The sequence below is a fragment of the Anabrus simplex genome, chromosome 5, assembly GCF_040414725.1.
Source record: "Anabrus simplex isolate iqAnaSimp1 chromosome 5, ASM4041472v1, whole genome shotgun sequence".
NCBI classification, from domain to species: domain Eukaryota; kingdom Metazoa; phylum Arthropoda; class Insecta; order Orthoptera; family Tettigoniidae; genus Anabrus; species Anabrus simplex.
Genome location: NC_090269.1, coordinates 253,844,548 through 253,916,636, shown reverse-complemented (window position 1 = coordinate 253,916,636; position 72,089 = coordinate 253,844,548).

Sequence of the window (72,089 nt, the reverse complement as noted above, 5' to 3'; positions counted from 1 at the left end):
ACTGGCAATTTCCTGATTTTTCCAACTTTGTACCTAAGCTAACGAGCTAGTTCTGTGCCCTTAAATCTTATTTTGTTGCTTAGCGAATTGTTTTGTTAAAATTTAACATCTGGAAAAAAGGAGAAGGAAATATAACTCTAAATTTAAAGGTTTAAATTAATCTTTTGACTGTCTTATATCGACCCATTCATGCCCGCACCTTCTTTCACCTCTGTAATCCACGAAATCCCGGTAACAATAATAATCATAAATAAAAATAAGGCCTAGTAACCGAGTGTAAATTTGTACACAAAATTCGAGTATCCTGTGTATGCATGGTGTGAGAATGAGGTAGGTAGTGATATTTTGCAGTGCTATTTCTTGAAATGTGGTTCTTAGTCTGACCACGTGTTCAGCACAGTGGATCAGATTATTCCAGCGTTGTCTGTGTTTTGTTTGTATTATTCGCGATTGCTATTTAATATTTTATGCAAAGTTTAGTGACAGATTTAATTCTATGACAACACGATTTTGTGAAAAGTGAATAAGATCGATACATTCTCTAGAGAGTAAGCATGAGCAAATGACGCAAAAATAAATGAAAGAATTGTTACGCTAAATGTAAATTAGCGATAATTAAGTTCATGTAACGACATGATTAAATTCAACTAATTAATTTAATGATTTTTCAAGAGTCTCAATAATTCAAGAGTTAATCTCAACTTGTGTCATTTGGGAAATTATCGTTAATTGAGAGAGAGAGTAGAGTATATTTTTTGTAAATATTGTACAGATTAAGCTAAAAGGGATACCATGGTTGTCCACCACTCAGTTTAAGTGAACGTTTAATATTTTTGTTCGTTCAAAATTGTTCAAAATTTAAGATATCACAGAGATTCAGGATGTTTTTAAGATGGAGTTCATCTACTTATTTTTTATTTTGATCAGCCAAAAGAAGACTAATATTTCTTTGTTTTTTCTTTACAGGATACCACAGTATATCAACGCTATTCCAGACATCAGAATTGATTTATGTGCATTTATTCAACCATTTTAACTTCGTGAGCTTCGAAAGTAATTTCAGCAAGAGATGTTTCGTTTGTTAAATTCATTGTCATTGTGCATATCTTATAATCAATGTCAAGCCTATTTTTAAATTGTTTTTTCTTGTATTGTCGTCAGCCCTTGTCCTTGATATGCCTCCACAATTAGGACAGCTTGCAAACGACCGGTCTACCTTGGGATCTCCCGTGTGCTGGCTGAGCCTGACAGGGAAATACGGGGCAGTATGTATGTATGTTAAATATCACGGTTTCGTGCCCTGCTTATTCCCTGACCGGCTGTTGCGCGCTACCCCATCCCTAAATGCTTATCTACCGGAGTAGTGTGTTTAACGTCCACAAAGCAGGAGCGTTACAATGAGCCCATTAAATGCACCGGAACCGGCGACAAATACACAATTTGATAACATATTACAAAATTAAATATCGTCCGCGTGGGTACAATAACTTGTACCACAATGTTGCGTAATATTGATTCTATACCCACAGAGTGGAGAGATGAGAACAAAGAAACTAATCGACGTGTTCAATTATTATCAAAGGAATATCGTTAGGTCCGAGTGAAATCTTGTTAACTCGAATTAATATTTCCTTTCCACGAAAACACGAGGGCTGTTTGTCGAGGAGCTTTAGAATCTGGTGGGCAATCTCAGTGGAGTTGAGTGACCGACTCTCCCGTAATTCTCATGATCTCCCGCATTTGACCCTATTATTTCAGGATTTTCCGGTGCCAGTATTTTCTGCCTCTTTGCGTGAATTTCTCCTGTATTTTTAGTCAAGTGAAATGATTCATTTTCAATCATTTAAATTTTGCACACACGGTCGAAATTCGATTTAATGTTCGAGATCTGACGCAACTGATTCTATATCGAGTTTTTCTAGGTTATATCGTTTATAAATGACCAGCCAATGAGTTTAAATCTCCTTGTCTGTTAAACATATAAACGTTTACTTGCTTTATTTTTCTTTTCGTTCTTTGTGTTGCTCAGCTGGTCGTGCTTTGGCGTGATTGAATTTCAGTGGTTTTACTCTACGTCACCCGTGAGCAGTATAGGGGCAAGAGTTTATAATACAATAATGGGCAGTGATGACGAATCTAAAACCCCACCAAAAATAAAACGAAGTATATGTGCACATATCTATCGAAATGGGAAAGTGTATATTTCTGTATTGGACTTGCAAAGTCTAATGTTTATAAAGCAAAGTGTTCGACCTGCAAACGCGAGTTTAACATCGCACGTGGTTGCAATAACGACTGTATACAGCACATGGACACTACAGATAATAAATTAGTATTATATTTTCTGAAATGTTATACCTTGTTCTTCAGTCCGTAAATTGTTCGAATTACGTAAGTTAGCCTTTCTAAGTTAACGTCTTGTGCTTTCTTGTAGGTCACAAAAATAAAGTAAAAGATGTCAGAACATCGTCTAAGATTTCAATTTTCTCCACTTCTTCCCACCTAAAAAAAAGAAGAAAACCAAACCCCATGGCCCAACAGCCCCGAAGGACCATGGTCTACCAAGCAACCGCTTCTCAGCCCGAAGGCCTATAGGTTACGAGGTGTCGTGTGGTCAACACGACGAATCCTATTGGCCGTTCTTCTTAGATTACAAGACCGGGGCCTCTATCTCACCACGAGATAGCTCCTCAATTGTAATCACGTAGGCTGAGTGATCCTCGAATCAGCTCTCAGATACAGGTAAAAAAATCCTTGACCTGGCCGAGAATCGAACCCGGGGCCTCCGGGTAAGAGGCAGGTATGCTACCCCTACACCGTGGGGGTGGCTTCTCCCCACCTTAAGAGATACCTGAATAATGACGATGTAAAAACTATTGCTATGTAATAACTTTAATTAGTTTTTCACACAGTACGACACAATCTCAGCTACAGCAGCATTGACTGTGCGATCAAACTTTCAAAAATGTGTTCAGCGAATTGGATGTGTCCAAAAAATCTGTTGTGGATGAACAAAGGCTGAATTGATTGTAAGGAACGTATTATCCCCAAGAAGTGTAAATGAATTTTTGGAAGTGTTAAATGACCCCAAAAGATTCTTGAAAATTCTTTTCTTTAGCAACAGATGCTTCCAGTCACCTAAACAGGAATATATTTCCAGTTGTAGTGCGATATTTTGACCCCTTTAATGGAAACCAAAACAAAATCTTGGGTTTCATAGAACAGGCAGAATAAAGTGCAATTGATATCCGTAAGGTACTAGCTCTTTCACTCCCACTCCCGAGTTAACTCGGGAACCTGTGTGTCTTCTGCTGTCCCAACCACGAGTTAACTCGTATTTCAAATTTCACGCTCTCTCCCAGTGCCGCGTTTAGTCTCTTCTTTTCCGACAGCTGCCTTTAGTCGAGCATGATGGCTGCATCCACTATTAAACAAAGTTAAATGGAAGATGTTTAGGTAAAGGTAAAGGTAAAGGTTGTATATTAGTGAATGTTTCTGTGGAAATTTATAGTATGAGTGATTTATCTGGATGTGAGGATGAGGAGGAGGAGGTGGAGGAGGAGGAGGATGAGGAGGAGGAGGAGGAGGAGGAGGAGGAGGAAGCGAACAATCAGCCTGCTCATATGGTGTGCACCCGTGCATGAAAATTTATAACATAGTCGTGAAATTTCGATGAAAATTGAAGATATAATGTTTTAATATCATATTCGTCCTAAAACCTTGTAAATAATTATAAATATCAGCCTATTTCATCTAGTGTCAAAACATCCAAAATAACCTGGGATGGAACATACATAAACAGGGAAGATGCCTGGGAGTGAAAATGTTAATTAACTCACTAAAGTCAAACAATTTGGGTATCAGTAATATATCACCATACTGTGCTGATGGTGCCAATGTGAATTATGGCGAACATCATTCAGTCATGAAAATCTTAAGTAATGAGAACGGAAGAATCCTTAAAGCCTGTTATTCTTACCATGTGCTTCACAATGCAATTGAAATGTGAATGCAATTGTTTAGGTTATGTAGGTATTGAAGTGTTGGTGTTAAATATTTATGGTCTTTTTTTACTGTTCTGCTGAACGAAGGGAAACATTAAGCTCATTTTTTGAATTTGTTATGTTGAATGGACTGAAATCCTTCGTCATGTAAGTACTACATGGTTCTTACACCTGCCGTAGAAAGGCTTTTAAAATTGAGAGCCTACTAAAAGGTATTTTAAAAGCATAGATGATTCAGACTGTCCGAAAGTACTGAAACGTTATTTCAACAATGAAAATTCAGAAGTAGAAACATTTGTGGAGGCTCATATTAGTTTCTTTGTGAATATTGGAGACATTTTAATTCAAAAAACAAAATATTTGGAGAATTGTGATCTTATTATGCAGTCCCATGAAGCAGTACAGTTACTTAGTAAAGTTAGGCAGAGAATTAAAGATAGATACTTTGGTAGTGTTACTCTCAAAATGTTAGCTACTGTTCTCAGTTCAAATTTGAAATTTACATGTGAAAGCAATTTCCTTGAATTTTATGATTCTTTGTATTCTGACAGTACGTGCTTAACAAATTTGATGATAGTTAAAGTGTTTCATACAACAATGTTTTAAAAAGGAATTAATATTCCCACTGGATGGTATGGATGAAGAATGTATGAGGAATTTTATAGTTGTAAGTATGCAATAAAATGTGCTAAATCTTGAGAGAGTAACGCTAGCCAGAAATGCGTGGCGGTTTTCAGAAGCTTAAAATCGAGATATATAACTTCTGAAAACTTGAGAAAGTTAGTAAGCTATGTTATGAGCATACCAGGTACACTGACTGACAGAGCAAATGCAACACCAAGAAGGAGTGGTCAGAACTTTATATGCCAATTGCAGGGTCGACTGACGTCACTGAGGTATGCTCATGATGTGAAATGCGCCGCTGTGCTGCGCACGTAGCGAACGATAAATGGGACACGGCGTTGGCGAATGGCCCACTTCGTACCGTGATTGCTCAGCCGACAGTCATTGTAGAACGTGTTGTCGTGTGCCACAAGACACGTGTATAGCTAAGAATGCCAGGCCGCCGTCAACGGAGGCATTTCCAGCAGACAGACGACTTTACGAGGAGTATGGTGATCGGGCTGAGAAGACCAGGTTGGTCGCTTCATCAAATCGCAGCCGATACCCATAGGGGTGTGTCCACGGTGCAGCGCCTGTGGCGAAGATGGTTGGCGCAGGGACATGTGGCACGTGCGAGGGGTCCAGGCGCAGCCCGAGTGACGTCAGCACGCGAGGATCGGCGCATCCGCCGCCAAGCGGTGGCAGCCCCTCACGCCACGTCAACCGCCATTCTTCAGCATGTGCAAGACACCCTGGCTGTTCCATTATCGACCAGAACAATTTCCCGTCGATTGGTTGAAGGAGGCCTGCACTCCCGGCGTCCGCTCAGAAGACTACCATTGACTCCACAGCATAGACATGCACGCCTGGCATGGTGCCGGGCTAGAGCGACTTGGATGAGGGAATGGCGGAACGTCGTGTTCTCCGGTGAGTCACGCTTCTGTTCTGTCAGTGATAGTCACCGCAGACGAGTGTGGCGTCGGCGTGGAGAAAGGTCAAATCCGGCAGTAACTGTGGAGCGCCCTACCGCTAGACAACGCGGCATCATGGTTTGGGGCGCTATTGCGTATGATTCCACGTCACGTCTAGTGCGTATTCAAGGCACGTTAAATGCCCACCGCTACGTGCAGCATGTGCTGCGGCCGGTGGCACTCCCGTACCTTCAGGGGCTGCCCAATGCTCTGTTTCAGCAGGATAATGCCCTCCCACACACTGCTCGCATCTCCCAACAGGCTCTACGAGGTGTACAGATGCTTCCGTGGCCAGCGTACTCTCCGGATCTCTCACCAATCGAACACGTGTGGGATCTCATTGGACGCCGTTTGCAAATTCTGCCCCAGCCTCGTACGGACGACCAACTGTGGCAAGTGGTTGACAGAGAATGGAGAACCATCCCTCAGGACACCATCCGCACTTTTATTGACTCTGTACCTCGAAGTGTTTCTGCGTGCATCGCCGCTCGCGGTGGTCCTACATCCTACTCAGTCGATGCCGTGCACATTGTGTAACCTGCATATCGGTTTGAAATAAACATCAATTATTCGTCCGCGCCGTCTCTGTTTTTCCCCCAACTTTCATCCCTTTCGAACCACTCCTTCTTGGTGTTGCATTTGCTCTGTCAGTCAGTGTATAAAACAAAGTTCTTTTTAAAAACGCTGCATTGCTATTTTCTTTTTTGGTGAAATTTTGCTGTGTTTTTAAATCTTCATTTTCTTGGCCAGGAATGTATAAATATCCTTTATTTTCGTCGAAAATAGTTGGTCACCCTACAGTGAAGGTATGGTTGGCGCGTTAACTTGTTATCCCTAAAATTTTGAATTTACTTTGGACCAAATTATGTTCATTTTTGAACAATAGATCATCGATGTTGTCGAACAGAATGCTGATGAATATCTTTGAGTTCTCTTGATCTCATATTATTATTATTATTATTATTATTATTATTATTATTATTATTATTATTATTATTATTATTATTATTATTATTATTATTATTATTATTTAAATACAGCAAAACTTCTTAATTCTAGCCTTTTGCCGATTCCTTCGAGTAGGTACTTTGGATTTGGCCTGGTTGTACGACTAGATGCTCTTCCTGGAGCCAGCTGTATGTGAAGGGTTATAATCACTAATGAGTGTTTCTCTGGTGATTCGTAGTGTGGTGTATTACTAATAGCCGAGTGCAAACACCCAGTCCCCGAGCCATATGAATTTATCATATGAAGTTGAAATCGCGTATTCGGCCTGGAGTCAAACCCGGGTCCCCCGAACCGGAACCGGACAAATACTGAAACATTTTAAACATATAAAATATTAGCATTATCCTCTATCTCGTTATCCTATGATTGCATTTATTCAATAAATCATTAGAAAGAGAGAAAAGTTTAACATGTCATCGCCAACTTAAACCGTACCTGCTGCACTGCTATGCCCTTGTCTCTATTCGCTCTACATGCTGGTTTTGTGCCATCTGACCTGAACTTTTACGCTTGTAGTGGCATTTGAGCTTGTCATTATTGAACTACGGCTTTAGAGTTTGAAAACCACTTACAGCACATGAGTTTTTCATAGTCAACCTATTTTCCCCATATCAAGTACTAACTTTTACCCGCGGTTTCGTCCGCACCACGACAGTGTCCGACATTTAAAGATAAGGATTTCAAGCATGTTAGACAGGTACGTAGAACATATGACATACAGCGTGTGGAGAATGCGTGGACAATTCTCTGGAATGATCAACACAATTCTCAGTGTATATATGTGTGTGCGTTCTATATAATTGAAGACTTTTGAAAACAATGGCATTTACACTGACTTAGCAAATGTCATGGGATAGTCACCTAATAGCGTGTGGGGCCTCCTCTGGCCCTGCGAACTGCAGTGAGACGCCGTGGAAGTGAGTCGACAAGTCCCTGGTAGTCCTCTGGACGCAGCTGACATCAAACCGCTTGCAGAACGGCCGCCAATGCTGGTCCATTCGTGGGCGCAGGATCTATGGCACGGAGCCTGCGTTCCAGGACATCCCAGATAGGCTCTATAAGGTTCATATCGGAGCTCCTGGGTGGCCATGGCAGTCATTGCACCTCCGCTGCATATTTCTGGAACCATTCCCGGGCGACGTGGGAGCGATGTGGCGGTGCGTTATCATCTTGAAACACCGCAGAACCGTCTGGGCGCTGGAAGGCCAAAAATTGGGTGGAGATGGTCTCCGAGCAGCTCAACATACTGCATACCATTCAAAGTCTCTACCAGAACAACTAGGGGTCCCATTCCATACCGGGAAAATGCACCCCAGACCATAACAGAGACACCAGCGCCCTGGACCACACCTTCGGGGCAGCCCGGATCCATCGCTTCATGTGGTCTGCGCCATACACGGTGCCTCCCATCGGCAAGGTGCAGTTGAAATCGTGATTCGTCCGACCATATCACGTTACGCCATTGTTCCAGTGTCCATCCCTGGTGACTGGCGACAAATGCGCGTCGTTGTGCCCGATGACGTTGGGTTAACAGTGGCACCCGTGTGCGGCGCCGGCTCCCATACCCCATAGAACCCATGTTCCTACGGATTGGTCACTGTGAGACGTGTCTAGCAGGGCCTGTGTTGGATTCATCTCGACAATCCGTCTCAGATGTCGCCGGTCACGGTCATCGTAAGTGGCTGGACGTCCGGTCGTTCGTCTGTTGTGGACGGTGACACCCGCATTCAACCATTTACGATACACCCTGGACACGGTTGAACCTGCGAAGCTGAATTCCCGCACCACTTCCGAAATCGCACTTCCTATCCGTCAGGCACCGACCACCATACCACGTTCGAAGGGTGTCAGCTCACGACGACGTTCCATGGTACACCTGTCACATGCACAGCCACTGCTCACAAGGTCTCCTATACAACTGCCGCTGGCACAGGGGGCGTGTGGCGCGCAGACAACACACCTGCGCATCAGTGCTCCGTTATCCCATGACATTTGCTCAGTCAGTGTACGTTTGCTGGTTATCGAATCTTTCCCTGTTCATGACATACCAATCCCAAATATTCAATCAAAGGAAAAATTGAATTTTTATGGAATGGATTTAATCACCAATTCACGATAAAGTATAAACGACATTAAAAAAGTGGCAAATAAGAATTCATCTCTTCAACACAGTACTAGCTCACAACAGAACAGGTATCACACAATTTTGTGTCTTGCCCGCAGGATGTTAGGGTCAGGATTTTATGTTTTTTAGCGTTATACGTTCACGAAAGTTGATAATATCTGTAGATAGATGAGATAATACAAAATACAAAATAATCCAAGTTATAAGTCTGTGTATGTCTAGAAGCCAAAGCACTGAGCCCGAGGTCACGCGCAAATGAAAACACCAGCCAAGTCTTTCGCAGCACACACAGAGTACTCGCAAGTATAGCAATCAAAATAAATTCCAAGGTGTCAGTAGAATGGCACAGAGATTATTTTCTGGACCTTTATCCAGGAGGTATACCGTGGTAAGTGCATAAAAAAAGGAGGGGAAAGAGGGATAGCAAAAACAGCCAAACAACAAGGTTTAAATCACAAAATGTATTACAAGACCACGAGAAGGAAAGATTTTTAAAATCAAGAACACCTTTGATAAATATGAAACATAAATAACAGTAATTACAACGTTTAGGTGCGTAAGCAAGAATTGGAAAGTTTACATGGAACTCCACAAGGGAAAGTAGATTTTGAGATTGTAACAAGTATTCTCTAAATTATGTTGGCAATAAGAAAAGAATTTAAAAGGACGATGATCAGACTATGAGTAGACCTAATTATAACCCTATTAACAAGACATAATATGTACATCTGGGGAAACACATTAAGGAATGACTGGAAATAGCATATCTTATGGACAATACCAAAGGGATCCAACAACAATATTTTTACATTAAAAGAGAAAAAGCACCATGATTATACACCATATGAGAAAAAGTTAATAAATAGTATAGGCCACTATTACAATTAAGAATGACGTAAAATTTGTGAAAATAGAAAGGATGTCAACGGAACAGAAAAAGAAAAATGCAAGGAGAGGGAAAATAATGCAGGATTAGAGGGAACGACGAAGGTGAGAGAGGGTAAAAATCAGGCTGCAGTGTCTATTTCCGTATGAACAAAATCACGTACACACAGGGCGTAGACAAAGTTCCGTGTCAATGGTGGAGTTCGCCGAAGCACAAGTCCTTTTTCACAAGATTCTGATCAAGTCTGTAGGATTTGAAGTTGTTTAACAAGCGGCATGAAGTGCCCAGAATGGGGCAAAGTTAAAAAAAAAGTATGTATGATAAGGCCTGAAGGGCTAAGGAGTGAAGAAAAATGAAAATATTAAGACAAGTCTGCTCACCCTGCACAAAGATGATAAGATGTGACGTAGAATAGAATGTTTAAAATCGCCACGGGCCAGCCGTACGAACGAGTTCCTGCTCCCACTGCTTTACATGCACAATGAATACCTGACCGCAGATGGAAAGGCAGCGGCGAGTTATATAGCGGAGCGAAGCGTAGTCTGGATTATACGAGAAACGGGTGACGTGATCGAGAGCCGGCGAGGAAGGCGAGACAGCACGCAGTCGCTGGTGAGGCGAGTGAGCAGGAGGAATGTTTACGGCAGCACGACGGCGAAGTATGCGGAAGGTAAGATGTAAGATGGACATAGTAGCCATGATTTAGGGAGCACGTAACAAGGATCAATAATCTGTATCATAACATGTATAGACGAATTAAACTCCTATAAAAATCCACAGTACAAGGAACATCCTACATGACAGGCCATTTTGCTAAGTAAGTTCATCCTTAGGAATTATTGCTGAATAGAACACCATCCAAATCCGGTTTCTTACTTCGCTAACACTTCCGTGTCCTGGCAATAGGGACGAGTTGCGAATACAATTCCCACGAACACTTTTAAATGATAGTTAACTATAAATCTTGTACTTATTCTACTTTTTAGATTTTTACCGAGGAAAAGTTTGCGCCTCAAGACATAAAAGCATATTTTACTGGAAAAAAGAGTTAGATACTGCAACGGCCTAGTAAATACAAACAATAACACGGAAACTGTATAAAGTAATAATTTCGATATGTGTCAATTTGTTACATCATTTATAGTACATCTATAGTACATTTCGTGCGTCAAAAAACAAAGCTGGATATTGTATATTTCTTAAGGTAAGTCTTTGTGACATGATGTCCATATACGACTTGGAAAAATACTTCATACATGGAATCGTGAGAATACTTCGTCACTAGAACTGCGACTCCGAATGACTTCCCAATGATATATTTGTAATTGTGGTGCGTAATTGAATATAACATCGTCTACGAGCTTGGGAAGCTATGAAATATGAGCTTACGGTGAGAGATTTTGTCCTACTACGAGAAAGGTGCTACAATACAAGGATAATGTCCTGCTAGATGAAGTGATTAATGCTAACGAAATATTGAAATTTAGCTACGGTGACAAAGACATTTACAGTAAGCTACACAAGTTGACAACTAGGAAAGCAGCTGGAATACTAAAGACTATGGGTTGGTACTTACTTGATTACTGTTTGCATGAAGGATCTATGACTTACCAAATGAAGGGAGTGTTACTACCCCTGTGTATAAGGAAAGGATAAAGTAAACTCGTGTCCTCATCCCGAGGTGGTGCAGCCCTTTTTCAGGCCGACCACCAATGAAGGTGAGCTGCATGTACCATCTCAACTATAGCAGTACCGGGAATCGAACCCGGGCCACCGAGGACGGCAGCTAATAACACTAATTGTTACGCTACGGAGGCGGACAAAGGAAATGATGATAGACAAAACGCCAAAAATTGCAGGCCAGTTCGTTTGATAAGTGTTGCATGTAGACTTTGGGAAAGCATCATTTCTGATTACTATCAGACATGTAATCATAAATAATGCATCTATAATAGCCATTTATGCCTTTGCTGGCGGGCTATAATGCACTATGCCTTCTGGTATGGGCTAGAATAAATTTGATCTGTCTCAGTCTCATCCATGGCTTTGCCAATATGAAAGTGACCGAGGTATGAGCGATGCTCATTCCTTATGCAGCCAGTCCCTGTTATGAATGGTGTGAAAATATCGCTCATGCGGTCGGTTGGTGCCTGCATTTCATTGAGCTTGGCGGACTGATATACAATGGCAACTTCTGGCCCGGTGAGGAAAGCAACGGGAAACTGCCTCACTCCTCATTTCCCTAGTATGCCTCTTCAGTGGTACCTAGGCTATGACAGCTGTTGGTGGAACTGTAGAGGATCAAACCATCCTTCGGGCTGAATACCCAACATACATTAGACATGTTTGCGAAATGAGTAACTGTTTCGATAGAAGCAGTTCGGGTTTAGGAAAGGTTATTCCACTGAAACTCAACTTGTGGGACTCCAGCAAGATATAGCAGATATCTTAGATTCAGGAGGTAAAAGAGGCAGTTTCGCGATTGACGTATCTAAGGCATTTGACAGGATGCATCATGGGAGACTACTGGCAAAAATGAGTGCAGTTGGATTAGAAACTCAGAATATCGGCACAATGGGAAGTGTTAAGGTAGAAAAGTCATAATTTTAGTTAGTGATCTGATGTACGCTACGAAGGCAGGAAAGGACGACAGTTGGAGAGATCACCGAGGTGAGCCCAGGTGACCATGACGAACCCGAGGACCACTGAAAGAAGCCAAGCTTGGAAGATGATGATTGGTGATCCAATATTGGTAAATTGTTGCAAATCGCCGCTATCGTAAACAAATCATTCATTAATGTTATATTCATATTTTAAATTCACATTTCGATTCAGTCTTGTTTTCATCACCGTAAATTCACTTTTTCACTTAATAAACTTTTATATTTTCTTCCAATAATTTTCTTTGTAACTACCTTAATTAACCTTGTTTCCTTACAACAAAGAAGCATTTACTGATTAGCGTTCCGTTGCCTCACATCTGAAAACAAGTAATTAATTCTTTTACTTATAAATTTGCATCATTGAGCCTTCAGCTGTGGTTGACCTCCACCCACTAGAGAGATTGGTTACAGCGTGCTGAGTAGAGCCATGATAAATGTCGCCAAAGAATGTGGTGAGTTCCATTTGTTTACATGACAACACTGCTATTAACTCTATTTTTGTTGTATAAAGTTGAGTTCTAAGTAAACTTGGAAGGATTCATTTCTTCATAGTACTGATAGTATAGGCAACGTATTCACATTAAAGGTCCAAGGTATACATTTCCTTCAAGGTGCTTCACATTTTATTTTGCTAAATGGAACTCTTACAGACGAACTGCCAATAAGTATCCTAAATGTTATCCCATGCCATATTAGAACGTGCGTGAAATGACTCTAGTTTCACTGCAGATCAGTACCATAAAACAATCCCGGAATGCCTGGTATATTCCAAATAATTTCCTGAATTTAAGATCTTTAATGATCTAGTCTCTTATGGATCTAATACCCCTACCCTCCCAAGTGTAGCGATAAATAGCCCTATGCTTGAAGAATGATTTCGGGACTGATAATCTCCTACTCGTACAAAAGTCCAGTAAACGCTTCTAAACTCCAATTAGCTTACATATTTTCTCCATATTTACCCATCATCTTCTCATATCTATGAATCTTATTTCCAATTATCACATTGAAATCATCCAATATGACTGTCCCCTCCCTGGTGTTGATCCTGACTACGACGTCACTCAATGCTTCATCAAACTTTTTCTTTTTTTCATCTTCAACTGCTCCCTCACATCCCGCATACACTGAGACGATTCTCATTCTAATTCTTCCAATCCCTATGTTAATCATTCGTTCATTTACATAACTAACAGGAACTATGTTGCAAGCTATTGTTTTCCTAAGAACAATCCCACTCGACACTCTGCCTTCTTATTTTAACAGCTGTTAAGAACACCTTATAATCTGCTGCTTCCTCGTTACTCACACTAGGCAAATGCTGGAGCTGTACCTTAATTAAGGCCACGGCCGCTTCCTTTCCAGTCCTAACTGTTTCCTGTCCCATTGTCGCCATAAAACCTATCTGTGTCGGTGCGACGTAAAGCCAACAGCTTCCTCGTTACCTCCCCTTACCCGACCATTATTAATCCCCATTACCATTTGATAAGCCGGGGACTTTTTGGAAAACTAAACTGAATTCGATGGGGACCTCTCAATATTGATTAGGTTGTGCCCATTGTATTTTCGGACGTGTTGCAAAATGGCGTCCAGAAAAGGTATAGAGTACTCAGGCCAAGATAGTATACAAGAAAGTCTTGACACATGAATACATTAGGAGGCCATCATTAACTTGGATCGTCTACCTTTAGAAGGCGGTGTAGAACAGAGTAATGTCAGGGGAATTGTTTCAAGAAAACAAGTAAAATAATATATTATTAAAAAAATATACTTGAAAAACTGAACTCGAGACGAGAGGAAGCAAATTGCTGTTGCTGTATCGAAGAAGAGGAATAGTGAAGATTATGGCGGAATTTTTGAAGAATAACTGTTCTGACTTAAGAGAAGACGGCAAGATACTTGCTGAAGCACTGTAGAAAAATATAGGGGCAGCGTAATATACGAGAATTTATTTAAATACGTACGCTGATAGACCCGTTAGGCAAGACTAGCGATACATTGGAACTCATTAATTAGAAGTTGTCTAAGAAGAGAAGGGTAGAAAAGAATCGTTCCTTCAGAAAAAGGAATCGAGGAAGGAAGTGAATTTTCTGAAAACAAATAATTTTTCAAATAGAAGAATTTTCTGAGACGAGACTGAAGATCTTACGCAGATATAGAGAACTGGTTAACTAGAACGCAAAATAAAACTAATAAAATATTTAAAGATAAAAGTATTATTCTAAGAAATTCTTAAAATGATATTTATTGTCGACATTATTTGATCATATTGGCAGCTGTACCATGAAGAAGATGTCTTGCTAAACTCGAGATGGACCAAGCTGGAGGGAGATATGATCCACCCAGCAGACCCTACCTAAAATGAGATGAGGAATCCAGCCGAACCTCGGACCATGGCCAAAGGACCAGCGATGTGACGAGGAGAAGGAGGGCAACTGACAGCTGATATGATGAAAGACGAGCTAAGTGTTTACCATAAGTATTATAATTCTTAATTTGGCTAGGCATATGCATTAGTATAAAATATTATAAGTGTGAGATATTTAAGAGTGCAAGTGATACAGTGAAGTGAAGTGTGTTATATGTAATCTGCTAATACTAAATTACAGTAAGTTAGCATATAATTAGATTGATATCTCGTGGAGTATGGCTATGCATAAAATAACTGAATTACTATAGTAATTGAAAATACGAGAAGGAAGAAGAACTATCGAACAGCTGAATATAAAGATTAGCGTATTTTAAATATTATCTACGGATCTCGTGAAACCATTCAATCAATGATTACGTCACAGATGGATCGCATGAGAGGAAGTGAATGATATAGTCGAGTTATTCCTTGTAATGTTGTTAAATGCACGAACGAACTATTTAAGGTTAAGCATTGTAATACTGGAAGAGAATTTATCTATTTAAGGGAGTATTTACGTAAAGAAGAATTGTACGTCTTAGTAATTGCATTTATTATGGAAGAGGTTATGAATGATGAAATAAGGTATTGAGAAAGACGAAATGGAATTGATTGAAGGTTTAATAGTGAAGAAAGAAGTTATATGAAATAATTTGTGTATGATAATGTGGGTTTCGGTGATTATAATACGTATATATGGATGGTATATGCTAAGTTATTCATATGCTGGATCAATTAGACGATGCAAGCACAAGGAATGACACAAGGGAAGGTATGAATGGAGGATGTATATGTATAGTTGAGATTAGAGAGTTAACGTAACGTCAAATACAGCTGTTTATTATTAAAATATGTATGTCTTATGACATATTCTCGTAACATATGTGAAGTGAAAGATGTGTTAAGCCAGTATAGATATTATAAGTGACGCAGATAAATAGTACCGAGATATCGTAACGTAAATACTTATGGAATTACTTGCACATATGATATATTAATTATAAGCCTAGTGAGTGGATGCATATCGAGCCGTAGAGTAGCAAATTAAGAATTGTTTAGATAGAATAGTGAGGTAGATTATTTTATATTTTGAGTGTTGATTTATAATTCATGTGGTAATTTTAAATGAGAAGCTAGTAAATTAGGAGCCGAGATTTAGAAGGCAATAGGGATGGAAACCTTAGCCCGTCAGTCGTCATAAAACATTTCTTCGCCAGAGAACAACTTTGATAACGCATTCAGATAACAAACACTTAAATTTTGTCAATTGTAAGGAAATATTTCACTTTAAACTACAATGTGATTATCTTATAGTGATTGATTTGAATTGTTTAATTTTCTTGGAAGCTAATTAATTACTTACATAATAAATGAGTGATTGATTTAATTCTCAAACATGATTATATGTGAGGAAGTTTAAGTTCATTTCAGAAACAGTGAATTCAATCTATTATTTTATTTTATTGACAAGCCAGCGCTGACTTAAATGTAAAATATTATGAATTATTATTGATTTTAATCGTCGATTATGAAAGTTCTTGATAATACGCGTTCTCAGTTCTTTAATTTATGGATAATTTAATAAATGTTTTCTCTTATTATTTTCTTATTAAGTGAGTGATAATTTGTAGCAGTTGAGTGTAGATAGACTTAGTTTCTAAGATGTTTCTCGTATGATTTGCGTCGGAGTTAAGCGGTCATTGATAGATTTATTCTTGAATGCGATAGGATGGAGACGTTCATCGATAATTGTCGCGAGCGGTCCCTACATTTTTTCTCTGAATTCACGTTAATCCTAGCCAAGAAGAAAAATCAAAAATTTTTCTTATGAGAAGAAATACCCTGAGATTACATCTGGCTGTCGGAAAATTTTAGCTGTATCGTACCTGGACGCGGGAAGGGAGCAAGGTTTATGGGGAATGAAAGTAAAACTGGCTGTCAGTGAAGACGGTGAGTGAACATTGATTGTATGACTCAAATTTATTCCTTAGAATTTGTTCCCTACATTTCCCTACACTTTCGGCACCTGATGCAAATAATGCAGATTCATTCATTAATTTATTAATTAGAAGGCAATACTTATCTTAGCTGTAGATTTTGTTCCAACTCATTATTCTATCTCCATAAATATCAGATGTGAAGAATGGACAGAAACAAACAAAAAAATAAAATAAAAAATAAAGGCTGAATACATGGCTTACTTCAGATGGGCTTTGCGAGGCGGCGTTGCTAAATCTACGCGTGGGTTATGAACTGCATGTGAGCGCCAATAGAAGATATAAACTTCTCCAGAGGAGGGACTTCAACAAGGACCTCCATGCTGATAGGGTCGGCCCATAGCAAGCACGCTACGGTGGAACTGGCTGAAATCTACGGTGTGTTAGTGTTCGATGCTCATTTCTCTGCATGGCTCTCGAGCCCCACCAAGCCACGTACAGATTTAACAACACCGCCTCGTAAAATCCATTTGAATTCGCCCGCGAAATGATCTGATTGGCTAACTTCAGCAACTGATAAAATGACAACGGCGCGAGGTATCAACGTATTTTCTTCAAATTACCTATCAATATGACCAACGCTCTAACACTCATATGCTGGGTTCACCTCGTTTCCGACCACCCACTATTTAGACGCAGTCAGTTTTTGGAAGAGACAATTCAAGGAATGTTCCTGGGAAAGAGAGCACGAGGAAAACCAAAACAAAGAAGTACATGGATGACGTAAAGAGGAGGACAGGGTTAAAGAATTAGAAGAACTGAAGAGAGCGGCAGGGAATAGAAAATGGTGGTTGCAGTGACAGGACGTAGCTTTTAGTTCATGATGTTGATTATTATTTTTATAATACGAGGATTGGGGAATAAGTCATGGCAACTATATTTTTCCTCACATTTACACGGTGCTACCATCTAATGTCATCATGTCCTGGATAGCATGACACTTATAGCACATGGACACAGCACGAAATGGTGGTACCTTCGACAGGTACCACGCACAGAGTGATGCAACTGCACTAATGAGTCAGGTTCGATGCAGATGAAGATCAGCGTGCGTAGCCTACATCTAAACTTACCGTTCAATGGGGTCGTAATGCCAAAGAATATCATAAAGAGGTTGTGGAAGCTGTGGGGTATGATGCCCTTCCGTACCGAACCGTTGCAACATGGGCGGCAGCAGCTGTACGGGGGTACTTCAGCTCTAGGGGTGGGAAGTATTGGAACACCCGCCATACTCACCGGACCTGTCTCCATGCCACTTTTTGACCTCATCCACAAAGGGAAAGAACCATTGTGTGGGATATGGTTTGCGATGAGAGTGCGTTGCCAATGCTGTGAAACACGAGACTGCAAAATTCAAACATGTTAAGGCGACTGGTATCCGACGTCTCCCGCATAGTTGGTAAATATTAGTGCACTCTCTGGTGATAAACATTATTTACCACAAGGATTTCATGGTTGACAGATTCCTCGCTGATAAACCTAATAAACCTACTTGGTAATATTCATACATTCCAGAGTATCTTGTGCTCCCTACTCCCAGCTGTATATTTCCATTTTTCTGGTAGATCCCGCATTCGTGTGAAAATTATAGTTAGCATGTCTTATGCCCCAACACTGATATTTTTTTACAATTTGTTTTCCGTCGCACCGATACGTCTTATGGCCGTGATGGATTAGAAAAGAGTTTGGACTAGGAAGGAATTGACCGTGCCTTAACTAAGGTACAGCCTGGCATACAAAATGGGAAACCACGCCACGGAAAACCATCTTGGGAGCTGCGAACAATGGGGTTCGAACCCACTACCTTCGGAATGCAAGCTAACAGCTACGTGACCGAATCCATGCGGCCACTCCCTAGGTCGATTATTCTTATACGTCTTATTATTATTATTATTATTATTATTATTATTATTATTATTATTGTTACCGAGTTTTTGTGGTAGTTATGCGTGAAAGAAGGTGCGGGGTGGTGAACAGGTCTCAAGCTACTAAAGTAAAATTAATTTTAAAATTTAACAAGGTTATATTTTCTTTTCAAAATTAGGTAACAACAAATAGAACAGGTACTTAGTAGCCGAAACACAATTGAAAAATACATTTACATAGGTACCCCATTTGGGGCTTCAAAAGTCAGAAACATAATTCTTGGGCAATCAGCTCAGTTTTACCCCAAACACAATTTTAACAGAGGGGCCGAAAACCCCATTCATACCTAGGAGCCCTTGCTCCAAATTACACTGAAAAGCCTCCTCGAGGCATACAATATACCATTTTCAAAAGAGCCACTCGCTCTCAATTTTAAGCCTCTCCCAGGCCACACCAAACTCCACCTTTAAGCTGTCCTCAAAGGACATATACACAGGGGTAAAATACCCAACCTACTGAGGTCTATTAAATGAAAAGCAGGTTAATTAAATGACCTCTAAAACAATTTGGGAGGAGGCGAGCTTGCACTCCTAATACACTTTGATTAAGACCTACTTGGCGCTAGGCCGTTAATACAAGGGCTAATCCCATACTACAGAGGTGACTTAGAAAAGAACAATTTGTTTTACATTATCGAAGAATAGGTTGAGAAAAATAAGTTCACCTCAAAACAATATGAGTGGGAGCTCGAGAGGGTTAGCACTCTCGATCCCAGAATGTAGCTTTACAAGAGAATCGAAGAAAAGAGTAGTTACATTTTAGGAAAAGGTTACATGGTAGAACGCTTCGCACCCGCCCCGAGAGTTAAACTGCTGAGCAAGAAAAGAAAGAATTTATTAATCGGCCATTACCTTATTGTTGACCGCTGCAGAAGAAAGAGGCGCTACCCGCCTCCTGCGATGTACTTAATACACTGAAAGATGGAACAGAAGTGGCACGGAGACCCAAAAATCAGCAGTTTATAACCTCTCGTGGAAGGTTCTAGGCGTTAGGGGAATGAAAACACCCGCCCACAATTATTTTATTGGCTAGGACCCCGCAATCGATTCAAGTTGGGGGAAGATACATCTGATTGGATAGAAATTAATTTAAGAAATTCGGGATTGGCTACATGCAAAACAAGGGGAAAGAGACGGGTATACAGCCAACTTAAACAATAACAGAAAGAAATTTAGCAAAGAACAAACATTTGAAATAAAAATTTCTTCAACAAAATAGTTCTTTGACTCCGCACTAGGTTGCACTATTGTTGATCTTCAGTAGTGTCCTCTAGAAGAGAAAGTTCACACTTCTTACTTCAAGCTAAACAAAAACACATCAAAAGTGACACAGTTCAAAAACTCAAAATTTTCCACGTGGTGACATCTTCTGAGAAAGTAGAGAATTAATAGAGTAGATAAAGTTCAACCTTCCTCCAGAAGAGGAGTTTCAACTGGCGCAACTTTTAAATAAACGGTGCAGAGGTGTACCGCCCGGTACAGACCTCCCCCCACAAAAGTTCCTCCAGGGGTGACGCATGAGATCAGTTTGAAACAAAGTCCAAGTAATGATGTTGATATGAAGATAGATAGCAGGAGCATTTACAAGATTTCTTAATTCAGTTTCAAAATGTTGTTGTTGCAGGTGAATGAAAGTCTTTATGTTTGTAGAATTTGAATTTCTGAAGATAAACTTTTACTACTTAAAAGTGAAGAAAATTTTGCAATGTCCACCAAATATTGTTGTTGAATTCCCAAGTGTAATTATTGCTTATGGTGACTGTCCATGTAGTTGATGTAGATTAAGTTGGATGGCCAGACCGGCCGTTGCAGCTTGCGTCCAAAGGAGGCCGCTCGGACCCCTCAAGTACCCTGAGATACCGCTCGCCCGCACTATGAGGGGAGCAGAGGTGTTGAAATACGCCGCGCCCGCGGTGAACATATACAGGCTGCGGGCCAGTAGCAGGTCGTGCGCCGCACATCAGCCTTGGCCGGGAGGAGAGCTCCGGCTCGCCGTACACATGTCGTCCTCGCTGGAGAGGAGGGGGCCCATCCCCCTCCCCAGTTGCTGCACGGCGCTGCGCGGCTGCGGGGGCACTGAAACATAAAAGCTCGGCGGCAAAATTGGGTTGGACCATCATCTTTTTTTTTTTGAGGGCACAGGCATGTAGATTGAGGGGCCAGCGGCGTGGCGATATCCATGGCATTTCATCTAAGCCAGCCACTGTATTTAGTGGAGCAGGAGACGGGAGCGTGGTAATGGCCGTGACAAGGACAGGATGGCAGTTTAACAATCGGGGGAGGTTTACAGAAATGCTTACATATAAAATAAAATAGAAGGAGCAGAATGCCTTAAAAGTGGAACTCAAAAAAAAATATAACCATCATATTCCTATCAAATTATATGAAGCAAGTTGACACAAAATTTACACCGGTTTCACCTGGGACAGGTGAACCCTAAATATCCTCTCGGTGGCTGGATTGCTTACTAACAATGTAACCGGTGTGAGAAAATCGAGAATGATGCATGGCCCATGGAATCTGGGGGCAAGCTTGCCCGCGGGAACAAAATTTTTGACCATAACCTGGTCACCTACCTTCAAAGGGGTGGATCTCCGTCCACGATCATACCTTTCCCTAACCTTTTCATGAGACACTTTAAGATTGGCTTTAGCCTTCTTCCAAAGATCTTTAATGTTATCCGGATCTATTGTCTCGGGTAGAATGTCATTCAGAGACCAGAGGTTAGAGAGCGGCGAGTTGGGAACAAACTTGAACATCAAAGAAGCTGGAGTAAACTTGTGAGATTCACGAACCGCCGAATTCAAAGCAAAAGCTATCCAATGCAGGGACGTGTCCCACCTGGAATGATATTCATGATGATAGGCAATAAGTGCAGACCTGAGATTACGGTTAACCCGTTCAGCCAGAGATGGTTGAGGGTAATAAGCAGAAGTAGTTACATGAGAGATGGACAAGTCAAAACAGAATTTACGAAAAAGATTTGATGTGAACGCCTTAGCATTATCAGATACAATATATTGGGACGGACCAAAAGAAGCAAAAATGGAATTTAGACAGGTAATGGTGGACTGAGCGGTAGCCAGCTTAGTCGGAAATAACCAAGAAAATCTGGTAAAACCATCTACACATACAAAGATGAACTTGTTGGCATTACCCTTTGACTGGGGGAAGGGTCCTACATAATCAATATACAGGCGTTCCATGGGGCGCGACGCTTGATGCGAAGACAAAAGGCCTACCTTGGTGGACATGGTGGGTTTACTCAGCAAACATGATTTACAAGCTTTTACAAGTTCACGGATTTCACCGTCCATACCTTTCCAGATGAACATTTCACGAATCTTTTCACGGGTTTTAAAGATTCCAAGATGCCCTCCTAATGGGGTCTCATGATAATACTTGAAGATCATAGGTACCAGAACGGTTGGAACGACAACTTTCATCATCTTATCATGCCTCGATGGGCAACATAGAACACCATTCCTCAGAACATAAGGGACAACCTGTTCCCCAGAAGAAAGGGTTTCCATTATCGGAGCCAGCGTCGGATCTTCACGTTGGTATTTCTCAATATCTCTAAAAAGCATGGGAGCATCTGTTAGGATGGCATTAACCTCGGATAGTATGGACTCGGAAGGTGATGAACTGTCGACCGGTTCGTGGGTCTCGACCTCGTTTGAAAACATACGGCTGAGTCCATCAGCAACAACATTTTCAGTACCTCTGATATGCCTGACATCGAATTGGAAGGCAGAAATACGCATGGCCCAACGGGCTATACGACCAGTACGACGCGGCCTACCTAAGACCCAGCTTAAGGCTTGATTATCTGTTTCCAGGTCGAATTTGACATGTTCCAGATAGAGACGGAACTTCTCTAAGGCGAATAAGACTGCCAAACCTTCGAGCTCATAGATGGAATAATTGGCTTCTTGAGCCGACAAAGTCCTAGATGCATAGGCGATGGGTCGCCTCCCTAGTTCAGTCTCTTGAAGAAGGACTGCAGCTACAGCTGACGACGACGCGTCCGTTTGGACGATGAATTTCTTTGAGAAATCAGGCATAGCAAGGACAGGGGCATTACAGAGAGCTAATTTCAGATCTTCAAAAGCGGCTTGTTGAGAAGGTCCCCACTCGAATTTGATGCCTTTCCTACGAAGAAGGTTTAAGGGCGCCGCTCTATTAGCAAAGTTAGGAATGAACTTTCTGAAGAAATTCACCATACCAATAAACCTGGCGATGCCTTTAATGTCCTTGGGAGGTTTAAAATCACGGATGGCCTGTGTTCTAGAATGATCGACTGCTACACCATCAGGTGACACAATATGCCCTAGGAAAGACATAGACGGCTTAGCAAAGGCAACCTTGGACAACTTAACAGTTAACCCAGCCTTACGAAGGCGATTCAGAACTTCTCGCAGATGATCTAGATGTTCTTCGAAGGTCTCCGAAAACACGACGACATCATCCAAGTAGTGATATAAGTATTCAAATTTGATGTCGGAGAAGACCCTATCTAGTAGCCTAGTGAGCACAGCTGCCCCCGTGGGGAGCCCGAAAGGCACGCGGTTGTATTCGTATAAATTCCAGTCCGTGGCAAACGCTGTAAGGTGTTTAGACTCTTCGGCAAGGGGAATTTGATTATAGGCCTGATTCAAGTCCAAGATAGTGAAGAACTTGGCCTTACGAAACCATGAAAAACAAGAATGAAGGTCAGGAAGGGGCACAGATTGCAACACCACCTTCCGATTGAGAGCCCTGTAATCAATGACAGGCCTGAAGCCTCCTTGGGGTTTCGGGACTAGAAAAATAGGCGATGAATACGCCGACTTAGAGGGCCTAATAATACCATCCTTCAACATCTGATCGATGATTTCTTTCAGGGCCTTCATTTTAGGTGGAGATAGCCTATAAGGTGGAAAACGGACAGGAATCGAATCCGTGACCTCAATTTTGTATTCAATAAGATCAGTAACACCAAGAGTATCAGTGAATACCTCTGGAAATGACTGACATAATTTACGAATACTATTAGCCTGCTCCTCAGGTAGATGTCTAAGGTCTAACAACATCTCATCCTGGGTAGGCGAAATAGAGAAACATGACACAGAATTACACGTTAATAGTGGGATTTTACAACTAGAAGCAAATTTGAATGTGCACGACCTAGACTGGAGATCGAGCACAAGACCAGTGTGAGAAATAAAGTCCGCTCCCAGTATGATGGGGCAAGACAAGTGCTTAGCCACAAACAGTTTGATTTTCCATGTAAACTTAAAAATACGAATTTTGACCAGTAAAGAACCTAGAATTTCTAATGGAGATGTATTAGCCGAAACATATTTAACAGGAGAAGAGTCATAGACAGGTAGTTTACAAACAGATTTCAATTTGGAGTACCATTCAGCCGAAATAATGGAACAAACACTGCCTGAATCTAATAGAGCTGTTATAGGTTCGTTATTTATCTCAATCTTAAGAAAAGGAACAGGTGCAGGAATATCCGCCGCAATCCTAAGACACTCTTTGGGGCATTCAAAAGATGTATTCGAAGACTTATCGTTCCCTGAATTCTCGACCTTTTTGCCAGGGGCTGAGCCTTGGGAAGATGGATTAGTTGACTCAGCCGAAGCCACTAGTCACTTTTGACTGTTGTTGGAAGTTACCCCAGAAGTTGAGCAGGAGGGGGTGCTATTCGAATTGGGACAATTCTTGGCGATATGTGAGAAAGCCCCACATTTAAAACAGCCCTGTGATGAACCAGCTCCATTATTTGCCCTACTAGACTTGATCAGAGGACACTTATTGCGCAGATGGTCAGGCGACCCGCAAGCATAACATTTACGAGGGGTGACTGATCGGCGAGGTGGAGGCCGAGTGTTACTAAAGGAAGGCGGGGGTTCTTTCGCAACACGCAAGGAATCGGCGTATCTAACTCCTTCCGCTGAGACGGCCAATGCTTCAAGTTCCGAGAAAGTTTGCGGGCATGCCGCGAAACACAAATATGACCTGTAGGGTGGGGAGATCCCTTCAACAATAGCTTGCACGATCTGATCCTCAGGGAAGTGGAGAGCAAACACCCTAGTATAAAACTTAATGTCCTGTATGAAATCAGCCAAGTTTTCATCCAAGCGCTGTACCCGATAATAGTATTTCTGAATCAGAGATGACCTCGCGCGGGCAGGAATGAAATTTGCAAGCAAGTGTGCGTGAAAATCTTCAATAGATGACTGTTCAGCAATAGCTCTTACTATTTTATCTGAGAGAACACCAATAGCATAAGGATAGATAATTTGCAAAATTTGACAAGGGGAAAGAGAAAACACAAGGGCGTGATCCTGAAATTCAACTAGAAATCTTAAAAATGAAATTACATCACTGGTGGTGTTAACAGAAAACTTAGAAATACCTCTGAGCAACATTGCCAATGGATGAGGCAAGCTGCTAAACCCGGGTGACATAGTAGGTAAAGGTTTCAATGGTAAGGAAGTTAATTCAGAACGGATGTTACTCAACGATGCACGGCGTTCAGATTCAGTGTCCAATGGGGCCGGGATAGTTTGAGCAGCAACGGTTATCCTATTGACTTCTCCCTTGGGAGGCGCTTCCTCACTACCTGCATTCACTATGGTGGGCTGATCAGATTTGGGAGGAACTTCCCCAGTTAACAATTGAGTGACTTTACTAGACAATTCAGAAATAGTTTCAAGGAGCGTATTAGCTTCCTTCCTCTGAACGTCATTCACCTTTAGAGACAACAGATCATTAACTCTATTTGAAAAGTGATATAGTCTGCCTTGCACACGCTTAATTTGATTAGGAGACGGATCATTTTCATCACAAAAACTAACTACAGATGCTAGCCCAGAAATATTCTCGACGATCGTGGAAAGAGAGTCATCAATTTCTTTCTCTCCCAAATTGGGGATGGAAATGGGCAAATCAAGGGACTCTCTAAGTTTGTTAGTGTCGATAGCAACCGTGCCTCCAGATTGCACGTTTCTAATAGTTAATTCGTAGATCAACTCCTCTTTGCGCAAATAGTTAAGGAGGAGAACATCGCGAGGGCCGGGCATGATGACGAAAAAATTTTGAACAACCTCAATAAAAAATTTCCAGCAACTGAGAAAATGGTTAGAGTTCGGATCAAAACAGTGTTTAGCCGTCAAAAGGGGCTAAATTGAGACCCATTCAACCACGCTCTGCTACCACTTGTTACCGAGTTTTTGTGGTAGTTATGCGTGAAAGAAGGTGCGGGGTGGTGAACAGGTCTCAAGCTACTAAAGTAAAATTAATTTTAAAATTTAACAAGGTTATATTTTCTTTTCAAAATTAGGTAACAACAAATAGAACAGGTACTTAGTAGCCGAAACACAATTGAAAAATACATTTACATAGGTACCCCATTTGGGGCTTCAAAAGTCAGAAACATAATTCTTGGGCAATCAGCTCAGTTTTACCCCAAACACAATTTTAACAGAGGGGCCGAAAACCCCATTCATACCTAGGAGCCCTTGCTCCAAATTACACTGAAAAGCCTCCTCGAGGCATACAATATACCATTTTCAAAAGAGCCACTCGCTCTCAATTTTAAGCCTCTCCCAGGCCACACCAAACTCCACCTTTAAGCTGTCCTCAAAGGACATATACACAGGGGTAAAATACCCAACCTACTGAGGTCTATTAAATGAAAAGCAGGTTAATTAAATGACCTCTAAAACAATTTGGGAGGAGGCGAGCTTGCACTCCTAATACACTTTGATTAAGACCTACTTGGCGCTAGGCCGTTAATACAAGGGCTAATCCCATACTACAGAGGTGACTTAGAAAAGAACAATTTGTTTTACATTATCGAAGAATAGGTTGAGAAAAATAAGTTCACCTCAAAACAATATGAGTGGGAGCTCGAGAGGGTTAGCACTCTCTATCCCAGAATGTAGCTTTACAAGAGAATCGAAGAAAAGAGTAGTTACATTTTAGGAAAAGGTTACATGGTAGAACGCTTCGCACCCGCCCCGAGTGTTAAACTGCTGAGCAAGAAAAGAAAGAATTTATTAATCGGCCATTACCTTATTGTTGACCGCTGCAGAAGAAAGAGGCGCTACCCGCCTCCTGCGATGTACTTAATACACTGAAAGATGGAACAGAAGTGGCACGGAGACCCAAAAATCAGCAGTTTATAACCTCTCGTGGAAGGTTCTAGGCGTTAGGGGAATGAAAACACCCGCCCACAATTATTTTATTGGCTAGGACCCCGCAATCGATTCAAGTTGGGGGAAGATACATCTGATTGGATAGAAATTAATTTAAGAAATTCGGGATTGGCTACATGCAAAACAAGGGGAAAGAGAGGGGTATACAGCCAACTTAAACAATAACAGAAAGAAATTTAGCAAAGAACAAACATTTGAAATAAAAATTTCTTCAACAAAATAGTTCTTTGACTCCGCACTAGGTTGCACTATTGTTGATCTTCAGTAGTGTCCTCTAGAAGAGAAAGTTCACACTTCTTACTTCAAGCTAAACAAAAACACATCAAAAGTGACACAGTTCAAAAACTCAAAATTTTCCACGTGGTGACATCTTCTGAGAAAGTAGAGAATTAATAGAGTAGATAAAGTTCAACCTTCCTCCAGAAGAGGAGTTTCAACTGGCGCAACTTTTAAATAAACGGTGTAGAGGTGTACCGCCCGGTACAATTATTATTATTGTTGTTGTTTACATGAGGAGATAGCTTAAGTCACGGGTTATGAGATACTGAATTGAAGGGATAAATTGGGAATTTAGACAAGGCGTGTTTTCAGATATCCATGCATTGTCCACTTGTTTTGAAAAGGAAGCGAGGAGGTGAAAATGATTGAGAAGTACCAAGATATAAGAATGCCACCATTTAAAATATATGTGGAATGCATTAAACTGCATCGAGAAAAATAACAAATCTGGAATGGACCGTACAGTAGAAGGTCACTTCGTAGAATTTCTTATTTACTCTCTTGGCCTGACCTCAGCTATTAGATAATAGGGAGGGAAGCATGTGGTAGTCATCAGACTGAAAGACGGAATGGAGTTTTATATCGATTGAGCGATCTGATCCTTCGTTCACACACAAGAAGTTGTCAGGGGGGCTATATATAGTTTCTTTGGCAGCTGCTTTTACAGGGTTACCAACATTCCCCTCCCGCTTCATCTTCGAGTGATTAAGTTAATCGTTATTGCCGAGTTGGAATGAAATTCTTTTATTGCTTCGTGCCGGTCTTTTTTTCTTTTTGTCTAGTAGGGCAAGAGATGGGTGGGAAGGGTGACATTTGAACAGCAACATAAAGAAGGGTCGGCCTTTCGAATGAGTCTGTTTATAAGATTACTGCTCGCGGTCGATTGACGGGGAAACGAAACATGAAGACACAACAAAGTGCTTGAATTACACACATCTTATATTAACAGTTCTCTCGGTGAATATTCTCGATATTTTTGTTGTTAGATCATGAAGTGAGAAAGGACTGTCCATTTAACAAGCGTTTCTCTCCTAACTCACTAACAAGTTATCAGTCGACAGTGATCTGCTTTTAGGGCTACCACCCAGGTGGCAGATTCCGTATCAATTATTTACCTGCCTTTTCCTGAAACATTTTCAAAGAACTTGTAAATTTATCGAATATTTCTCTCGATCATTTATTCCAATCCCTTACTTTTCGTCCTATAAATGAATATGTGCCCCAATTTGTCCTATTGAATATTCCAACTTTATCTTCATATCATGAATTTTTATTCTTTTAAAAGCTCGACTCAAGCTTATTCGTCTACTTGTGTCATTCCACGCCAACTCACCACTGACAGGTCGAAACATACCATGTAGTCGAGCATCTCTTCTCCTTACTTCCAAGTCCTCCCAGTCCAAATTTTGCAACATTTTCGTAACATTACTCCTTTGTCGGAAATCACCCAGTTTATAGTTAACAGATTAAATGAGTTTCTACATTACACTCGTATATATTTTTGGAATGTAATTTTATTAATATTAACGAGAAGGTATCCATTTTATAGAACGAAACAATCCATCATGTGTCCAAAAATTTATTTCGAATTTTATCTATTTACTAACTGAATACCCGTCCTTCACACGGGATGATTCATTATCTTTTATTTCTTAATAAAAATATATTAATAATACATCCTTAATTTTCTTAACTATTTATAAAGAATACGAGAATTGGGGTAAACGTCATGGCAACTATTTGTTTTCTTGTAGATATGTGAACGGATCACAAACATATATGTGCCGTGTGGAAGTTCTGTAGGCATCGTGTGTATGCAGAACAACAGATGGCTCTGTGATAGCTGGTAGTAGCGCAGCGAGGGCTGTGAAGTCAGTCCGTTGGTGAGTGTCGTGCGAGATGGAAGTAACCCGTATTGAGCAGCGCGCTTACATCAACAGAGCCGTTCTCCGAGGGAGAAATGCGATGGAATGTCACAGTGAATTAGTGGAAGCCCTTGGGAATAATGCCCTACCATACCGTACAGTAGCACAGTGGGTAGGAAAGTTTCAGCAAGGACGTGTGTCAACCAGTGATGAGCAACGTTCGGGACGACCTGTCAGTGTGCGGACCGACGTGGCACGTGCCATCATCAAGCAGCTCCTGGATGAAGACAGACGATGGACGCTACTGGAGTTAGAGAGGGCAAGTGGCATCGAGAAAAGCACAGTTCACAGGATATTGCGTAATGAGCTACAACTGCGCAAAATCGCATCGCGGTGGATACCGCATGATCTGACGGAAGTTCAAATGCGGGTGCGCTATGCAATATGCTCCAACCACCTTGCACGCAGGCAACAGGACAGCGATCAATTCTTGTCACAAATAATCGCCATCGATGAAATTTGGGCCAGGGCATACGAACCAGAACTGAAACGTCAGTCCGCGGAGTGGCGACATGCTGGATCACCTCCCCAGTCAAATTGATGGTGATCGTCGCGTATGACGTTAGGGGTGTCATTGTTTGTCACTTTGTTCCACAGGGCAGAACAGTGACCGCACAGTACTACAGGGACTTCCTGGTGCGACAGGTACGACGTGGCGTTCGGGAGAAACGTCCGGATCTTGCGGACAGTACAATAATCCTGCACGACAATGCAAAACCACATAAAGCAGAGTGTGTAGGGCAGCTACTGCCACGCTGGGGATGGGAAGAATTGGAGCACCCATCGTATTCTCCCGACATTTCGGCCTGTGACTTAGATCTCATTCGAAAGATTAAGGAACCACTACGTGGTAGGCGGTTTGCAACACGCCAGGACATTGCTAATGCTGTGCGCCAGCAGGTGACCCGATTCACACATGGTGCGGCAAATGCTGAGGCAGATGGTATTCAGTGCCTCCCACATCGTTGGCAGCGTGTGGTGTCAGTAGCAGGGGACTACTTTGAGGGTTTTTAGGCCCAGGCTTGTCATGTCAACTTTATGTGTACTGTGTTGTCATTCTTTTTCACCGGGAAGGCCACATTGTTCTGTATACTACCGTAATAGATTAGTGTACTGCGATATTTCAGTGCTATTCATTGTCCACACATGTAGTTAACACCTTGTCCTTTCGTCTGTATATATCACATTTTCCAACCGGACTGGTATCTTCAAGAAAAAAATAGTTGCCATGACTTTTGCACCAAGCCTCGTAGTTGTGCCATATTTCAGCATCTACCTTTGCAGGAAGTGTACGATTGAGTGATAATGTATTTTGGGTATTTAATACAATTCCACCCCATTTATAAAAATATCGGAATAAAATATCTTTGCATTTTCTAATCTGCTTATAAGGAACACTTGTACCAAATGTCAGATATCTAGTTTCGTGGGAACTGTGAGAATTTTTAATATTGTTATTAGGGTATTTACCCCAGTTTCACCCCTTTAATCATAAAACGTCAGAATGTAAAACTTCACTTTTCCTAATTGGTTTATGAAACATATCTGTGTCAAATTGTAGATCTCTAGCAACGTGGGAAGTATGAGAATATTGTAATTAGGGGAGTTAATCCCATTTCACTCTCTCTCTCTCTCTCTCTCTCTCAATCACAAAGCATCGGAATAAAACATTTCTATCTTCCTTAATTCATTTATAAGTAATACGTTTACGTTACACCATCCCCCGCCCCCCCCCCCACCTTCATCATAAAACATCGCATTAAAACATGTTTACCTTCTTAACAAACTTATAAGAAATAATTGTGCCAAATATCTGCCGTCTATCTTCGTGGAAAGAGGGCGATTTATTGATATTGTGTTTAGGGGAGTTAACACAATGTCACCCCCTTACCACAAAACATCGGAATAAAACATCTTTACCTTCCTTAACTAGCGTATAAGAAATAACTTTGCCTAATGTGATCCCTCTATCTTCGTGTGAAGTGGGCGATTTAGTGATAATAAATTTAGGGAAGTTACCCCAATTTCACCCCCGCTTTTCCACGAAACATCTTTACCTTCCTTAACTAACATATAAGAAATAATTGTGCCAAATTTCTGCTCTCTATCTTCGTGTGAAGTGAACGATTTAGTGATATTGTGTTTATATCTCCTAATAAGGAACATTTATGCCAAATTTCAGCGCTCTGTCTTCGTGTGAATAGAACAATTTAGTGATATTGTGTTTACGTTTCCTAACAAGGAGTATTTGTGCTTAATTTCAGCCCCCTATCTTCTTGGAAAGTGAGTGATTTAGTGATGTTGTGTTTACGTTTCCTAATAAGGAACATTTATGTCAAATTTCAGCCCTCTATCTTGTAGGGAAGTGAGCGATTGTGAAATAGTGTTTACGTTTTCTAGTAAGGAACATTTGTGCCCGTTTTCAGCCCTCTAACTTCTTGGGAAGTGAGCGATTTAGTGAAATAGTGTTTACGTTTCCTAGTAAGGTACATTTGTGTTTAGTGTAGTCACTCCAGTTCTATTCCGTTTATCACTAAACAACGGAATAAAACATCTTTACCTTTCTTTAGTACCTTACGAGGAACACCTGTGCAAAATTTCAACCATTTAGTATTGTGGGAAGTGTGAGAAGTAGTAATGAGTAAGTCAGCCAGGGGTTCCGCCTGTAGATATATACCGATATACCGTATATAAAGAGTATGATCGGAAACAAAGTGAACCGAGTATATGTACGTTAGAGCGTTGGTCATACTGATAAGTAATAAAAAAATACATCGATATCTCGCACCGTTGTCTTTGTATCAGCTGCTGAAGTTAGCCAGTCAGATCGCTTCGCGGGTGAATTCAAATGGGCTTTACGACGTTCTGTTGCTCGATCTGCACATGGCTTGGTCGGCTTTGAGAGCCATGTCGAGAAATGAGCATCAGACACTAACACACCGTAGGTTTCAGCCTATGCTGCCCTAGCGTGCTTGCTATGGGCCGATCCTATCAACAGGGAGGTCCTTGTTCAAGTTCCTCCCCTGGAGAAGTTTATTTCTTCTATTGGTTCTCTCATATCGGTCATAAGCCAGGCGCAGCTTTAGCAACATCGCCTCGCAAAGTCTATCTAAACTCGTCCGTGAAGCGATCTGATTGGCTAACTTCAGCAGCTGATAAAATTACTTTCCCAATTATTTATCAGTATGACCAACCCTCTAACGCTCATATACCCGGTTCACATTGTTTCCGACCGCCCTGTATAGGGATTTTGATTAGTATTATAATTTGCCTTCGAACTTCTGGAAAGTATTTTCTCGCTGTTTATAAGTCGACATTGAGAAGTTTCTCTTCTAGTCAAGCAGGTAACGTAATATATTTCAAGTATTTGTTATACATCTTTAAAAATAGAAAATCGCAGAGCACGACCTGGGTTCAAACCAGTGACCTTTTTTAAAGGGAAGTTGCTCTGCTCAATAAACCACGCCTCTACTTTCCTGGGTAAGGTACTTTGAAGATGACTGCGGTCTACACAACCAGCAATCATTAACAAATGAAGCACTAGATCAAGTAACAGGCCAGGATAAATTGAAATCACAGATGGCAGAAGTTGTGATCAGCGCGATACTCGCTGACCTTGAAGTGGATACTACTGTGATGTATCTCCCTTCTTACCGAACGCCTAAAAATACTACAGGAATGAATGTATGTTCACATGAGTTATTAGAATAGCTTCGTTCAAAGCGTTGAACTCCAATTTAAAAGACAAGGAGACATAAATGCCGCTCTAGCGACAAGAACGACCTCGGGTGTCCCTAAAATGATATGCGGTGAAGACGTCCGTCGAGGATGCATTCGAAAGTCTTCATTGTATGGCAAAGCAAATGTAGGGTCAATACTTCGAGCAGTCTCGGGTACCATCTTTTCGCACGCAGAGAGTAATCGTGATGCTAGTATACAAAGTAGGTGATTCTGTTGAACATATCTGGTAGAAAATGACCCCCCCACGTGGGTGAGGGCAGTAGAATAACACCCACGGTATCCCCTGCCTGTTGTAAGAGGCAACTAGAAGGGGCCCTAGGGATTCTTAACTTGTGAGCCTGGGCTGGCGATCATCTATACTCTACGACCACCTTTGATCAACTCTTGTTCTTTTCCGATCCGAACGGTGTTAGGTTGCGAGGCCTAGGGAGTCTTTCATTTTCACGCCCTTCGTGGCCTTTGTTTCTCTTTGACCGATTCCTTTATTTTTTCGATCTGTCGGGCCCCTTCATTTTTTCTTTCTGTTTAGTGTTAATAGAGGATGGGTGTTCTTATACTTCCTCTTAAAACAATAATCACCACCACCTCTTGCCAGAAACTGACCACTTTGTGGCCCAAATATCTTCCACATCTCGGATGGAAGACTATCAGTTCCAGTTACTTTTATATTTTCCATTTTCTTGATAGCAGCCTCTACTTCGGCAACGGTGATAGGTGGAACCGGACCAAACACAGGGTTCTCTGTGGGTATTGACGGACCTGGCTGAATAGCTAAGACGATAGTGCGCTGGCTTTCTAAGCACAAGTTGGTAGGTTCGATTCTGGCTCAGTCCGGTGGTACTCGAAGGTGCTAAAATACGTCAGCCTCGTGACGGTAGATTTACTGGCACAAAATAATTCCTGAGGGACACAATTCCGGCACCTCGGCGTTTCCGAAATCCGTAGAAATAGTTAGTGGGTCGTAAAACCAATACAAAATACAACTGGTATTGGTGGATGTGGACTTTCTCCAGTGCAGATTTTTTAAAAGCCTCTTCCATCGGCCTTTGGTCTTCGTAACAGTTTCCGATGTTCTTCCTTTATGGTCACGACGTGCCTAATATCCCCTGTGGAACAGTGGAGATTCTTCGCTAGCTGGTGGATATTTTCTTGTTCCATCTGGGGTGTTTAGATTATTGTACACATCTTTACGGTGATATTTTTTTTGACTTTGTCACTTTCTGCTTGGTCATTAATATCAGTCATCTGCCTTGTTGACAGTCAACATCATTCATGTCAAGATACATTATTATTCCAGGGCGGCTTAATGCGAGCGATATGTGTTTTAGGTTGTTGCACATCTATGTCTTTTACGTACCATCGTACCTTAAATAAATATTATATACAGAACATACGAAATAATCACGTCTGGTAAATCAAATAGAATAATCTTTTCTCGTATAATACAAAGTAAGATAACCAACCGCTATGAACAACAGTTCATATTAAACAAATTTCAAGCTTAATGGAATGTTCAGAAGCAAACAGACTTTCTCTGTGATTTAATTTGTTTTATATATTGTTTCATCTTCTTTTCAATTTCAGCTCTGTGATTATTCTCTGCCCAGTCTCTGTGATTAGGATATATTTCGGTTTGAGAAGGTAAATTGCATTCTAAACGTACTCGAGAAATAGGATGCATTATTTTTCTGATTTCTAGGATTGGCTACCTCTGTGCTGTCACAGTACAACTGTATAATGAATTAATGAAAATTTACATATACTGTGTATGCACGTGTTAATATAGTCCGCTTAACTACAGGCCCTTTTGCTGAAATTATTTAAGATTTACATGGCTGTTGATATCACGACAATACCCCAGAAAATCTCCCAACTATAGGTCTGTCGTTCGTAATTTTAAAAATCTCACGTGCCCCGGCCTTGGCTGCTGTGGTTGAAATATTCATTAACTTCATAAACGTTTACTCGCTATGGTAGTAAGTATAACGATTGTTTTCCTATTGTAACAATGTTGGCGATTATGGATTCTTAGATGGATGAAAAATCTAACTGCAGCACCTTAAGCTATACTCTAATGATAATACATCAATTTGCCACAGCTCTGAGCTGGAATTTGCAGATAGTTTATTCTCTGATTTTCCAGTTCTCTTCTGCGTTCTCCTTTATCGCACCCGTGCCTTAGTCATTGATGTTTAAAATGTTGCTAAAACCAATTTGGCATTTCCTCATATTAGACTTCTTTTTATTTATTTCCTCAAGAAAGAGCACCTGCTCCGAGGCTCTTAACGGTACAATACAATGATTAAATAGTGGCAGAGTTTACAAAATATTTACAATAAAATAATACCTTATTTCTAAATACGTTACAGTCTTAGAGAAGAGGAAACCATTATAATTGTATACGATCACTGTACATTTCTTGGTTTGTAAGATTTACTGCTCAGTTTCTTTTGTCCATTGATTATTCATTTTTTGTTTAAATTTTGAAATTGTTGTTGCCTGTTGTAGAAGTTTAGGGAGAGCATTGTACACTTTCACAGATTAGTGCCATAAGGAGTTACAACAACACTTAACTACTTTTTACAAATTCGGTATGGACTCTCTCTGCTCCTCGAGTTTTATATGAGTGTGTGCCAGAATTTATGACACAGATAGTGTTTGTATGAACCAAACTATGCTTAATTTTATATACCATCATAGCTGAAGCTCTATCACGTAACATGTCGAGTGGTAGAAGTCTGCATTTCTTTTACAAATAATCCGTAGGTGTTAAGGGCGGTAAATTATAATATTTTTATCGCTTTTCTCGTAAAATGTCAACGTTCGCAAAGAGGCCCTTATTGCAACATCCCCAAACATGAATCATATAAGTCAGGTGACTTTCATTGAAAGCATGATAAATAGATTGTAAAAACTTACAGTAGAATTTATATCTTAGTCTGTGAAGCACTACAATTGCTAGAGTTATTTTTTTGCATATGGTTTTAACTTGCTCATTCCAGTCAAGCATTCAATCTATTTATAACCCTAGAAATTTAGTAAATTGTACTCTTGGTGAAGGATGATCGAAAAATGTTAATGTGAGATCAAGAGGAGTTGCACGTGAGGGCTTGTGAAAAATCATGTAGTTGGTTTCACCGGAGGTCACACGCCATTATTATACCCCATGTATTCTAAGACAGCTTATGTTAACTTTTCTGGACATTTGTTTCCCATAAATAGAGCCCGGAATTCCAAGCACTATCAAATCTCAAAATATGCATGCATTCATGCAGTATCATATGAAAAAACATGCACAATGAACTGAAAGATATGCACTGTCAAAATTCAGTTCCTTTTGAACTCTTATACAACAACTAACGCAATTTCTCCAAATTGTCTTGATTTAAGCTCATCCGTTTACCTGTCAGCACATTCTTGAACACAGAAAATGATCTTTTCTGCGTCAAAGGAAGTGACTGGTGCATACTTAAATGAAGACATTTGGGACAAAGTAAGGTCAATAGTCTATTGTTTGATAGCCAAGTTTGTAATAAGCTAATGTCATACTGCATTTTTACCTCAAGTTCTTTAGCAGAAGTACCAACATAAAATATATTTGTATGATATGTACCGGTTTTGTTGTACTTTCTGATGGCGTTGTTCAGTCGTAATGTGAGAATTCATCACTTGCTTTGGAAGGCGTGTTAGGCATGAGGGTGATGTGGATGTCCCATTGAAGTTAAAGTCTCAGTGCTAGTGGTACTGACCTCTTCCAGGACATTGTTCTTCTTTCGACGGAACTGCCATTTTACTTCACGTATGTCCGACTCCATGGCTAAATGGTTAGCGTGCTGGCCTTTGGTCCCAGGAGTCCCGGGTTCGATTCCAGGCAGCGTCGGGAGTTTTAACCATAATTGGTTAATTCCCTTGGCACAGGGACTGGGTGTGTATGACGTTTTCATCATCATTTCGTACTCATCACGAGGCGCAAGTCACTTACGGGGGTCATATCAAAAGACCTGCACCAGGCCTCACCGGAGGCCGCACGCCATTATTATACCCCACGTATTCTAAGACAGTTTATGTGTACTTTTCTGGACATTTGTTTCCCATAAGTAGAGTCCGAAATTCCATGCACTATCAAATCTCAAAATATGCATGCATTCATGCAGTATCATATGGCAAAACATGCACAATGAACTGAAAGATATGCACTGTCAAAATTCAGTTCCTTTTGAAACCCTATACTACAGCTACCGTAATTTCTCCAAATTGTCTTGATTTAAACAGATCCGTTTATATTTCAGCACATTCTTCTGCGTCACAGGAAGTGAGAGGTGCATACTTAAATGAAGACATTTGGGACAAAGTAAGGTCAAATTCTTCGTCTTTTATATTTTCACCACAATGCGTCTTATATAAGTTTGACTAATTCAAAGTCAGGGTTTGAACGGATCGCTTTGTTCGACCCATTTCTAGCTGCCGCAGCTACTTCTCCGTGTGATGATTGTAGACACTTTTGAATGTCCTCAATAACTGATAACGATTGCCTGCTGCGGTAACAAACACCTGTGACGAATGGAAGTTCCCGTTAGGAAATTCCAGAATAACAACGGAAGAGGTTTCAGTGCAAAATCAAAGTTTGTAAGCTACTATCTCAGTAACGCGGCGTCACAGAAGTATGATACAAGTTTTGTTTTGCTCGTCTAATATAGACTAACAAATGAGTCGTCTATGAGTAATGCACAATCATTAAGGTTCAATTTATAGCAATGTATAACTGAGGTACCTTATTACTAAGAATTACAGAGATCGACGCGGGGACTTCCGGGGTACGTCAATGTTTACTCAAGCAACAGATAAGAAAGTGCTGGGTTAATAGGATTATAGGACCTCTACCGTACGTACTAACTTTGGTTTATAACATAGGATGCCAGGAATACATTATCTCTGTCTCTAAGTAATAGACATCCTGTATAACGTGGAAAACTGGTACCAAGTTCTGCACACCAACATTCATACAAGACACTATCATGCAAGTTAACATTATATAGGCGCGAAAGTAAGAATAAAAGTCACATTATGCAATATTAAATGTCCAAATATTCGCTATTAAATAAAAAATCTTCAAAATATGCATTGTGCATGAATTTTCTCCTAAAAGGGCCAAAACATGCAAACATGCAGGGAAAAAGAACGGTTATATGGAATCGTTAAGCCATAAAACGAATACTTGTAAAGTTTGAGAAGTGTAACCATCTTATTTAAGAACATGCATTTGCATGGAAATCCTAGCTATACTCATAAGTATTTTCTAAAAGATATGTAATTACAACAGAGGTGTTAGTTTCTGCCACTGGTAACTCATGGCACTTGTCGATCTGAGCCTTGACCCTACAGCACTGGTGTGTCTTTGCCTAACATGCAACTCTTTTTTCAGCCCATAGAGCTGTAGTTTACGCAGTGACATGTGGTCAGCAAGACGAATCTTCTCAGCCGTTATTCTTCACTCATCAGTTACTCTAACTTAGGCTGAGTGGAAGGCGAACCAGCCCTCAGCTCCATGTAAAATTTCAGAACCAGTCGGAAAACAAACCCGGGCCCTCTGGGCTGTAGGGGCGGTATCACACCGGAGGTAAAATTTAATTGAGGAAAGAGAGTGCCGTGTGAGGATGTAGTAGACAGAATGAAGATGTCTTTGCTATGTTAGCTCCTTTACAGGGAGTTATGAAGATGCAACTGCGATAGATGTATACGGAAGCATAATGCGAGTCTACAGTGTCGTCTGCCGCGAGTCTCGAATAAGGGCTATGTTTATTGAATCTGACGTAGCGGTTAGGAAACAGCTTCAACCAGGGGTAGGATATGAAGTAGGAGAAAAACATTACTTTCTAAGCTACAACCAGGCTAAAATACGATTTAGGCGAAATAGAGATAATATGATCGATGATCGGTGCACATGGCACAAAAACTCCAGGAAATGCCGTGATTTCTGGATTGGACTAGGGTACTAGGCTATCATGGTCTGGCATTTTGTAGCCTTCTCAAAAGACGTTTGGTGCTAAGGATCAAGGGTAAAATTATCCAATTATTAGCGAATTATCAGGGTTTCGGATTTATAAAATGCCTCTGGTTTGATGACTGTGTTGTAATTTTGCATTTCATCATCATCATCATCTGTTTACCCTCCAGGTTCGGTTTTTCCCTCGGACTCAGCGAGGGATCCCACCTCTACCGCCTCAAGGGCAGTGTCCTGGAGCTTCAGACTCTTGGTAGGGGGATACAACTGGGGAGAATGACCAGTACCTCTCGCAGAATTTTGCATTTATTGTTATATATTGAGCCCATGACCTTTTTTGTTGTGTCTGTTCCAGGTGATTTTGTAAGCTCTGTAGAGTTCAGCGGTTCTTTCTTTGTTCGATTCCTGATTTTACCTCACCGGTTGAATATTTTCGCCTAGATACCTGAATTTATCTCCTTGGGAGATTTTTCTGAATGTAGTGATTAAGGATTGTATGTCAAATCTAGATTTGGTTCCTTCCATATGCTGCTTCTTTTCAAATTAAATCTGGAGTCCGGTTTTTACCGCTATTTCATGAAGTTTTTCCTCTGGTCTGAATTGATTCTTGTTTGTTGTTATAAAGGATGGCAAGGTTCTGCAGAAGCTAAGCAATCGATTTTTATAAGAAATCTTCCAATATTTATGCCTTTAGATCATTTTTCTTATTCCCAATCACTTTTCCTAAAACTAGGTGGAATAGTAATGGAGATAATCGATCTTCTTGTCCGACACCGGTTCTGATTTCGAACGGTTCAGAAATGTCCCAGAATTTTAATTTAGTGTTGGTTAGAGTTTGTTTCATCAATTCCGTTGTTTTCTTTTAGACTTGGAATTCCTCTAGTGAAATGAACAATGCCTCTCTATCTGTGGAGTCATACACCTTTTGAGATAAACAAAGGTGATTACTGTTTGATTTTGCGAATTTGTAGGATGGTTTTTAGGTTTAGAATTTGTTCGGTGCACGATATTTCTATTCGGAATCGTGACTAATAATTTCAAATTAGGTAGTCAGTTCGTTTTTATAATCTATTAAGTAGGGATTTAGAGAACATTGTATAGGTGAATGAAAGGAGAGAAATTATTCTGTAGTTATTAATATCTGATATGTCCTCTTTCTTGTGAAGTGGGTGAATTAATACACATTTATAATCCTCGTAACTTTCCTGTAATATTTCTTGGATATTTTGCACCAGTTTCTCACCATCTACCTTCAACATTACAACAATTATTTAATATTTTCCTGGTGCTTGTTGTCTTTCAGTTATCTGATTATTTGTTTGATTTCTTCTAACGTGGTGAGGAGGTGGGGGAGGGTGGGAATTCTGAGTCTGGATTTGGTGCGGGTTTTTCAAAGATGACTTGTTGTTTCGGGCATTCACAGTTTAAGAGGTCCTTGAAATAACTTGAAGAATACAGTTTTCGTTAACATTTGTTTGCGAAGTCCCATCGGGACGTTTTGAAATGTTAATAATTCTTCAATTAATGTTCTGTAGAAGTTTTGTGTTGTTTTTATTAAAAATTTTCTCAACTACTGCTCCGCCTATTTTCATCATGTTTTCGTTTCTGTGACCTTATGATTTTTGAGATTTGTTCCTGGATTTTGATGAATTAATGCCGATATTGAGCAGCTTAATGGAAATTCCAGTTTTTTCAGGCCCTAATTCCAAGTTCTATGGTCCTATCACAGGTATCATTCCACCATCGGTGTTTTCGTTTCCTAGGGTGTATGTTGGTGTTTTGGGAAGCTTTCAAGAAAATCGTTGGATATATTCGAAAGGAAAGTGTCTGAATTTTTTTAAAGGACGATCTCCATTTCTTGGTTCTTTTTAGAGCAGGGTAGAGTCCTACAATGGTCCTTAATTTCCTTTCCACGTCAATTTGCCCACTGCAGTTCCCCGGCAGATTTTTGATACAGTGTTTTGGAATTTTGGCTGTAATTTCTTCTAGTAGCTCCCATAAGTCCTCTACTTTTTGCAGGTCTCTTTGATTGTGATTGTTTGTGGGTGCATGAGCATTGATTAGTGTATAAGGTTTGTTTCTTTATTTGATCGATAGTACAGTAGTGGAATTCTTTCAATTTTTTTTGCTAGTGGCTTTACGTCGCACCGACACAGATAGGTCTTATGGCGACGATGGGATAGGAAAGGCCTAGGAGTTGGAAGGAAACGGCCGTGGTCTTAATTAAGGTACAACCCCAGCATTTTCCTGGTGTGAAAATGGGAAACCACGGAAAACCATCTTCAGGGCTGCCGATAGTGGGGCTCGAACCTACTATCTCCCGGATGAATTCTTTCATAAGGATTTAGTGAAATTGCTTCTGACTGCAAATCCAGTGCCAAGTTATAATGGCTTGTCAGGAAGGAGAATTGCTGCTTTGCCATTTTAGAGTCTACAGCTTCCAGATTTAAAACTATTTTCATCAGTGTACCTGGTTTCCTAGGGATTTAAAATTTGGATGTTGAATTTTTCTAATATGTCCAATCTTGACAAATGTATTAACGTTTAAAGTCTTATAAAATATTTGCACTTTGGACGAAGAAGTTTGGGAAACTCCGGTACATTTTCGCATGATGTTCTCGGTCCCCCAAAATCCGCTGACCGAGATAACCTAGTAAATCTTCTAGTGCCTGGGGTAGTTGCTTTGTTAGCTGTCCTTGCAATCAGGCTAGTAAGATGAAGAGAATGAGGAGATTATCATTAACCACAGTGTTACAACTAGGGTACTGAACATTTGAGGTTGCCTCAAGATGTTTTATGGCTGTGCCCGCCTTGATCCGCGAGAGATATTTTATTTCCCTGAGACCCTCCAGGCAAGTCCAGCGAGCCTACCAATCTACCACCACGGGATTATTATTATTATTATTATTATTACTATTATTATTATTACTATTATTATTATTATTATTATTATTACTATTATTATTATCCACTGTTCGTTACAAGTGACGACTAGAGGTTGATAAGATGTCTCGTGCTATGTGTCCGGGAGAAGCACTGGAACTGACTGGGATGCAGAACGGTGGCCGAACATGTAAAGCTGCGATAGATTTGAGAACTCTTCTCTTTTGTGTCGCGGTTTGTCTCCTCTCTCTCTTCCTCCTTTCATCCTTATAAATGTCTCGTGGGAAATAACTCCTACAGCGGGTTGTCTCGACGCTATTACGTCATCCATCACTGAGCGCGGGGGCGTCACACACGCGTCCCAGCGAACAGCGTCTGCGCCTTCAGTGCAGGCCAGCCAACCTCTGCTCTTTCCCTCACGCCTGTCGCATAACGCTGTTCTGCCGTCATTTGTTCATGCCTGTCTTTCAACCGCATGTTACTGGAATGTGTCGACGTGAAACGCCGAAGCGGTTTGGCCCCAGAGAAGCAGAGGTCTTTTCTCTTTCCATCTTAGCCGTCACGTGAATGCCATTAACAAAACAGACTTATTAGAGTTGGCCTTCTTTCACGTTCTCCTGATGGATTTGTCTGAGTTACACCTGAACATAAAAAGTAAGTTAGTGAACAAAGGAATAATAACTTTCCTAAAAAAATTCTTATTTTCCTTCTCACAAAGTGAATGAGCAAAAGGTTTTCATGAAGTAAGAGTTTTTATCTATTGACTACGAACACATGTTCTAATTGTATGAGTATAGATGAATAAAATAAATAGAACAAAATTAGTAAATGAAACAAGCGCGAGAGAAATGGAACTTGGAGAATTAGCATACCTAAAGTCTAAGGATATTTACAATGAAGAGAATATCTGAAGAAAACGTAAATTCGAAACAACAATAGGGTAATTAAACCAGGGAGTCTCTTCGCCACGGAATGTAAGTTTTGTACGAACTCAGGAGAAATCTTAGAGACAGAGATGAAGGGAAGACAATTCGTTAATAAATTCTTTATGACCGATTATACTAGCGAAATGTAAATTTAGACGCAGCATTGAAGAAAGGTTAAAGGATAAATGATACAATCAGATTTAGATGTTTTTGACTATATCATAGCAATGCTCAATGCATTCACGAAATGAATTTTCAACCATATATGTGTGAGACCTTCTATGAGTATTATTCATTCGTCTGCAGTGGGATTCTGAATGCGTATATTGTTATCTGTGTGTTTTGACTGATCCAACCACCTCCATACAACATTGTTGACTATAGTACCTCACTAACACGCCGGTCCGACAGCTGATCTGATTGAGTTGGTTTGGAGTCTCAACCATGCAAAATCAGTGCTATTAAAGACACCTGTCGTGATTGTTATCTTACATAAAGGACATAAGGGTTTCTTACAACTGTGTTGCAAAACGTAGAGTGGACATAGTTGTAATAGACAAGAAAAGGAGATAAAGCTTCATCATTTACTCTGCAGTTCAGTTTGGAACTAATAAATGGTCAATAATTGCAAGATGATCAAGAAACGGTACTGATTTATTATTTCCAAAATATGTACAGCCTCAAAAACATTACTGTTTAGGGATACCGGTGGGCTGCAGGGGAACAATTACTAGATTCCTCTGTGACGTGTTTGCCCAAGTGATGCATGACGTAGACATAAGCAATGGCACTGAAGGCATTTCTTCAAATTTTGAGAAATCATTTGTTCCTGTCTTCAGGTCAGAGGCTGGCTGGATCTTGAAAAAGCACCGTTTTCCTTCCTGCTGGTTTAACGCCCCACCAACACATTGAAGATTTTCGGCGACGGAAGTAAGTAAGTAAGTAAGTAACCTAAGTATTTCTGCTACAGGTGGCTTACAATCGGTGGTAGCATAAAATCCACAATAGCAAATAAGTGCACAATAAAATGAAATGAATGAACTACACTATACTGATTCTGGATATGAAGCGAAGATAAAAGTAATAACGGTGATGACCCCTTATAATAAATTGATATTAAAGATATTACCAATAATACTTATGCTAACGATAAATATGAGAAAACATAAATAGAAACCTGTTACGTAGGTAAAATCAGAATTAAATTGAACCACCGTATTTCCGTAATAATAATAATAATAATAATAATAATAATAATAATAATAATAATAATAATAATAATAATAATAATCTTAGTAATAAATATCAATTGTAATAATGAGGTATTAATAATAATAGTTATAATAATAATAATAACAAAACTTAGTTTCAATAAAAACGGGAAATGGGAAAGGGCTAGGATTGGGAAGTTAGAGGCCGTAGCCTTAATTAAGGTACATCCCAAAAACTTGCCTGGTATGAAAATGGGAAACTATGGAAAACCCTCCTCAGAGCTGCCGACGGTGGGATTCAAACCCACCTCATCCCAAATGAAAGCTCAGAGCTGCGCGACCCTAACCGCACGGCCAACTCGATCGGTAGAAGTACCGTCAAAAGTCCATGCGGTTATAGGGGAACCGCAAAAACCGAAGACGGTGGCGTACAAGGTAGAATGAGAAGTGACTTAGTTTACCATTGTTTTCATCATTGGATCAGAAGGTGCTATTGCAGCACGACTGGCCCCATGAACATCATGTTTCATAACATCCAGACGCACTCAAAACCACCCATACCTCAGCAGCTTCCGCATTGCCGGAGTCATAAATGAGATTGACACATTATTAGAAACTACATTTTGCACTGCCTTGTGCTAGGAGACAGATGTAAAATGCTTCATTCAACAAGAAATAGCAACGGGTTGATTCATCAATCAATACTGATCTGGATTTAGGGCAGTCGCCCAGGTGGCAGATTCCCTATCTGTTGTTTTCCTAGCCTTGATTTCAAAGAAATTGAAAATTTATTGAACATCTCCCTTGGTAAGTTATTCCAATCCCTAACTCCCCTTCCTATAAATTAATATTTGCTCCAATTTGTCCTCATGAATTCCAACTTTATCTTCATATTGTGATCTTTCCTACTTTTAAAAACGCCACTCAAACTTATTCGTCTACTAATGTCATTCCACGCCATCTCTCCGCTGACAGCTCGGAACGTACCACTTAGTCGAGCAGCTCGTCTTCTTTCTCGCAATTCCTCCCAGCCCAAACTTTGCAACATTTTTGTAACGCTTCTCTTTTGTCGGAAATTCGTCCTAATGTCAAGCCATACATCGGGAAGTAATTAAATTAAACAAAGAAAATACACTCTCTACTGTAGTTTGGACCGGAGCTTAAACATAAATAATGAATATACTGGACATATAGTGTTTGCATATTTAAAAGTGAAGAATCAAACCAAACCAAACCAAACCCCATGGCGCACAGCCCCGAAGGACCATGGCCTATTAAGCGATCACTGCTCAGTGCGAAAGCCTGCAAATTACGAGGTGTCGTGTGGTCAGCCCAACGAATCCTCTCGACCGTTATTCTTGGCTTTGTAGACCGGGGCCGTTATCTCACCGCCAGATAGCTCCACAGTTGTAATCACGTAGGCTGAGTGGACATCGAACCAACCCTGAGGTCCAGATAAAAATCCCTGACCTGGTCGGGAATCGAATCCGGGGCCTCCGATTTAGAGGCAGGCATGCTACCCCTACACCGCGGGACCGGAAAAATGAATAATCAAGGAATATAAATTATGTAATTTCTTCAATAGCATCTGAAGAAAACTCGCATACTTATACCAGTGTTCAAAAGGTTTACTTTACATGCGGCCGGCTAGACAGTGGGTAACAATATTGCGTAAATGAAGGCAAAACGGAATAGAAATAATAGAAACAATAAAGCTTTAACTATTTTCATCTTTCGTTGCCAACAATCTCCGTCATTTGCGAAAAACTTGATATTTTCCTTGATTTTACATAATTTCTTCAAAAGAATACTCATCGACCACCCAATTCAGGACAAATATCTACGTAAAGAAAATCACAATTTTGTCTTGCACTTCAAATTTTTGCCTCATTTTTCACCTTGATCTCGGATTAGGAACACAAAAGTCGAAGGTGAGTGCAGTTCAATTTTTGTCTGTCTGTATATCAGCCTGTTTGGTTGACTGAGTGAACGGCTTGATAGAAGTTCTTAACACTCAACATTAAATTTTAGGAATGAACAGAGTTCACTAGTCTATATATTTTGACTAGTGTACCTTAGCGTAGCAATATTTAGGGAGTAAAAATGAGAAATATAGAAAAAAAATCATTAATATTAGTTGTATCAAAAAACTACTTATTATAAACATTGTGTAAAATATTTCTTATCTTTTATGTTTTATGAGGTTATTACTTCACAAAATAATGAAAATATATGTTCCATCTAAGACTTGTATTTAACAGAAGTTAATTTTCGTTCACACATGTCTATACATTTTTATCGCTCGACAGCCGGTTTGGTGGCCATGATCGTTAAGGTATCAAATCTATATGAGCGGACACCACGGTTAGGTGGTTCGAGCCCCTTGGTCGAAACAATGCAGACCATCTGCATCCCTTTCTGGCCCTAGAGTACCCTGCTGGAAATGCCATGTTTCAACAGGACAACGCGCCATGTCACCATTCTGTGGTGGCACGCAGGTGGTTGGAAGAGCACTCCAGTGAAGTTACGACCATGGATTGGTCCTCCAGTTTTAATTGCATTCGAGCATATATGGGATATTGTTGATTCTGGTGTACACTCCATGAACCCCGCACCAACTACACAAGACCAATTGTGGGTAGCAAGATGCATAGGTCCAGATCCCTCCAGAACGATTCCAACACCTTGTAGAGTGGATGCCTCGTCGTATTGCTGTCGTTTTGAGGGCTCGCGGAGCAGCAACTCGTTATTAACATCGCGTTCAGTGTCTTCCCATAACTTTTGGCCAGTCAGTGTTTATCGCTCGGATTGTGGTCGAGGTATTCACTAATTTATATTTTTGATGCAAAGTCTATCGACGCCGAACATCGGTGACATGAAGATAATGTTCAATCGCCATTTTAATGAGTTAAATGGTGATGATGGTCGTTGTCCTTGTGATTGCTTTAACACAGTACAAAGCAGCGTGATCGTCAGCCTATATTGATCAGGAAGATAAATTATGGTAATCATTGAAATGAGAAAGAAACCTCGAAGGAAGATATTACGAGATAAATGAGTCATGAAGGGAGGAGGAAATGAAAGACCCTTTAACCTCGGATGCCCTAATATCGCCGCGAGGGAAGACAACTACATGCGGAGCCAACAATGATTTAAGACCATACAACTGATCAACAAAAACATTACACTGATTGTTGTTAAGTGAGATGTGTTTCCTCTCTCTTCAGCTGCTACTCATCTCCACAAGATAGCACTATCGCTGCAATTGTATAAGAATTAACCAGCAACGACGGATTCAATAGCCAGTCGTGTAGATATGTGAAGAGTAATGATTGTGAGCCACCAGCAATAGATCACTATACAATAATAATTTTTGCTTCATATTTTCAAGTTTAAAAAACCCTCTGTGTAAAGTTACCCATTAGGGAAACGAATTTATTTTCTCATTAATTACACGATAAAAGTAAAACAACTATCGCACATGCTATGACTTCTGCTAATACCAGGTTTAATGAAATGCTTATTAACAACTCAAATTTCTCTGTAATTTATTAAATATATTGTTTTAGTTTAGGCCGCATGCTGTTTTTTACTACGTTGTCTGTCTGTCTGTTAGGTCATCAGCCCAGAGGCTGGTTGGATCCTCAGATAGCACCACCAAAGGCAATGCAGTTACAGGAAAACCACAAAAACCAATGGCAATGAGGCGTAGTAGGCAAGATGAGGAGTGAGGTAGTTTGCCATTGCTTTCCTCACTGGGCCAGAAGGTGCCACTGCAGCACGACTGATCCTATGAGCAACACCTTTTATAACACTCGGACACTATTTGTGCCCAAAATGTCATTACTCAGCACCACCCATACCCCAGCAGCTTTCATATTGTCACAGCCACGGATGAGACTGGGACTTCGGTGGAAGCTACACTTTGCTCTGGCCTGTTAATTAGCATAATTCTGTTTCACATTACAGGACGTCTCGGAACTGTCACACGCTTCCTGAAATTATATTTCACAGTTGTGTATGGCAGGTCGGTAATGCTGATTGCATGTTACATAAGTTTCAGATTGGTAAGAATTATATTCATTTGTTGTTGTTTGAGTCATCAGTCCATAGACTGGTTTGATGCAGCTCTCCATGCCACCCTATCCTGTGCTAACCTTTTCTTTACTACGTAACTACTGCATCCTACATGTGCTCTAATCTGCTTGTCATATTCATACCTTGGTCTACCCCTACCGTTCTTACCACCTACACTTCCTTCAAAAACCAACTGAACAAGTCCTGGGTGTCTTAGGATATGTCCTATCATTCTGTCTCTTCTTTTTGTCAAATTGAGCCAAATCGATCTCCTCTCGCCAATTCGATTCAGTATTTCTTCATTTGCGATTCGATCTATCCATCTAACCTTCAACATTCTTCTGTAACACCACATTTCAAAAGCTTCTATTCTATTTCTTTCTGAGCTAGTTATCGTCCATGTTTCACTTCCATACAATACCACGCTCCACAAGAAAGACTTCAAAAACATCTTTCTAATTCCTGTATCAATGTTTGAAGTGAGCAAATTTCTTTTCTTAAGAAAGCTCTTCCTTGCTTGTGCTAATCTGCATTTTATGCCCTCCCTACTTCTGCCATCGTTAGTTATTTTACTACCCAAGTAACAATATTCATCTACTTCGCTTAAGACTTCATTTCCTAATTTAATACTTCCTGCATCACCTTCGTTCGACTGCACTCCATTACTTTTGTTTTGGACTTATTTATTTTCATCTTGTACTCCTTACCCAAGTCTTCCATACCATTCAGCAGCTTCTCGAGATCTTCTGCAGTCTCAGATAAAATAACAATATCATCAGCAAATCTGAGGGTTTTTATTTCCTCTCCTTGGATTGTGATTCCCTTTTCAAATTCCTCTTTGATTTCCTTTACTGCCTGTTCTATGCAAACACTGAAATTAAGGGAGGACAAACTGCAGCCTTGCCTCACTCCTTTCTGGATTTCTGCTTCTATTTCAAGGCCCTCGATTCTTATCACTGCAGACTGTATTTTTTTACAGATTGTAGATAATTCTTCGTTCTCGGTATCTGATCCCAACCACCTTCAGAATATTAAATAGCTTTGTCCAATCAACATTATCAAATGCCTTTTCTAGATCTACGAATGCCATGTACGTGGGCTTGTCCTTCTTGATTCGATCCTCTAAGATCAGACATAAAGTCAGGATTGCTTCACGTGTTCCTACATTTCTTCTGAAGCCAAATTGATCTTCTCCCAATTCAGCTTCAACTTGTTTTTCCATTCTTCTCTAAATGATACTTGTTAAAATTTTGCAGGCATCAGATACTAAACTATAGGTGCGATAGTTTTCACACCTGTCAGTACCAGCTTTCTTGGGAATAGGAATAACAACATTCTGCCGAAAATCGGATGGGACTTCTCCTGTCTCATACATCTTACGCACTAAGAGGAATAGCCTTGCCACGGTGGTTTCTCCTAAGGCAGTCAGTAACTCAGAGGGAATGTCATCAATTCCAGGTGCCTTGTTCCTATTTAGGTCGCTCACAGCTCTGTCAAACTCTGACCTCAAAATTGGGCATCAACAGCCTCTTCTTGTTCCAGAACCAAATTATCTACACCTTGATACAACTGTTGGATATGTTCCTGCCATCTTTCTGTTTGTCTTCTTTCCCTAGAAGTGGCTTTCCATCTAAGCTCTTAATATTGATACACCCAGATTTCCTTTCTCCAAAGGTTTCTTTGGTTTTCCTGTATGCAGCATCTACCTTTACTAGGACCATACAACCTTCCACTTCTCCTTCAGCCAGTCTTCCTTAGCTACGTTGCACTATCTATCCACTTCATTCTTTAATCGCCTGTGTTCTTTTCTGCTCTCTTCAGTTCTAGCATTCTTGTATTTTCGTCGTTCATCAATCTGGTATAGTATCTCCTGAGTTATCCACTGATTCTTAGTTGATCGTTTCTTCCTTCCTAACATTTCTTCAGCAGCCCTGCTGACTTAATTTTTCATGACTATCCACTCTTCCTCTATTGTGTTTCCTTCAGCCTTTTCATTTAGTCCTTTTGCAACATGTTTCTTGAAACAATCCCTCACGCTCTCTTCTTTCAACTTGTCTAGATCCCATCTTTTTGCATTCTTTCCTTTCTTAATTTATTCAGCTTCAGATGGCATTTCATGACCAACAAGTTGTGGTCAGAGTCCATGTCTGCTCGTGGGAAAGTTTTGCAATCCAACACCTGGTTTCTGAATCTCTGCCTAATCATAATGAAGTCTATTTGATACCTTCCAGTGTCTTCAGGTCTCGTCCACGTATAAAGTCGTCGTTTGTGGTGTTTTAACCAAGTATTGACAACGACTAAATTATGATCAGTGCAGAATTCAACCAGTCGACATTCTCTTTCGTTCTTTTGTCCCAATCCGAATTCTCCTACTGTATTACCTTCTCTTCCTTGGCCTACCACTGCATTCCAGTCTCATGGCAATTAGATTCTGGTCACCTTTTTCATATTGTGTTAAATCTTCTATCTCTTCATATGTTATTTCGATTTCCTCATCATCCGCTGAGCTACAGTAGTAGGTATACAGACCTGCACTATTGTGGTGGGCATTGGTTTGGTGTCTATCTTGACGACAATAATTCTTTCACTATGCTGGTCGTAGTAGCTTACCCGCTGCCCTATTTTCTTATTCATTATTAAACCAACTCCTGCATTTCCTCTGTTTGATTTTGTGTTGATAATTCGTAGGTCACCTGACAAAAAATCCTGTTATTCCTGCCAACGTACTTAACTTATACCAACTACATCTAACTTTAGCCTATCCATCTCTCTTTTCAGATTCTCTAATCCACCACAACGATTCAGATTTCTAACATTCCACGCTCCGACTCGCAGAATGTCAGTATTCATCTTCCGAATGGGGGACTTGTTTACCTCCGGATATTTTACCCGGGAGGAAGCCATCATCAGTACATCATTCATACGGAGAGAGCTGCATGTCCTCGGGGGTTAGTTACGGCTGTAGTTTCCCGTCGCTTTCAGTCGTGTAGCAATATCAACACAGCTAAGCCATGTTGATTATTATTACAAGGCCTATCAGTCAATCATCTAGACTGCCGCCCTTGCAACTTCCGAAAGGCTGCTATCTTGAAGTTTAGTGGTGTGTGTTCGTCAGAATAAGTTGTGATAATCCTTAACAAGACTAATGAAAATATGTAACATTTCGTCTTATTGAATGACTGTTATTTATGCTATACTATCTATATGGCGTACATAGTATGAAATTTTGTAGCCTTTTACTTCTGTAGTCTGCATGTGTTTGTAGATTGAGTCAGCGTAATTGTTCTCTTTGACTCTCTGTGTATGTATAGTTTTAGAAAAAAATATTAAATATTCTGTGTCAGTCGACAAACCCATATATCTTGGGTCAAATACAAAAATAAAATATATAAAATAGTACAAATGATTTTTAAAACAGTAACATTCCACGGAATTACTGATGTCATGTACGTAAAGTTTATTTTTTATTGTAATTCTTAATATCTAGAACATAAAATCTAGGATCAAGAAGACGCTTCTTCTTGCTAATGATGCCATCACAGATTTTCCTTGTACCCATATCTTGTATCTGGGATATTGATATACCTCTCCCGTTTGATATGTGTTTCCCCTCCTCTGCCTTTTTTTCCGCTGGCGGAGAACAATAGCCTGATTTCCGGACCCGGTGTGCTGCTCTTCCAGTGTTGATGGTAAGAATTTGTAGTTTCCTGCAGTCGACTGTTTCAAAGTCTGTGCTGTAGGATGAAGTATTTCGTGTGTAGGAAAGAAGTCACCCCTGGTTCAGACAATGCTGACAAGGTGAACATTCAAATTTAATTTGTAATTTTGTCTCTACACTAAAAAAATTCGACTTATATTTCGTAACTATCGCGGATTAGGTATACATAAATCGGAAATATAGTGAATTCAATTTTTGTCTGTCTTATTGTTTGTGTGAACACCACAGGAAAACGGATTGACGAAATATCTTGAAATTCTATAAGTTCAGAAAAACCAGCAGAGTGCATCAGGCTACGTATAATGAATTTGTATCGAGTTGCATAGCAATATTAAGGGGACCTAAACAGGATTTGTCAAATTCCTCCGTTCGTATTTGGTGGAGCCTATCTATAAAGTGTATATTATTATAAGATATGTGTCTTATTTTTTTTCCTGACCTTAAGCCGAATTTATTATGGTCAGAAACAGGTGTGGATGCGACCCAGTTTTACGGCAGGATGCCCTTCCTGATGCCAAATCGATGTGGAAGGATGTATTCACTATTGTTTATTACTCACGAATCATCAATCATAAATCATCATTGATCTGGATTCAGGGCTGTCATCCAAGTGGCACATTCACTAGCAATTGTTTGCTCTTTTTTTCTGAAATCATTTCAAAGAAATCGGTAACTTATCGAACATTCCCTCGATAAATTATTCCAATTTCTAGTCACTTCGTAAAAACGAATATTTGTCCAATTTATCCTCTTGAATTCCATATTTATGTTCATATTATATTTCCTGCTTTTAAAAGCTCTCCTGAAGCGTATTCGTCCACTGATTTCATTCCACGTCATTTCTCCACTGACAGCTCCGAAATCCCGCTTAATCGAGCAGTTCGTCCCTTTACTCCAAAATCCTCTAAGCCCAAAGCTTCTAACGTTTTCCTAACACGATTCTTTTGTCGGAAATCACCCAGAACAAATCGTGTTGCTTTCCTTTGGATATTTTCCAATTGTCGTATCTAGTAATTTTGGTACTGGAACCTTACTCTAACTGCGGTCTTACCAGAGACTTATACGCCCTCTCCTTTACATCCCTACTACAACCCCTAAATACTTTCACAACCATATGAAGAGATCTGTTATCTCCTTTTACAACTTCCTCGACATGATTACCCCAATGAATATCTCTCCTTACATTAACATCGAAGTATTTACAGTGATCCCCGTGAGGTACTTTCACCCCATCAACACCGCAATTAAAGTAGAGAGGACTTTTCATCTTGGTGAAACACGCAACCATACCATTGTCTGCTGTCTATATCACAGCTTTATCAAGGTCTTTGTGCAGCCGCTCACAATCCTGAACTTACTAGGTACTGTAAAATACCATCTGTGATTCCAGTTCTTCACTCATATTATTTATGTACATTAGAAAATATAAAACACATAAAATAAGCCAGATAGATGGCATTTTTTCTTTAAAAATCTCCTAAATATTTGGTTATAATGCCGTGTGCACATTCATTTCTCTACTATCAGGTCACATGATTCTTTTTCGTTCTACGTTTCCTATGCCACCTTGTATATCTCTCACGTCCTCCACTCTGAGAACATGGACTAAATGGACCACCACCAACACACTAGCACCCAATTCAAGAAGGCGAAAGAGCCGACACTAAGCTCTCTCACAGAACTACTTTACACAACTGACATAAATTGTATCGGAGTTTTTAAGACTTACATTTATGCAAGCCACACGATTTCTCCGGATTTCCATTTGTTACGCTTTAATTGAACAAACGCGTTTTTCTCTCAAAGCGAATGAAACGTGCTCTGTAAATGAACCTGCCGAATGACCGTAAAAACAGCAGAGTAAACAGATAAAATTATAACAGGGAAATGCAGTGCTTTGTAGAAAACCCGATGTCAGTTTCCCAGTGCCCGCTTGAGCGTGAATTGCATGAATATCATAGTTAAAACTACTCTATTTTCTGTGTTAACATTTCAAACGAATACATCATACAGCTGTTACATAAGGCAGTCTGCATCCACGTTTACTTTGAAACTCAAATTCCAATGCACCAGCCAGTATATTTTAGCGCCGTTGTTGTCGGTCGTTGTTGTTACCACGTTAGTTATTTGTAGGTACCCAAGATAATGGCTCCAGTCATTGCCGGGGTCAGTAGATTAAATAATGATAATAATGTTATTTGCTTTACGTCTCACTAACTTCTTTTACGGTTTTCGGTGACACCGAGGTGCCTGAATTCTGTACCGCAGAGGTTCTTTTACGTGTCAGTAAATCTACTGACACGAGAATGACATATTTGAGCACCTTCAAATACCGCCGGACTGAGCCAGGATCGAACCTGCCAAGTTAGCGTCAGAAGGCCGACGCCTCAACCGTCTGAGCCACTCAGCCCCGCAGGGTCAGTAGATTCTCGAAGATGGGAAATCAGTACCACTTCATATTTTTTATGTCAGTAAGCAAAATAACCCAGGTGTTCACTCGGCCAAGTTGTCTTTGATTCGTAATAAATTAACACAGAGGTTCATTTTCACTAATACCTTAACTCTTGAATCTCTGTAGGTGAGGCCATATTATTATTATTATTATTATTATTATTATTATTATTATTATTATTACTATTATTATTATTATTATTATTAATGTTATTATCCCATATTTCACTCGTATAAGGCATACGCGATGGTCAATAATCACTCAATTTCAACAGGACCGACAACAAACTTGTAACTTGTAAGTAAATTTTGGTACCAAAAAGGGGGTTGGGTCATGATGTCATGTTCCAAGATGCTCGAGCTCTTACCTACACTAGACACTACAGGTCCAGGATTATATGGGAAGCTGTGGAAATACGTAGAAATCCTAACAATTTCAACAGGCACACCGGTTATCAGTTAAGTAATACCTGGTTGCCAGCCATTAAGAATTTACGTAGGTAGCTCCCTTCCCTGTCCCTTCACTATTGTTGTTTCGTGTCGGTGTTTTCCTAATTCGTACGTTCCTCGTCGCCAGATGTTTCATTCCAGGCTTGTGTCTACATCATACACCTCTCTATGTCATATGTTACATAAACATGTTATATGAACCGCTTAGTCTGATTGTGATGGTTCGGTCAGCTTCCGCATCGAACGCTAGCGTTGGGCCACGCCCAGGGGGCCATCTGGTGGCGAATGAACGTACCGTTTCCACTTCTACTATAACGACCAAATTCAAAGTGTCATTGTTTAAGAAGCCTTTCTCGTGGTCAGTCGAGATTTCTTTTGAGGACGCAGGGCACAATTTCTCTGCGAAACGTTAAGAATTTCACCTTATTTTATTGACACGGCATAAGCTCAAAAGTATAATTTCTGGAAGAAATATGTTCCAACCATAAGCCCTAACTGATGCAAGACTTTAACTCTAGCCCTCATTCCATCATTAAAAGTCACAGTAGCATCATTAGCACTAATCTGAACAGTTTTTCTTCCAGCAAACATTGTTTAGGGGCGTATCTTCCAGATTTTACACTTGAACGACCCATGATTATGTTGTGCGTTACCTTCAACACAACTTATTAACCGTTCTGTTTTCACAAGATTCTTGGAAACTGGTTTAATTGTCTCTATAATGACAGGGCAAGATTATTTTTATCCTTTTACTTGTCTGGAGTGACTTGTACCGCAGCCTGATGGTAAAGACACCAAGAGTCAAGACTTTTTGGACAAAAGTAATGCTGTGACTGATCATCTGTGGAAGCCTTGTGGTACCAAATGGCCCAGATAGCTCTGTTCTCATATTATATACAGATAAACTATTAGCTCTAATGGCATTCCCATAATAGATAGTGAGGGTTTTTATTACAGCATCAGTCAGACGATTCCTGCCACCGAGTGGCTTCCCGTCGCTCACCTTTTTTCCTCTCATATTCTCCTTCACTTTCCTCAACTGAGACCCCATCCTTTTCTGGACATGGCCAACACATTACGTTTTCACTATATGAATATCTGGCCCATATGGCTGGTCATCAGGAACAGCCTTGCAGCTCTTGGTATCTCCATCCCCAATATATTTGACATACCGTAAATTGTGATTGGCTACACTTCGACTGAAAATCCTTTTCATTCCCTCCACCTCCATGCTTCCTGCACTTCCTTTGTAGTTGATGTCACAGGCCTCTTCATGTGTCTCTTACCACTCTTGATAAGCTAGGGTGCCAGTCTTGCCTTTCCACTGATCACATCTTTGCAAGACGATGACAGAACCTGAATATCTATCACTTTTCCAGTTTTTGTTCCTATAACAGTGCACACACCATGTAATGAACTGTGACTCCTCGTTAACCATGTGCCATCACAGCTTACATATATATCCCTACTGCCTGTAAGACTTGCTTCCTCTTCAGCTGCCTTACTTAGAGATACTTTAGCTACTTGGTTGGTGGCAGCAAGAATTCTCTGGTATACCAGTGTGTAAGTAGACTCCTTTACAGGTGGTGGTAAATTCTTTAGACCACAAAACATACGGTACCTAATCCTGCTAAATTTTTCCCTAAACACCTCATAGCATGTTTATGGAATAAGCCTCGTTGGGTTTTTCCTATTTTTTGTGGCAAGTGTCAAAGGAACCAATTACACCACATTTCATGCACGCTATGGTCACATTACAATCTAAACCTATTATTTTATGTACATTGAGTTTCATATCTTCCCCACATACATACCGAAGACACTTTAACAATTGTTCGAACATAATATTTACATTAAAAAATAATAATTACATCATCTAAACCGCTACTGCTATTGCCACAGTCTTTCAGAAGCTTCTTAGCTGAGGCACTATTAAGGTTAGGTGAATCACGAATGTTATTTTGTGCAGCTGTATGCCTACTTCCACGGAAATTCGCTTTCTTAGGCCTATATATTGCTTTGCGTTTACTTATTTCAAAGTTCTGAGGACAAGCACTTGCAAAAACTGTACTAAAAGACAGGCGAATTATTATAACTTTTTCTCTCAAGATAACATGTGCTCTGTTACCGCGGGAACCAATATATATTTGTAAACAAAAGCATCATGTTCCTCATATACAAAGATAAATGTAATACGGAGCATAGAGATTTAGTAGCGCCAATTTTAAAAGGAGCGAAAAAATTCAAACAGATGCGGCGCTGACACGTGGGTGTGGCAGTGCTTCAGATCAGCTGACACCTATACATATTTTTGTTGTATCTCGGAAACTATTACATATATATTAAACATTCTTTCACCACTAGAGACAGTGAAGTCTATTAACCATTTTAAGACCAAAAAGTGCATTTTTAACCTTCAAAGGTGTACCTCCCCCCTTAAATACAGACTTGATACGTGTGCGTTTGTGTCGTGTGTCGATATTAGACGGATAGTGGAAAAGGTAAAAGGCGTAGGGTGGTTACGAGTGGCGTACACCTAGGGAAGTCAAATAACAACTTTGGGAGGAATCATTGCTAACACCATTGAAAGATGAGGCTATTTCGGCAACGAAATGTTTAACATAAATGCGAATAACATGTTATTAATGTTAAGAAGATCAATGCCTGGTCGACTAGTTCATTCTGTGGAGCACGAGCCTTCTGAACACAAGTTGGCGGGTACGATCCCGTCTCAGTCAGATGGTTATTGAACGGGCTTAAACACGCTAGTCTCACGTTGGTCTTACTTTCGAAACTTCACATTAAATTTTAAATTCACACAAAAAATGGTCAAGAATTATTTTAAAATGGAAATTTCACCAGTTAAATATCATATATCCATACAAATCATCCGCGCCTGCTTTGCTTTTCACGAAAGTGCCGTATTAATCATTTGAGAGTGATCCAAGGTTTGGACAATTCCATTATCAATGGTGATGCTGCCTAAAGCTGACAAACGGCCTTGGATCATTGCAGAGCGCCGTTATAATTTTCCGAAGGTACGCTCCTCAGTTATCACTGAGATAGGTACGGTCGAAAAATGTATAATATTCAACGGAAAGTATATGCTACAGTAAATTAATTACGGTGTTTCTGTTTCTACTATGATATAAACTAAGAGGGGAAACAATTTTTGAAATGAACTTACCGATTTTCTATTAAATGCTTGTACATATTGCGCGAGTCCGCCTCTGTGGTGTAGTGGTTAGCGTGATTAGCTGCCACCCCCGGAGGTCCGGGTTCGTATCCCGGCTCTGCCACGAAATTTGAAAAGTGGTCCGAGGGCTGGAACGGGGTGCACTCAGCCTCGGGAGGTCAACTGAGTAGAGGTGGGTTCGATTCCCACCTCAGCCATCCTCGAAGTGGTTTTCTGTGGTTTCCCACTTCTCCTCCAGGCGAATGCCGGGATGGTACCTAACTTAAGGCCACGGCCGCTTCCTTCCCTTTTCCTTACCTATCCCATCCGATCTTCCCATCCCTCCACAAGGCGCCTGTTCAGCATAGCAGGTGAGGCCGCATGGGCGAGGTACTGGTCATTCTCCCCAGTTATATCCCACGACCAAGAGTCTGAAGCTCCAGGACACTGCCCTTGAGGCGGTAGAGGTGGGATCCCTCGCTGAGTCCGAGGGAAAAACCGAACCTGGAGGGTAAACAGATGATGATGATGATGATGACATATTGCGCGAATTAATTTTTATTATTTTGATACTTCCTCAATGCCTGTATAATATAGCCCACCTCTTGGGCCGGACTAGTTAGCCAATAGTATTATTAGGATTACTAATAAACGTCAATTGGATGTGCTGAAGTTTGATGCTGGGCAAATATAGACCGAAATCAATATGTTTAATGGAAATGTTGTGCTATTCCGTCCACCTAAATGTCGTCACTTAGAAGTAGAACATGCCCCTTACTATTAAATTTTGTAATTTCTTCTCCTATCTGAAATGAAGTGAACACTGACGAGAGTCACGTTGTTGAACATTCCAGTACTCGAGTTCCAAAACTGCTGTCAGATGTGGAGCAGACGCTAGTAGCACTCCCCCGGGGATTGCTTTGAAGGGAACCACAATGAAGCTAGCAATAATGGTGGCGCGGTGACTTCACCAACTTTATTGTCGACCTTGTGTGGTCATGAAATAGCCTCAGCTTAGACCGTAACTCTTCATTCCATGGCAATGGCCTCACCCTCCTAATTCGCTTCTTTATTCTTTCTTCACTTACTTAAGCGTTGGTCCCTCATGAGCTCGTAACATATGAGACGTGCGTGGCTAACACGGGACAAAACTGAGCCTGGCATTGCTTCAAATTACTTGTAGCTAGCTACTGTCTGTCACCTCTCCTAATATAGTCGTCGTGAGATATTTCGCATGGGGCTACGGAACAGCATAACATATCCAAAACAGATTTTCACGAAATTATTTTGGAAATGTTATCGTTCTACCCCTTTCAGACCTGAAAGAAAACTGGCGGTGTGAATTTTTGTTTGTATGTCAAAAACGGACTAAAATGCTCTTAAATACATATATTTTTAGTTTATTCCACAAAATAAAAATTTAACATCTGAAAAAAAGCACCCGCACAATTGTGCGTGTCAAGACGTACTTCACTACTTACAAAAAAGAAAAATTACCTCAATGCATGTGAATATACATATGTACATGATCAAATGTTCTATTTTGCAGTGTGGAACGATTTTAAACAATTAAAATCTTATACATTACATTTCTCATGTAGAGTACAAGTTTTTCTTTCACAGTTCTTTTTGTGACAGCACCCAGCACTCCTGCATGCATTGGCTGTAAGGAAACCTAGCCCGCACATTTGTGGGTATCAACGTTCAAAACCTCATGGTATTACGTACGATGTTGTAAATTCACAATTTACGTTTGCTACACAATCTACATACTTCATTGATTATATTCTGATATTCAGTAAAGCTTCTAGATTAATACGAATGCAATAAACAAATACTTACTTTAGGCATTACTGCTTCCCGCCATATTCCTAATGAACTGTATTTTTAAACTCTTCTTCCTGACCCCTGGTGGTCAAGTACTAAATAAAAACAGCTGAAGTACATGCTACGTGTCCCGCAAAAGCACTGCAGTCCGGTCTAGCGCCAAGAAAACGTCAAATAAGCTCAGACATAAATAAAATACGAACCCGCACAATTGTGCGTACACGGTCTGAAAGGGCTACGTTGCGATTTTATTTGACGTAAATAAATATCACACGAGAACACGTTCACTTCCTTATTAAAATTACTTTATTTACACTGTGCGTCACAACACACAATTATACACAGCAGCAAATGACACTATATACACACTCAATAGCGGAGTACCCTGAAGTCGATTCTGACAAGTACAGATATCAACAACACTGACGCGCGCACTATTACATACTCTCTCTTGAATTCCCCGCCTCACTCACTCACTCGAGTCCAATGATCTGACTGACTCCACCTCGGAGCCCAACAGTCACTCCCAGTCCATCACTTGCCTGAGTCCCAAGAACCAAGATCTGCGAACTTAGAACTGAGAACTGCCTTCACTGACTGGCAGCTCGATAGTTATACCATTCGATCAACCATCTAGAATGATCGACTTCTGGAAGAGTTCTTACGACACTCTAATGAACCACACTCGAAACATCGATCGACCAGCTAGTCGAATAGGTACTCGAATGTTCTATCGATATTTAAAAATGTACATGGAAATATCTACAACATTCGTAATGTCTCTACATGTATCTGGATAATAAAACCTTACTGTAAGTTTCCAGAACCCTTCAGATATACCAAATATAGTACAATAAGTCTAATATACGAACATTATGGAATTTTCTACAGCTTTCGACTCTATAGATTTTTAGGTTATACAATACGTATTGGAGGTTATACAATTTTATACTATATATTTACAAAGAAACCATATACTAGTCATGTTTAACACTTAATAAAAGATAATTTAGCATTAAATAAACTATAATTAAAATATATATAACATACTAATTGAAGGTTTTACGCCTATACGATGTCATACCTACGACAATGTGAGGACCCTGTTAACCTTCCTGATACTTCAACACGGAAGTGGGGTAGAAGTATTGCGAACATGAAGGGAGAGCAATAACATATAAAATGATATATCAACAGTAACCATAGATCTTTACACGAGTCATAAACATTAGTGATGGGACATTCGATTCATTTTACTGAATCGATTCATTTGATTCCGTTCACGTTACTGAATCGATACAGTGATCCGATTCACGGCACATTAGTCACCGCTCCTACTGCATCTGTGTAGTATGAGCTGGTAAGACAGCGGCTACAGCATTCTGTGCTCGCAGCTGCCATCTGGTCTTCGTACTATGAACTCCTTTCTTAGAAAAAATGCTAGTTACTCTAATACATCGAAGGTTTCCGGCGACGCAGGGTGGGAAAGGTGAGGATTAGGAAGGTAGCAGCCATGGCCTGAATTAAGGTACAGTGCCAGCATTTCCTGGTGTGAAAATGGGGAAAATACGGAAAACCATCTTAACGGCTGCCGACGGTGGGATTCGAACCCACCATCCCCCGAACGCAAGCGCATAGCTACGCGATACTAGCCGCATGACAACTCGCTCAGTCATTTTTGAAAATATGTATTTTTCTATCAGCTGAGAATTTTTTAAATCGTCATATTTTGTATAGGTGACCCGAGATGTACAGTAGCCCGCTGGTTTTCTGATTCAACATACTGTTGGTTAAGTTATTGCCTCTGTCCACATACAATTGAAGTCTTGTGCAACGATGTGACATATGAACTGAGAGAATACTGAACCGTTCTTCCCAATATAAAACAGGTATATTTGAGTGGTTATGAGCATGACTCATAGTCATAGGGCAGGCTAGAGTAGAGTTTAATTGTCAAATGTCAACTAAGTTATAATACTAAGATTCATTAAACTAATAAAAAGTATAACCTAATAGCCTACCTACTTACTAGCTATTTCAGAATTATGTTTTGACTACCTTTTTAACACTGCAAATAAAACCATCTATTATTTAAACCTCCCTGTAAGAAGAGGACAGTGAATGCAAATGGGTATTATTTTCAAATGAGTTGAGCTCGAGAATACATTATTGCATACGATTCTTTCAGTGTACTGTACCATGGCTCACTGTATGTCTCGCTGCAGCGGAAGCTCGGCTCTCCGCCAGTGTCCAACTGTCCAGTGTGCCGATAAGGAGCCGTGTATCTTGTGTCTCATTGAGTCGTGCTCGTTCACGATTCTTTCGGTGTGCAATGGCTCACTGTATGTCTGACTGCAGCGGAAGCTCGGCTCTCCGCCAGTGTCCAACTGTCCAGTGTGCCGATAAGGAGCCGTGTATCTTGTGTCTCACTGAGCCGTGCTCGTTCACGATTCTTTCGGTGTGCAATGGCTCACTGTATGTCTCGCTGCAGCGGAAGCTCGGCTCTCCGCCAGTGTCCAACTGTCCAGTGTGCCGATAAGGAGCCGTGTATCTTGTGTCTCACTGAGCCGCGCTCGTTCACGATTCTTTCGGTGTGCAATGGCTCACTGTATGTCTCGCTGCAGCGGAAGCTCGGCTCTCCGCCAGTGTCCAACTGCCCAGTGTGCCGATAAGGAGCCGTGTATCTTGTGTCTCACTGAGCCGTGCTCGTTCACGATTCTTTCGGTGTGCAATGGCTCACTGTATGTCTCGCTGCAGCGGAAGCTCGGCTCTCCGCGTGTCCAGTGAGCCGATAAGGAGCCGTGTATCTTGTGTCTCATTGAGCCGCGCTCGTTCACGATTCTTTCGGTGTGCAATGGCTCACTGTATGTCTCGCTGCAGCGGAATCTCGGCTCTCCGCCAGTGTCCAACTGTCCAGTGTGCCGATAAGGAGCCGTGTATCTTGTGTCTCACTGAGCCGTGCTCGTTCACGATTCTTTCGGTGTGCAATGGCTCACTGTATGTCTCGCTGCAGCGGAAGCTCGGCTCTCCGCGTGTCCAGTGAGCCGATAAGGAGCCGTGTATCATGTGTCTCACTGAGCCGCGCTCGTTCACGATTCTTTCGGTGTGCAATGGCTCACTGTATGTCTCGCTGCAGCGGAAGCTCGGCTCTCCGCGTGTCCAGTGAGCCGATAAGGAGCCGTGTATCATGTGCCTCACTGAGCCGCGCTCGTTCACGATTCTTTCGATGTGCCATGATTCACTGTCTCGCTGCAGCGGAAGCTCGGCTCCCGCTCACGTCCAGTGAGTGCGCCACTCAGCACTGTCCGCTGGGAGTAAGCTGAATCGTGTGCCGTGAGCTCGCCGTTCCTGTGAATCGATTCACTCGGACACTTGAATGAATCGATACACTGCTTCGAATCATGCACTCTGTAGCCAACACTAATAAACATTCAATAAGTAACATATACGATGAGGACATTACCCAGTAACTAATTCGGATACAGTAAGAATTTTAAAAGATAATCATGATGTTCACATTGCCTTATTCTTTAAACCGAAACTGGTACCTTCTGGACTATATACCATATATATATATATATATATATATATATATATATATATATATATGAGTAGTGCTGCACGACTCTTTCCCGATGAACGCTCATCACGCTGAGTCCACCTAATCTACCGTCACCTATTAAGCAGTGCATGGTCTGTGTTGTAGCAGGTAGATTCAGTACAATGTTGACTACCTCATAAATTATAGTGTTGGAAAAAAGTTGTAGACACTACTCTCAAATTCCCCGAAATCACAAAATATCCTTCGTACTCCTGACACATCATTTTAGGGGCATTAACAAGCTATTTTATCCCTCTTTCCCTGCACCCTGCGAACGTGCCGCACACGTAGATTAGGGTCTATTTTATGCCAGGAAGGCCTTCCTGAAACTAACCCTAAGTAGAGGGAAAAGGCAATCGCGTGTCTTCGTCCCGAGGTGGTGCAGCACGTCTAAAATTAATTTGAGCTGCACGTATAGTTTTAACCACATACCAGTCCTTCTGCCATTATTAAATCTCTGGCAGTACAGGGAATTGAACCCGGGGCTCCGAGGACGGCAGCTAACCGTTACACTATGGAGAGGGAAATACAGAGACTGCGACGCTCATCGTTCAGCTAAGGAGTCAGACATTAGACGTGTTGACACCGATCTTTGATAAGTAAGCTCTGACATAGTTAATAATTGCATTAGCAAGGAGGTGATACATTGGTATAAAACCTACGAATTCTTCGCGCACTGTCGTCTTGCTATCATTATACTAACTGATCCTAAACCACGAAATGACTGTTTCTTGTAATATTATCTGCTTCATCTGCTATTACAGAGAATGCAAATTAACAATTTCTTATTATGTGCATTTGGTATCTCCACGAGGAATTTGAAGATAATATCTAAGAACAGAACTGCCATCGTCCGCTATAAAGCAAATTATTCATGTGATATTCAAAAATCTCAAATGTCTTCCAGGCGGAAATCCAGAATTAGGAAATGTAACTCGCAATTAGAGATAGTTTCACAGTTTATTTTCATGTTACCATGATATCTAGTATCTATTTGTTGCCTAGCACAAGGTCCACAAGCCACTGTATCCATAAAACATTTTGAGCACACGATGATTTCTTTGTACAATTCCGACATAAGGTGATTTTTTTTGCTATTTGCTTTACATCGCACCTACACAGATAGGTCTTATGGCGACGATGAGATAAGAAAGGCCTAGGAATTGGAAGGAAGCAGCCGTGGCCTTAAGGTTCAACCCCAGCATTTGCCTGGTGTGAAAATGGGAAACCACGGAAAACAATCTTCAGGGAAGCCGACAGCGGGGCTCGAACCCACTATCTCCCGATTACTGGATACTGGCCGCACTTAAGCGACTGCAGCTATCGAGCTCGGTAAAAGGTGATTTTTCACACGAATCCTGTATATATTTGAATTTAGTAAATGACCTTATTATAAACGAACCTTGGATATCTCTTAGAATGGACTGCCTGATGTATGCAGTGATGATCAATATCGAAATTTGCTTCTGCTGAATGGACAAGCCGCGATGTATATTTGTCGAGTTCTAGTCATTTCGTTTTTGCCCTTGCGGTTAACTCACCTTAAAAATTATAGCACTTACCTGGTATCCACGTTCAGTTATTCACTTTACTTTTCCGTTATCAGTCGGTGACGTACGAGAAGCTGTTTCTATGTATCGTCCCACGTCTTGGTTTGAATTGTAGCTGGCAGAAGCACAGAGTTCTATGGAATGTTCCGGCATCATGTTTCCTATCTGCGATGAACCAACGCGCTCAAATTCACTATCAATAAAATCCTCCACTTCTTCTAAATTACTCTTGTCAATATCTGCACACACTTCTGGTTTTATGTGGCTTACGTTAAATACATCATATTGATAGCACAGTTCCCTTTTTATCACTAGCACTACCTCCCATCATACCGTGATCTTCTTCTATAAACTGAACTTCTGAAAATTTCCAGCAACTGGCATCTCAATACTGAGCAACTTATGAGAAAGTAATCCACTGTCACTGCCAATACAGTAATTATCAAGACAATGAATGCAACACAACATATTGTAGCCTTCCGGACACGTTCCGAGAATTGGTAATCAATGGAATAAGTCATGCTCCTTCCTATCAGTTAACCGAATTGTAAATATTGCCAAAACGTGTTAATCATGTCTTTACGCAAATAATAATCCATTGTCGCGATAAACTTCTCTTATTCCTGTACTGGGCAGGAACGACACAGGTGAAAAGTAGCGAAGAAATATTATACAAAACTATGCCGGTATCTGGAAAGCGTAAATGTTAGGAACTCTTATTGCAGACGATACTGAACACGTATCAAAAGCAGAGTTATTACTTACCTCACGTTAATACTTGAATATTTACGTATCAAACACTGTACGCATTAACTTAAAAGTTGTAGTTTTTTTTAGCTATTCACCTCTGTTTACAAGGAAGGTCCTTCCTAATGTCCATACACACATATACACAGTGTTTCTTCTTCCTCATCAAAGCAAAGTCATCTTCGTATAGGCCATGAAGGCCATGAAGTGGTGGAAGATAAGGACTTCCACCATCCCAAACCTCAATACTTGGTGGCGTAGAGTGTTCAGCACTACGCCCAGTAGTCTTTGCCACCATAAATTAACCTGGTACTCATTTTTGGTGTAGGCTGAGCGAACCTCAGAGTCAAATGAACCTCGGGAAGTGGATTCTTCGGTTTTTTAATTTTTCGACGTCCTTCCTGGGTGAACTGAGCACGTCGTTACCACCTCGGCCAGATAGTCCTTTTCTTCCACATAGGCTGGAATATAATCGTCCGATGTACTGTTCGTTTCATTCCATTGCTGTGACACCATACCCTTCTGGTGCTCACAAACACAGACAAATTATAGTTTAAATAATATAAATTAGGCCCCTAAAGAGCAAATATGGCACACTGAAGAATAACTCATTACTTCTACTAACTTGAACGGTTGCCTATGAAAGTCACCAAATATCTCAATGCAAAAAGCAACAACGGAGATTAATTTACATTGTACATGAAACTAGTACGTAATCCTGTCTTGGAAATTACTATCTAAGAAGGAATTGGAAATTTGGTCCGTGGGTGGAGAGACGGAGGATCTACAACTCTACGTTCCGATTAACGAACCGAGTAGAGGGCGGCTCTGCATTCGGGCGTCGGGGAGGTACTGGTCCTTACCGTCGCCTGTTCTGAGAATGGCTTCCCGTGGTTTTCCATTCTCCTGAACTAAGGCGAATGTAAAGACATATACTTATATAGTTCCTGGCCGTTTTCTACCGTATTTTTCTCCGCATCACCTTCACCGTAACAAATCTCCTGACCTGAGAGAGGGTGTCACGCTTTAACAGGTTACGGAATGAAAACTTGAGTAGTTAAGTAGTACTTGGAAATTTAAAACCGCCTTTTGATATCTATGTACACTGACTGACAGAGCAAATGCAACACCAAGGAGGAGTGGTTCGAAAGGGATGAAAGTTGGGAAAAAAACAGAGTCGGCACGGAAGAATAATTGATGTTTATTTCAAACCGATATGCAGGTTACACAATGCGCAGGGCATCGACTCAGTAGGATGTAGGATCACCGCGAGCGGCGATGCACGCAGAAACACGTCGAGGTACAGAGTCAATAAGAGTGCGGATGGTGTCCTGAGGGATGGTTCTCCATTCTCTGTCAACCATTTGCCACAGTTGGTCGTCCGTACGAGGCTGGGGCAGAGTTTGCAAACGGCGTCCAATGAGATCCCACACGTGTTCGATTGGTGAGAGATCCGGAGAGTACGCTGGCCACGGAAGCATCTGTACACCTCGTAGAGCCTGTTGGGAGATGCGAGCAGCGTGTGGGCGGGCATTATCCTGCTGAAACAGAGCATTGGGCAGCCCCTGAAGGTACGGGAGTGCCACCGGCCGCAGCACATGCTGCACGTAGCGGTGGGCATTTAACGTGCCTTGAATACGCACTAGAGGTGACGTGGAATCATACGCAATAGCGTCCCAAACCATGATGCCGCGTTGTCTAGCGGCAGGGCGCTCCACAGTTACTGCCGGATTTGACCTTTCTCCACGCCGACGCCACACTCGTCTGCGGTGACTATCACTGACAGAACAGAAGCGTGACTCATCGGAGAACACGACGTTCCGCCATTCCCTCATCCAAGTCGCTCTAGCCCGGCACCATGCCAGGCGTGCACGTCTATGCTGTGGAGTCAATGGTAGTCTTCTGAGCGGACGCCGGGAGTGCAGGCCTCCTTCAACCAATCGACGGGAAATTGTTCTGGTCGATAATGGAACAGCCAGGGTGTCTTGCACATGCTGAAGAATGGCGGTTGACGTGGCGTGCGGGGCTGCCACCGCTTGGCGGCGGATGCGCCGATCTTCGCGTGCTGACGTCACTCGGGCTGCGCCTGGACCCCTCGCACGTGCCACATGTCCCTGCGCCAACCATCTCCGCCACAGGCGCTGCACCGTGGACACATCCCTATGGGTATCGGCTGCGATTTGACGAAGCGACCAACCTGCCCTTCTCAGCCCGATCACCATACCCCTCGTAAAGTCGTCTGTCTGCTGGAAATGCCTCCGTTGACGGCGGCCTGGCATTCTTAGCTATACACGTGTCCTGTGGCACACGACAACACGTTCTACAATGACTGTCGGCTGAGAAATCACGGTACGAAGTGGGCCATTCGCCAACGCCGTGTCCCATTTATCGTTCGCTACGTGCGCAGCACAGCGGCGCATTTTACATCATGAGCATACCTCAGTGACGTCAGTCTACCCTGCAATTGGCATAAAGTTCTGACCACTCCTTCTTGGTGTTGCATTTGCTCTGTCAGTCAGTGTATATATATATAACAGAATGTACAGCTCCATGGCTAAATGGTTAGCGTGCTGGCCTTTGGTCACAGGGGTCCCGGGTTTGATTCCCGGCAAGATCGGGAATTTCAACAATCATTGGTTAATTTCGCCGGCACGGGGGCTGTGTGTATGTGTTGTCTTCATCATCATTTCATCCTCATCACGACGCGCAGGTCACCTACGGGCGTCAAATTGAAAGACCTGCACCTGTCGAACCGAACATGTCCTCGGACACTCCAGGCACTAAAAGCCATACGCCATTTCATTTCATAAAACAGAATGTCTGTCTGTTCCTTATACAAATCCGTACTATCCCACCAATCTGAACCAAATTGTGTAGACTTCCTTTTTAGGACCCTACGAGTAACTCCATTTGAAAGAAATTTTAACATCCCGATCCATTAAATAGATAATATTTAAGATAATCTTAAATATTATAAACAATTCAATACAATTTATCATTTATTATATTAGTACATGTTTCGTCCCCTAAGGGACATCATCAGCTATAATAAATTAACATTAATATATCAGAATGCCGGCCCCGTGGTGTAAGGGTAGCGTGGCTGAATCTTACCCGGAGGCCCCGAGTTCGACTCCCGGCCAGGTCAGGGATTTCAACTTGGACCTGAGGGCTGGTTCGAGGTCCACTCAGCCTACGTGATTAGAACTGAGGAGCTATATGACGGTGAGATAGCGGCCTCGGTCTAGAAAGCCAAGAATAACAGCCGAGAGGATTCGTCATGCTGGCCACACGACACCTCGTAATCTGCAGGCCCTCGGGCTGAGCAGCGGTTGCTTGGTAGGCCATGGCCCTTCAAGGGCTGTAGTGCCATGGGGTTTGGTATATCAGAATACAAAATAGATATATTAACATTGGCAAGACACATTAAATAACTTTGATGTTAAAATTATGTTAAAATTATAAGTCATATGATCGATAGGGGACGAAACATGCACTAATATAATAAATTATAAAATGTATTGAATAGGCGGACTACTTGTTTATAATATTTAAGTTTATCTTAAATATTCTCCGTTGGATATATAGTCAATACGGGATTATTATTATTAGAAATGAAGCTGTTAAAGTTTGTTACAATATAATCCATGTCCATTTCCTAGATTTAGGCTAATATAAGCGAAATATCCGAATTGTCGTACAAGGACGGGACAAAGCTCATTTTAAGCCTCACGACGCGAAGAACAAAACTCGTTATGGGCCTATGGAGCCCGAAAACCATGTTTTAAGGGCCTAAACCAACCGTTTAGGAGATATTGCCATCACATACCCCGCTATAGGAATTTGATGAAGAAATTACCAGCCCTAACCATGGCAACGTCAGCTGAAGGATTCTGCAGTAGAATAAAGCCCTGGTGTTCGAAGTGGGCACGTGCGTAAATGTAGGCTAGGTCAAGGGGAGATTCTTAAGCACATATGACTGTCTCGAGAAAAGCACTGTGGGGGTAAGCCACCCCTAGGGTTTTGCTTGGGAAAGGGTGGCATACAAAAATAATCGAAAATAGTGTCGAATCCGTACGGTTCGTGGTCGGCCAAGATGAACAGTGACACTCCGCATATCGTTCAAGTCCAAGTTCAGCCCCCATCGGCATGGGGGTGGGAAGGGCTGAAAAGAGTCGAAAATAGTCCAGTTTATGGATTTATGTGTGTGCACCCCTCTGAGCGGGAGTGGAAAGGGGATGAAGTATAAAAGTAATAGAAAACGACCAATATTACAGTAGAATCCAAAGTTTCCGGGGTAGCTGAGATGAATAATTGCACTCCAGATGTCGTTAAAGTCCAAGTTTACCCGCATCGGCACAGGGGTGAGTAGGGTTAAAAAAGAAAATACCCAAAATAACCGAGATTCTGAATGAACGTATGTTCCAGCATAACTTTCACAAATATAGTACATGCATGGCTTACTATCTGAAAAAATGACTGTGGCGGCAGGACTTCCCTAACACTGTGACAATTTGGATGAAGGTTGAGAAGGGGTGAGAAAGAATGTCCAAAATGACCGAGATTATAGATGTATGTGTTATATTCCGTCGTACCTGTCAACTAAAATTAGTGCACACATGACCTATTACACTATCTGGAAAATACAACGTGGGTTAAGACACACTTAGCACACCTGGTGGAGGGGATGATACTAAAATTAATCGAAAACGACGAATATTATTGTCGAATACGTGGTTTTCGGGGTCGCTTACATGAATACTGACACTCAGGATGCCGTTAAGCTTGAAGGTCATTCCCCATGGGCATGTGAGTGAGGGGTAGGTAAGAATGTGTGATAGAGAAAATGTCAAAAATGTCCCAGATTATGTATGTATGTATGTATGTATGTATGTATGTATGTATGTATGTATGTATGTATGTATGTATGTTTGTTTGTTTCAGAACAGCTCTCAACCAAACTCGGTGTGGAAATGACTTAATATCTCGAAAAGATACTGTAGGGGTAAGACACCCCTGGGGGAAGGGGTGACATGTAAAATAATATCAGCCAATATTAGCGTTGAATCCATAGTTTCCGGGGTCACTGAGACGAATAGTGACATTCCAGATGTCATTTAAGTCCCTAGTTCAGCACCTATCAGCATGGTGATACAGAAGGTGTACATCATATCTACAATGCTCTGCGTATATACATTTACGTTATAACGTCATCTATACAGGTAATAATAAATTATATACTATTATTACAGGTTCTTACATTAACTAAATTCATATTTAGCACATGTTTCATGACATAACCTCATAAATAATACGATCGTATCGTCCGTACATACGTAAATAATAATAATACTAATACTAAATGGATGTAAACAGTTCATAGCCATACCTCACAAGTCATAATAATAATACTAATAATAATAATAATAATAATAATAATAATAATAATAATAATAATAATAATAATAATAATAATAATAATAATAATAATAATAATAATTCAAGCTCTATAGTTGTATTATCTACCCATGGGTTAAATAATATTGTTTTCAAGTTATATCAGTCTATTACACTTGCGTCATAACTCATTTTGTTTATTTGTTTGAAAGGATCAACTACTTCCCAGACAATCTAGGCTGTCACAAGGAAATACTTTCAGGTGAAACTAAATAATGTCAAGCTAAAACGCATAACAATATTTTTCAATTTACATAAGATATCATAAACAATCTATCAATCAAAGTCACCTTAAGGAAACTTAAGAAAACCATTTGAACCTGGTAATACAAATCCTAGAATTAAAAGTTGTGAAAGAGAAAGTGATCAAAACTGTAGATGCGTGTACAGTATCTTCCATAATAGCTCTCAACCAAACCTCGTACAAATTCGAATTACTATCTCGCTAAGATACTGGGGGTGAGAATGGCGTATAATAATAATAATAATAATATAAAACTACCAATGTTAGTTTTGAATCCATAGTTTTTCGCGGTCGCTGAGTTGTATTGTGGAGCTCTGGATGCTGTGTAAGTACCAGTTCAGCTGTGTAGGCGTGGTGAAATGTGGTGATGAAGAAAATATCCAAACTTTTCGAGATTAGTTTAGTTAACGAGTAACAAAATAATCTATAAGACTTGAAATTAAACACATAACAACTAGTCAACGTTACAAAACTAAATCTACAAAAATTCGCTTCACACAAAATTATCAGGTAATAAATACCTAAAAATAAGCAATCAATAACATGCCCGGGTAGCGCCCGGTAATATAGATAGTATCATATGGAGGAAAGTTACACTTTTTTATACGCCATGTGAATGGAATGAGAACAGGTATTGTAGTATTTCCTTACAAAAACAATTGAGAACTGTCTTGAGAAAGCTACACTCAGCAGTCCACAATACTGGAGTAGAGAGATTTATGCCAAGTTTAAAGTTTGTCCTGGTGACTTATTCATTATGACATAGAAGGTTAAATTTAGAGGTAATTGCTTCCATTTAAAAAAGAACGGTTTATCGGGATTAACATGTGCTAAATCAATTTTTGGAATGAATTATTTTCTTCCTGATGCTAAACCGTTCAGAATTCCTTCATGAACGGCAATTTTTGTCTAGCTTCAGTACAGTCAATTTCGTTCCGTTGCTCAACCCAGCTTTACTAACTTCAATAACATCATTGCTCTCTATGGATTCAGTGCTAAAGTACGTTGCTTGGCCACC